The sequence below is a fragment of the Arvicola amphibius genome, chromosome 10, assembly GCF_903992535.2.
Source record: "Arvicola amphibius chromosome 10, mArvAmp1.2, whole genome shotgun sequence".
Taxonomy (NCBI): Eukaryota; Metazoa; Chordata; class Mammalia; order Rodentia; family Cricetidae; genus Arvicola; species Arvicola amphibius.
Genome location: NC_052056.1, coordinates 33635450 through 33707538, shown reverse-complemented (window position 1 = coordinate 33707538; position 72089 = coordinate 33635450). Strand labels below are relative to the sequence as shown.

General features: G+C 35.7%; 1 protein-coding gene across 1 annotated transcript; it reads left to right on the top strand.

The window, feature by feature from the left end:
* The first annotated feature begins 48635 nt into the window (after window positions 1-48635).
* On the top strand, window positions 48636-48830 carry LOC119824566 (translation machinery-associated protein 7-like). The gene has a single exon (XM_038344764.1). The coding sequence runs from the start codon at window positions 48636-48638 to the stop codon at window positions 48828-48830; it is 195 nt and encodes a 64-aa protein (XP_038200692.1).
* Window positions 48831-72089: the final 23259 nt, after the last annotated feature.

The following is a 72089-nucleotide window of genomic DNA, read 5'->3' as shown; positions in this document are numbered from 1 at the left end:
AATAAGGTGTTCACAGTCCAGCCATTATTGTCACTTGCATATAGGATATGTCATTGGCCTACCTTGTTTTGCCAAAGTTTGGCATTCGATTTCTTTTGTGTCCTGCTTGTCCCAATTTGGACAGCATTCTGTTAGTAAATTAGGCAAGGACAGTTTGTTTTCTAATGTCAAACTTTGCCACATTGAAAGCAAAATCCATATGGAGGTTTTTTATGCCCATTGTCTTCTCTGAAATATATTGATTTTGCCAGTAGCAGATGTATATCACTGTCATGAAAGACCATATGTTATTAAAACATTTTAATGCCATATTTAGAAGATCTTTGAAATATATCAATGCTACCTGTATATCTAAACTGTATCTCTATTTGACCTTGGAAAATTCTTAGCATGAATATAAGTTTGATTGTTATAAATTATCCTATACAGTTTGTAATAATAGATTTGAAGATTATAACTTCACATTACAGTTTTAATTAAACTGCATAGGTACATTACATCAGACAATAGTAGAAACATATATAGAGTATGTTATAACAAAATAACATTAAATTTGTATCAGTATAAAAAGTCCATACCAATGTAACATATATGAGACTAGAAGTTGCTTTTAATTTAATAGTAGATTCAATAGTCTACCCTTTTATCTTACTATTCTTATATTCCTCTTTTTTCATTACATAGGAGATCAAAAAAGGACAGATGAAATTAAAGAACAAGAGAGAGAGAAGGAAAAAAGAAACCTCTTAGTCTAACTTCATTTGTTTAGTTTCCTCCCTGATCATGACTAAAAACAGCATGTAACCAACCCAACTAAATGATGACATACATCCATAACCCACTGAATGAGCAAAAATCACCCACCCTGTCTCACATGAATGTTGGTATCATGTTCTGAGAGTACTTCTTACAATCTGGGAGTGAAGACATCTTTAGGGGACCCTGTGAAAATTAGGTTAGTGGTCCATTCCTGGGAGAGTTAGCTGTTATTCACTCACTGTGTGATGGAAAGTGAGAGGGATTACATTGAAGTTCTTGCTAGTGTAGTCTGTGAGGCTGGACCATCTTGGCCAACTACTTTGAAACTGGCCTCAGTGCAGATTTTTGAGGAAATGGCAGTGGAGGTCTACTTATCTTGCCTTCATTGGTGTCTGGCCCTTTTGTTCTGAAAACACATAAACATTTAAAGGTAGAATAATTATCTGTATCATTACAAGTACCAAATGTGCAGTGTGCACATGTCAGTTAAAAATGATTTTCTATTCTATGATTTAGGGAAAAGACATTTGCCAACGTTATAAGTCTGTTTGGACTCCATAACCAAACTGTAATATAAATCTTCATCTATGTCTTATGGAAATATGGTATATAATAATAAGTCATGGGTACTCTGTAGCCAACAAGATTCATAATGTCTCTTTTAGTCTCAGAACTGTTCCCATATAGAGAGATTATCCTATATGTCTCCTGTCTTATAGCTTTTCTGTTTTTTTTTCATGTCTGCAGCGAAGATTTTCAAGATGTCTCTCCCAGTCAAATCTAATCTTTATTAATTTAAAGGAATTTATAGTTTTTTGTTTCCTGTGGAAACAAAGGAATAACATCTCCTCCAATTCAACGCATTTCCTGACTTCCATTCTGAAGTTAAAATATCTTTAAAACTTATATGATAGTTGAATTTGTCAGTTTTTTCCACAATCCAATGTCTCTCAGTTGTTTTTTTTTTTTGCTTATTAGCATGTTTAAAATAAAAGTTAATAAAGTGTTATGTAAGATACAGAAGACTTGTTATGTTATTTCCCATCCTTATGTGGTTCGTTCCCTTTATATTTCCCCTTTTCTGTTTAAACAAAAGGAAGGCCTTAACTTTAACATAGCAAAACTACATATAAAAAACAATTATCAAGCAAGAATTACAGTTACAATATTTATATCTACTTTATTTTTTATTATAAATAAGGAAAACTATAACTATAACTACAAATTCTTCAAATCCATCAAAGACTCCAGAAGGATATAATATTACGTAAGTATACAGGAAGTACATTGTAAGCAACTTCAAGAACTCTAGAATTGACAGAGACATCTCGCTATCTGGACAGTGACCCAAAGATTTTCTATACCATTGGGGCATCCATCTTCAGCCTACATGCCCATAGTATCCAGCAGACTGTTTCATGAAGCAGAAAACCCAAAGGACTGTCTCAGCTTTTGGCAAGTTCAGCAGTCATTTCTCTGTGGGTCCTACATGTACAGTTAAGCAGGCAAGGCATGAGCAATTTCTTGCCCAAATGGCTAAGGAGATTCTTCAATGCCCATCATCCTTTTGAAATAATTGGTGTTGTCACGAGCAGATGTGTCTCATAGTCCTTAAATGTCCTAAGTTATTAAAACATTTTAAATGCCATATTCTGAAGGTCTCTGAAACAATTGAAGAATAGCTAACTAACTGAAATATATCTCTATATATCTAGAAAACCTAACTAACATGACTACAATCTTGACTATTATAGATGACTATCTATTAACCTATATTTCTTAATTACATTTTTAAATTAACTACACAAGCATAATGCCTTAAGACCAGAAATATACATACAAAAAATTGACCTTAAATTTGTATCAATAGACTAAGATCCATACCCATGCAAATTTGTATAGAATACCCCCCTTTAAATATAAAAGAACATTAATAAACAATATTCAGGAATATGGACATAGTTTTGTCCATACTGCTTCCTGTTGATTGGGGGCACTGTATTTTTAGGGTGTTCAGGGTGACCTTTCAGGGGACAGGGCCTTGGTCCATAAAATCATATTTGTCTGAAAGTAATCCACAGGTTCTCATTTTCTGTGGAAACAAAAGAAAAACGTTTTTTTCCAAAGCAACATATCCTTAGACTCAAATTTTAGAATCAAAGTACCTTTATAATATACATGTTGGTTTAGTTTAGCAGCCCATACAATGAAATGTTTCTCTGTACTTAGTTCATTCATAGTCAAAAAATTCAAAGAAAACACAATAATACATATAATCCAGACTATCTGTGAATTTTCCATTTTTATTTGGTTTATTTTATTTATTCCTTTTAATCTATGGCTATCCGTACTGTCTCTTTAAAGACTTTATCCCTTTTTTAAGCATTACCTTTTATTTTATGACTGTTTATATTCATTTTCTTCTCTCTTCCAAACCTACATATATTTATTCAACACTATGACCCATCTAGGTTTGTCTTTATTGCATATCTGTAACTATTTTCTGACCAAAAGTGATTATTAAACTGCTAAGTGCTTAAGAATCTTAGCTGCAATATTATAGGTCAAATTCAGTACTGCCTGCTGACTCTGCACAGTCTAAAATTTAAGCTGCTCCATTACTATGATATATATGATACTGCCTGCTAGTTCTGCACAGTCCTACATGGTCTATCTGCTTGCTCCTTTGAGCTGCATATACTGCCCCAGTTCCAGGCACAAAGCTGGTCCATGTTGCCAATCAAGCAAGTTTCAGCACGCTGCTCACAAACCCCATTTAAATGCTCTGTCTCCCATCTCCAAAAGAGCCAGAGGTCGTGCTGGCAGCATAGCCCAGAAAGCAAGCATTTTAAAATGGCCACACTTTTTTCCTGCTGTGGCTCAATCAGGAAAATCTCTCTTAAAAGGGCTGCAGCACATTGCCAGCAAACAGCAAAAAACCATGTAAAACTCTGTATTTTTGTATCTAGAATTCCTTTTCAAACTCTCTCAGGTTTAAAGTGGAGTTAACTGGCCACATGGGTACCAGTTTGTAGGATGAGGCTGTTTGTTCATCCTGGCCACCAAGAACTGAAATAACCACACAGAGACTGTATTATTTAAAACACTGCTTGTCCCATTAGCTCTATCTTCTTATTGGATAACTTTTCTTAATTTAACCCATTTCTATTAATCTGTATATTACCACAATGTCGAGGCCTACCAGCAAAGTTTCAGCACAACTTCTCCGGCCATAGATCCATGGTATCTCCCTTACTCCACCTTCTTCCTCCCAGCATTCTGTTTAGTTTTCTCCACCTAGTTCTGTTCCCCTAAAGCTTTGCTAAAGGCACAAAGTAGTTCCTTTATTAACCAAGGAAAGCAACACATAGAAAGGAGGACCTTCTATACCACAGAGCCCTCAGAGCCTTGGCTGAAATACTGCAGTGACTATACACCATGGCTCCAGAAAAAATGTTCCCTTTGCTTTGTCTTTCTGTGAGTGACAATGCTCATGCCTGTGGTCACTAGACCAGCTTGGAAGACTATGTATGGTTGCTAGGAATCTGCATCCTCCTTCATGTCTGGAACTTTTCTCAAGTCCTATGAATGTATATATTTGCCCTAGGTTGGGTGCCAAATGCAACAGGTCTTTGGAGCACCAGCTCCCAAATAATTGCAGACATCTTATTAACTATGAAAGCTTGACCTTAGCTAAGACTTGTTCCAAACCAGCTCTTAAAACTTAAATTAACCAATTTATATTAATCTACACTTTGCCATGTGGCTTGTTACTTCTCCTAAATACTATATGACTGACTTCCTCTGTGTCTGGATGGTGAATCCTCCCACCTCAGATTCTTTCCCACAGTTCCTATCTCTGCCAAGATGTACTGTTTAACCTCTCTCAACTGGCATTTGGCCATTCAGCTCTCTATTAAACAAATGTGAAGGTGCCTTAGGTATGTGAGGAAGGATAGAGACACATCTTTGCCCAGTAAACAAAGAGATTATCCCATTATTTGTCAAATAATGGAGAGAATCATGAAAGTTAGAGAAAGCATTAAGATTGACAGTACTAAGACAAAGTATGGTTGATCCTTACCAATCCTAATAACACTCACCTATAACACACACACACATACACACACACAGACACATATGCATGCACACAAATACACACACATACATACCACTACTGATTCCTCATGGGTTAATTTATCTCAGCCTTAGATGAATAGTTAGAGAAGATGTGTATCAATGGGACATGATAAAATTCACCTGGTGAAATCTCTGGAGTCTCACTGGCCAGTGCTCTCTCCACATTTACAGGCATAATTCTTGTCATGCATGCTGTTCTTATACTGGTATTTCCTGGTGAAGTCTCACAGAAAGAACCCTACACCTGATTAATATTTTCAGAACATCCAAAGGCCCTCACAATGTTTCTTTTCGCTCTTTCTATATTCAATTGATAAATTTCTCCTTAGAAAACCTGCAATAAATATATCTTATAAAGAATACCACATTCATATGATTAAAGAATTTGAAGTGTTTCTTAATATTTGTAATAGCTGTTGTATTTGCAACTGGCTTAATGAATTATCAACAATTCCAAAAATCCTGATATATATAGCTATGCCAAATATAAATTAAACTTGGGTGATTTCAGTCTTGTCTCTTCTCTGCAGATGGCATTAATGTTTGTGCAATACCACAAGGGAGAATAATAAGATATAATTCTTTAAGCAAACACAAATATGTGAGTGGGATCTAGACAAATGTGCATTTACAAGCAAAATAAATCTGTCTACTACTTATTGGATGTCACTTTCTGGAATAATGATAATTATGCCATTATCCTAAAGATGACTTGTTCTGGGCATTGTGTCATTATGTAAAAGAGTTGGCACCTTCCCTTAACAGCATGTCTGGTAGGTATGGATAGCTTTTAGCTGACAAAAGTTTTATAGGAAATTTCAGATGGTCTGAATAAAAAGGAGGTATGCATCTTAGCAGCTATAAAAGAGGCATGTGTTGAATCCTCTTCTGTTACTTCTTGCATTTATTTATTTTTTATGTTTGCCAAATAAAGTTTCAATTAACAAATCAAATAAATACTGTTACTGTTGTTATTAATATAATTATTACCACTTAGAAGCTTTTCTTCATTACTATAAGTTGTTGTGTTTGGTAATATTGTAGTCTCCATTTATAGAGTAAATGTCTTCTTTTCAGCTATCACTCACAGAGCCAAATAAGTTCAGTACAACTAGAGCAACATTTTAAAATTCCTTAGCCTAAGATCCAATAACAGCAGCAGCACCCTTACCCATACAAGAGAAATTTTAGGAAAGTCAGCAACACATATAAATTCTTACCCTTAAATATTTAAGAAAGGAATTTCTTTCACAATAACTGCCTTCTGGGGTTTTAGCTTTGGACTTGTATTGCTCACTTTCAAATTAGTATGATATTAATTTAATGCAAATTGGACAAAATGGCTTAGTGGGAATAGTATTGCAAACATAGATAAAATAATAAATTATTTATTATTATTATTATTTATAGATAAAATAATAAAATAAAAAATTATTTGACCAAATTTGGAATATTGCAGTTTCAGAATAATATTTCAAAAAGAGCATACTAGAAATTGGGTACGTTTAGAGATGTGCTATCAGGATAGCTAGCTATTCACAAATAACATCCCATGTGACTGCTAATTTGTGTATGACCTACTTTCCCTGTTAGTTGAGAGAATTCATGAGCATAGGCAAAAACTATCAGGTTTTTGAGTTTGAATTACAATTTGAATTAAGGGTTTGAAGTACAAGCATAATGATATCAGTTCAGATCCTCAGCATCACTGCCAAAAAAAATCTCAACATGCTGACACATGATTTTTCATACTACAGTTGGGGTTGGGTGAGCATCCAGCACAGGCAGATCCAATAAGCTAAAGGCCAAGCATGTCTAGCAGCAATAGTGAGCTCCAGGTTAAGTTAAAGATCCTCTGTCAAAAACTAAGATAAAATATCACACACACACACACACACACACACACACACACACACACACACATCAGTGGATGCAACAGCACATAGTTAACAAACATACATGAAATTCACAGAAACACAAATACTTTATCTCAAGTAAAAATAATAAACACAATATTAGACAGAGTGAATAATCATGTATTTTCTGGTAGATAAGGTTAAATTTTCTTGGATAGATAATACTTTAAGATGTTAGCTTCCTGGAACTAATATAATTAATGTTCTATAGCAGATGAGAGTTATTTTATATGCTAATGGTACAACCAAACCAATGGTGTTAATCTAATTTAAATAAAACTGGCAATAGTCATTTCTGCCTCAAGAGTACTTGGTAAAAAAAGTTTCTTTCAAGGTAATGGGACAATCTTATATTTTGATCTGTAGGATGAAATCTAGTTTAAGCTTGCCTTTCTCAAAGGTAAACTAGAAGTAATATCTGAAAACTCCCATCTTTTCTAGGAACAGCATGATGGAATTTGATTTATGATTATATTTACATTATTCATCAAATTTACATAATCATCAAAGCAAAATTAAAAACAAAGTTAATCAAAGAAAAACAGTTATTCCAAACTAGGGACTAAGTGACTGTCTTATTTGTTTAAAATAATAATGATTTTAAAGTACAATTCTTTTTCTAATTTTTTGTTTTTATTCTTTGTGGATTTCACATCACAATTCCTGATCCCATTCATCTCCCTGTCACCAGGCTTGTACGCTCTGCCCTTGCAACCTCCCTGGTCCAAAAGGAAATTTAAAAGTAAAACAGAAACAAATCTGAAAAAAATCTCAGCATGGAAGCTGTAGTGCAGCCCAAGTGAGTTGCACAGTATACTCTAGTCCATACATCTTTACTTGTAACTGTTCTTTGCAATAAGTCATTGGTCTGGTTCAAGGCCTCTGGCTTCTGCTACACCCTCGATACTGAGCTCTATTCTGGGCCCTGATACTGGGATATCCTATTGCTGTCTTTTGTAATGGATATCCTATAGCTTTCGATTTGCAGATCTGGCCCCTTCACATGCTTCAGCAGTTCATAGATGAGGTGGGTGTTGGGTTGGGCTACCTTATAGTCCTGGTTCTGAGCCTGTGTTGTAGCTGGGTTGGTCAGAGTGCCAGTTTTAGCTTATCATCACTGCCTGGGCAAACTCTCCAGCACTGACTTGGTTAGCCTACCCAGTGTAGCAGACTGCAAGGAACAGGGCCAGGTCTCTTGCTCTCACACGCTCAGGTTCAGCTCTCCTGAACCCACACCATCAAGGCCTGCTCTGCTGCTTTGTTCTGAGGAGATGCAGAGCCCCATCTCTGGATTACTGTCCTAGGAGAATATCAGGACCAGCTCTTCCATTCTCATGTCCCAGAGGTCAGATCTCCTGCCTTTTGAAGGTGATCACGGGTGGGGAAAGGGCAACAGGTTCCCCTTGCCTTCCCCAGCCAACAGGTTCAGCTCTAACGCGTTGCCCAGGTGAGGGGCCAGGCCCACTCTGGGGTGTGCTGCACCTGGTGAGGGCAGATTTAGTTCTCACACTCGTGGTTGCAGTGCCAGATCTTTCATCTGCTGCAGGTGGCAAGGTGCTAGAGGACGAGGAGCAATTTTTGCTCAGCCATGCCACCACATGGTAGACAGGGGGTGGGTCAGTCCTCCTGCTCTGCTGTCTTTGCCTTCATGGACCACTCGCCTATGTCCCACCAACAAGGTAAACTCGCTTGTGCTGTTCAGACGATGCACAGGGCCTACTTGCCTGAAAGGTTCTGCCACGGGGGGCAGTGCCAGTTTTCCCAATCTCATTACCTCAGGACCAGGTCCCTCACTTACCACAGATGACAAGGGGCAAGGAGGAGTGAAGTCATCTCTCCCTTGCCCATTCCACCATATGGCAGATGAAAAATGGGGTAAAATCTTATACAGGCATTCACAGCACTAGATCACCTGCGCTTCCATCAATAGAAGTCAGCTCTACTATATGGCTCAGGCTAGGTTGCAGGGCCTACTCTCCCGAGGGTTGCAAATTAGTGAGGCAAATTTTGGAAGGCCAAGAAGTTTAGTATCAGATGTGAAATTGAGAAATGCATTGAAGTCTTCAATTGACTATTCTAATTTGTAGTGCGCCTGGGAAGATAGAGTTGAAACACTGTTGATAAAAGGGCTTCGCGAATACTATCTTAGATTCACCATTCCTGGAAGTTACTGAAGTTGCCAAACGAGTGGGATCACACAGCTGCTGTGCAGCATCTACTTGAAACTAGAATGGAGGGCTTGGCAGGAAGTCGTCTTGAGAGAGAAAGGAGAGGAAGCAATTAACGAAAGAAGCCCCACTGGAAAGAGCAGGCATGAAATTAACGATTCCAGCAAAAACACCCCTTACCTCTCTGAGAATCTCTCTTTCTCGTCTGCGATGTAAAGCAGCCAAAGAGTGCAGTTCTTGACCTCTGTAGATGGCTTGGGAATTCACGTAAGGGAATCTTTGCTAACATTGCCAGAGCTCCTTGCCATGTATCTATGCACTGCCTCACTCATCTTAATGGTCACAATTTTGTCTTGTCTAAAATTAATATGAATCTTATATTTTAGGGGCAATGCTTTTTTAAACTCTTAGCCTTGTTTCCTTGTTTTTCAAATGACATATATCAAGCTTAAATATAAATTCTTCTCATTATATATAAATATGTATTTTTACCAAAGCTCCATGACCAAATAGGACAATTTTCTCCAATAAACAAAGTGTGCCTTAGTGAAGGGTGACATGAAATGTTCTAAAATAAACCATGCATGGAATCAAGAACATAAAGGGTAATAAAGTACAAATATAAAAATGGGTCTCTACTTACCAAAGACTATATGAATGAATCTCAACTTACCAAAATTAATAAAGTATTATTTGTACTTTTTAAAATGTTTTCTGGATTTTGTTTTGTTTTGGAGACAGGGATTCTCTGTAGCTTTGGAGCCTGTCCTGAAACTTTCTCTGTAGACCAAGCTGACCTGGAACTCATAGAGATCCACCTGCCTCTGCCTCCCAAGTGCTGGGCTTAAAGACATGTGCAACCACCACAAAGCATACATTTTTAAATGTTTATGAAAAGAATATCCTTGAGTTATTTGCTTTTTAAAAATTAGGTCACATCAGACATTCCTGGTCCCCTCCTACTAATATTTTTTAAAACTCATTTTTCTCCCATACATTACATCCCAAACACTGTTTAACCCCTCTCCATGCCACCCAGTCACTTCCCTGCACCTCACCTCCACCCCCCCCAAAAAAAAACAGTTCTCCCAGGGATACCCACCAAACATGACTTAACAAGATAAAATAAGACTGGTCACAAACCCTCATATCACAGCTGCCTGTAGTAACCCAGTAGGACAAAAGGGATACCCAGCACAGGCAAAACCACAAACAACAACAACAACAAAAACCAATCTATACAATCCTAAGTTATATGCAGAGGATCTAGATCAAAGCTATACAGGGTCCATGTTTGTCATTTCAGTCTCTAAGAGCTCCTATGATTGCTAGCTAATTGATTCTGTGGCCTGTGTTTTAGTGGTATATGTTTCCTTTCTAGTTCCTACAATCCTTTCTTCCCCCTCTTAGAAGGATTGCCCTGGCTCTGACTAGAGTCTGGCTGTAGGTCTCTGTATCTGTTCCCATCAGTAGCTGTATGAAAGTTTTATGGCTTGGTTTATGTCCCAATTCCATTGCTACCATTTCTGCCTAGTTATAGAAGATGACAATTTCAGGCTCCATATCTCCCCTCACTAGGCGACTTCACAACAATCACTCTTATAGATTCCAGGGAGTTCCCACTGCACTAGACTTCTGCGTTACTCCCCCCAAATGTACCACAATTCCAGATGTCTCTCTCAGTAATCTCTCTCCCCATCTCATCCCACCAACTGCTCCTTCCTGTTTCAATCACCACCTGCCCCGAGTCAATCCACCCAGTCTATTCTGTTTCCCTCTCTCGGGGAGATCCATGTTCTTCTTGAGCCCTCCTTGTTAATTAGCCTCTCTGTGTCTGTGGATTGTAATAGTACTGTCCTTTACATAACAGAAAACATCCATTTATAAGTGAGTACATACAATGTTTGTCTTTCTGGGTCTGGGTTACCTCACCCAGAATAATATTTTCTAGTTCTATCCATTTGCCTGTAAATTTCATGATATTGCTTTTACCAGCTGAGTGATATTCCATTGTGTAAAATGCACCACATTTTCTTTATCTATTCTTTGGTTCAGGGGCACCTTGATTGCTTCCAGGTTCTGGCTATGGCTATTAGGAATAAACCTACCATGGACAGGGTCGAGCAAGTGTCCTTCTGGTGTGCTTGAGCACCCTTTGGGTATATGCCTTAGAGTGGTATAGCAGAGTCTTGAGATAGATCAATTCTCAATTTTCTGAGGAACTGCCATGTTGATTTCCATAATGGATGTACTTGCTTGCACTCACTGCAGCATGGAGGAATGCTCCCCTTGCTCCACATTCTTTCCAGTACAAGCTGTCAGTTGAATTATTGAACTTATCTATTCTGACAGATGTAAGGAATCTCAAAGTAACTTTGATTTTCATGTCCCTGATGGCTAAGGATGTTGAACATTTCTTTAAGTGTTCTCAGAAGTTTGAGACTCTTCTGTGGAAAATTTTCTTTATAACTATAGCCCAACTTTAACTGTATTATTTGGCTTTTTGAAGTCTAGTTTCTTGAGTTCTTTATGTATTTTGGATATTAACCATGTGTCACATATGGGTCTGGTGAAAATCTTTTCCTATTCTGAAGGCTACAATTTTGTCCTATTAATGGTGATTTTTTTATTATAGAAGTTTCTCAGTTTCATGAGGTCCACATTTATTTATTGCTGTTCTTAGTGCCTGTGCTGTCAGTGTTCTGTAAGTTGTCTCCTGTGTCGGTTCATTTGAGATTATTTTCCCACTTTTATTTCTATCAGGTTTTGGGTTGATATTCTTGATCAACCTGAATTTGAGAAGCAGGGTGTTTGCAGGACTGTCATACCAGGTCTTAGCAAAGTTCTGCAGTCACTTTCTTTTGTATACTCTTTGTTCAATTTGGAAAGCAAACTGTTAGCAAACAAGGCAAGGGTGGATTTTTGCCCAATGGATAAGTTATGCTACAAAAAAACCCAACCGCCATTGCTTTCTTCATTCCCATCATCCTCTCTGAAATTGCTTGGTGATGTCAGGAGCAGATGAGTCTCACTTTCATGAAAAGCCCCAGGTTATCAAGCATCTTAAGTGCCATATTCTTTGAAGTACTTGAAGACTGTTTATCTATCTAAATATATATGCTTAACCTTGAAAATATACATAACATGACTAAAAGTATGGTGATTATAAATGTCTTACTACTAACCAGCATTTCATAATTATATATTACATTTTTAAAAGAGCTGCATAAACACAATACCCCAAATAAGAATAGAAATGTTTGTTTCTACATACACTATAACAAAATAGCTTTATATTTGTTACAATAAAACAAAAATGATACTGTTGTAAAATATTTGAGGTTAATAGCTATTTACAAGTAAACTCAATAATCTACCCTTTTATCTCATATTCCTATATGACTTTTTTCCTTTTTTCCTTTAGAATGACATAGTTGAATCTAACTCTTTTATTTAGCTTATTTTTATTGTCAAGACAAGGTAGGACAGTCCTTCAAAATTCCCTGCTTCTCAGAAATGTCTGTCAGATATACTAGGCATGTAGGCTAAAGATATATAATCCAAATGTTGCAGGGGAACTTTGGGTGACTGTCCAGGCAGGCATATATTCTGATTATTATGTAACAGTATATCCTTCTGGGGTCTTCGATTGAGTTAAAGACAAAATAGTTGGACTTATAGTTTTCCTTAAATATGATAAAAAGTAAATTAGGTATAAAACTTTAGATTCACAAAAATAATATAGATAATAAAGTATTTTCTCTAAATTTGCCAAATACAAATAAACTGGATGTTGTAACTGTAATTCTAACTTGGTAACTGTTTTTGTTTTATATAGTTTTATTATGTTAAATTAAACTCTTCTTTTTAATTATACAAAAAAGGGGAAATATTTTGGAATAATCTACTTGTACACAGTAAAGGTGTGTTGCTATTATTGGCTTAGTAAAGAGTTAAATGTCAAAAAAAAAGTTAGATTTGATTTGCAAACAAGGAGAGAACTTGGGGATGAAGAATTGTGATCTCTCTGAGACATGGATAGAAGCAAGATGGAATGCCTTGCTGAGGAAAGGTACCAAGCCACATGGTAGAATGTAGATAACAAATACTGGTTAAAATAAGTTGCAAGGGTTAGTTATTATCAAGCCTAAGCTGTTAACCAAGCATTTATAATTAATAATAAGTCTCTTGTGGTTTTTTTGGGTGTTTGCTCGTGGGACAGAAAATTCTTTCTATATCTAGGTCTTCAATTCCACTGAACAACCTGTTTCTTTTCATTGGATTAACAGTAAAAATGGCCATCCTTCCAAGGCAATCTACAGACTTAACACAATTTCCATCAAAGTTGCAACAGAATTCCTTATAGACCTTGAAAGCATGGTACTCAACACTACACAGAAAAGAAAACAACAGGATAGCTAATTTTAAAAAAACTGTACAATAAAATAACATGCAGAGGTACCACCATCAATTTCATTTCAAGATGTACTGCAGATCTCTAGTAATAAAAACTGTGAGATATTGCTGACAGTTTTTTAAAAAGTGACCTCCCTTCTAAAATCATTCCTAAAATATTGAATTTTCAGAAAGTTAAAGTAATAGCAATGCTTAACTCAGTGTCAATATTTTAATTTTTTAAAAATTTATGTAGGGTAGGGTAGTATGAATTCAAGCTAAGTATGTAGGATTATCCACGGATGCCCTGAGTGGAGCTGTAAGCTCATTTGAATCAACTCTTGTGGGTGCTAGGAACCAAACATATGTCCTTGAGAAAAGTCACAAGCACTTCTAAGAACTGAGCTGTTTTTCCAGCAGCAACATCAGCATATTTATGCAGCCTATATCATAAGAAATATATTTTTCTTGGTTTTTGTAGTCACTGAATTACCACTCTTAAGAAATACTACTTAAGATAGAAAAAGTTCAAAAAAGACTAAAAAACTTTTGCAAAATCACATTAAGAAGTAACTTTGGATGAATAATATATTACTTTTATAACTGTTGGTAAAATGATTTTTGAGGATTTATGATTATGCTTAATAGACAAATTATTTTTATCAAAAATTTTGGACTAAATATTTCTGAATAAATGTGTATATTTTATCTGATGGATAAGACATGCAGCTGCTTTATATAAGATTTGTCAAAGAAATAGTTAAGGAATATCTTCTCTGCCTATGAAATTGTATAGATGAGATTCATCTTTCCTGTTCAACATTCTAGACACTTAATCCCCATGTAGTTTCTTTTAACGCACACTATCAAGGAAAGAAAAGTAAAATGTAATATCAACTGACACTGTGAAATGTCAGACCACAGGTTTAGTCTGAGACCTTCAAATCAAATGATAAATGTGTACATTTGTCAAATTGTTATGGATTATGGTCAAGTTCTCTCTGGTCATTTCTTTAAAAGTCAGGTTTCCTTTTAGAATGAGAGGTTAAAGAATCATCTTCCTGTTTGAGTGATTTTATGAAAAGACTGTTCTTTAAGGTCAAAACCAACTATGTTTCCTCTAGTCTGAGAAGAATACACTATAAAATTCTCAAAGTTGGTCTTACCTACCCTTAAAAGGATGTAGCAGTACACATGATTGGCCATATAGACTATTCTGTAATTGATAATAGAGACATAATATCTCAGGAACATTGACTCAGGCAATAAAAATAAATGGATCTATAACAATTATTTTATAAAGACATGCACTTAGACATATATACCTGATAACCTTAGGTAGAGCCAAGACAAAAAAAAATGTCCCTGTAATTAAAAATGTTATCCTTTGAAGTAATAAAATAGTCTAGTATTCTGCTGATAAGGTGTGGGGATTTTTTAATGTAATTTTGTAGTAGGAAGAAAAAAGAAACAGAAAGAAAAGAAAAGAGAAAACAAAATTTTAAAAAAAATATACTTTACCCCAACAAAATTTTGAAGTTGGTAACATAGAATGTGGGACAGTTTTTCACACCATTCTATTTTTCTACATCAAAGTACCCTCAGTTATAACTTTTATTTTCTATTTTATTGAAGATGAATACTGACGTTGTGGAATCACTGCTAAGATTGGGACTGATGGCAGAAATGAAAAATCCCTGTTTTGAAGGTGAAAGAAGAATGATCTTGGAGGTCTGAAATAAATTATTTGCCGAGACTGTGTGTACATGGGCACAATGGTCTTTTTAGAAATAGACAGAAAGACTGCCAGGCTCATAAATCTGAGCAAACAAAAGGGGACAAACACCTCATGGAAGAACCCACAAAATAAAAAAGAATAATCTCCATTTAGAAAATAAATTCAATGTGAACATCACTAACATAGCATGCAAGATGACCATGAGACCCTGATGCTGCTTAGCAAAAATTATTATTTTGTTTATCCATGTATACTACTGTGTTTGAGACATTTGGTAAAATGAAAATGACAAGATTAATATATTATATTCAAATCAGAAGCATGAACCTTCTACACATAATTGGAACATTTACTTAATAAATGATACGTTTTTATTGTCTAGCCTGAGACATCTAAAAATCTGACTGTAGTTGAGTAAGTTGCTATGGCAGAGTACACAGATCATGGAACCCATAGGCTTTCAGGAAAAAGGCACAGAAAAGAATTATCATCAATTTGTGCTTTTGGAAGGTGAAGTACACTCTGGCTGGATGGAGTAAGTAAGTAGAGATACATGTATCATGTATAGTTCTGCATCTTAACGGATCTCATTACTGTTCTTATCATGTTTGTTATGGATCTGTTTACATTAATCTCTTCTTGGCTTATCTTTGAATAAATTTAGTAAATCCTTCCATTTTTAGATTTTATAGCTTAATGTTACAGATGTTTAAAGTATCCACTTAAGGTATCACAAATTCCTTTAAGGTATGAATGTTTCCCCATTCTTCCTCAATTTTGTTAATTTGGGTCATCTCTTTCTTTTGATAAATTGGGTCAAGAGTGTGTGGATCTCTTTTATCTTCTCAAAGAATCACCACCTCTTACATTTCTTGATACTTGTACTACTTTAGTTGCCTCTGTTTCATTAATTTCTGTTATTTTTTCATAGAAATGTTTTATCATTTTAATTTTTAATTTCCATATATGTATGTATTGTACGTTTAGCATAGTCCTCAAATACCCGTTCTCCTGCCTTTTCTCCATATTTTTTCATTTCATCAGTATTTTTAGTTTCCTTAGATTTTACTTCTACATTCTTTTCTCATTTATTGATTTATTTTATTTATTTTATTTTTTTTTATTTTTTTTTTTTGAGATTATAATTAATTACACCATTTTCTTTTTCCCTTTCCTCCCTCTAAACCAGTGTTTCTCCAACCTTCTTAATGTTATGACCCTTCTTCATTTTGTGGTGACCACAACCATTAAATTATTTTGTTACTCCTTCATAACTGTAGTTTTGCTACTGTTATAACTTATAACGTAAATATGTGATATGCAGAATATCTGATATTTGACCCAAGAACCATAGAGAACTGCTGCTCTGAATCATCCTTGATCTCTGATTTCTTCCTACTGAGTGGATGGGAGTAGAGTTTTCTCCTGTTTTGGCAAATCATCAATTTGTGTTGTTATTAAATTACATTTTTCTGATTTTGTTTTAACAAACGAGCTCAGGGTTATGAATTTCCGTATAGGACAGCTTGTATCCTTTATGTCTCCCAGAGATTTGTTGTATTGAGTTTTCTAGAAAGTAGAATGAATAAAGGAAGGCTGGAATTATGATGTATAAATACATAGTGGTCACTGTACTACATGGAAGTAGACCATATTTTATGCCTATGATTATTCATAGACAAAAATTATGACTTTCTGTCCTAATAGTCTTAGTTCTTTTTCTGTCTTTCTTCTCTACTTTCTTCCTTTCTTCATTTCATAAATGTCTAACAACAAATTTGAGTAATATTAATTTTCAGGAAAAATCACTTATATCCAACTGATTTGTCAGACATGGTAATCATCAGGGTGATTTCCATATGTCAAGGATATTTTCACTTTTTATCATGTAACATTTAGTTACTCATGTGATGCTCTGTAAGAATGGCTCAAATGCACACACATACACACACACACACACACACAAGACATTTAAAGTAGTCATTAAAATAATATATGTAAAAATAAACTTTTAGACACTATTTTACTTCATTTTATTAACTAGTGAATCCTGAACTGGTGAACTGGTACATAATATATATCAGGAACAGTGCTAATATTAGTAATTTAGCTCCATAAAGTATGAGAATAAATATCTTCATGGTACATATTAAATATATTTACATAGTTGATTTCATGTTAAATTTTGAATATTAAGAAACTAATACATTAAAAAGCATTTAGCACAAAGGATTTCATCTAATATGTGTAAAAGTTGAAAACCACACCCTTATGATTGTTTCAGTGATATAAACTTCTCCTTATGATAAATTATAACTAAAAGCTTTTCCTACACTTCAGGGTTTTCAATTGACTTCCATGTACTATGCAAAGCATCATAAGGTCAATTAGGACTTACTCTATCATATATAAAGGAGCAACCTTTCCAATTTCCTAATGATTATTTATTGATTATTCTTAACTCATTTAGAGTTGTCTGTTTATAAATGACTGGGTGACATAAAATTGACTACTCTAGAATCAATTATCATAATAAAAACCATTTAGCACAGTGAGCTCATTGGCAGGGATGATATAGGCAGAAATCAGAATGCAGAATGAGCAGAAAATGAACCCTGAATCAACCTCTATAGAAAAATATCTGGGTTACCTAAGTGCTTTTATTCTCTGTCTGTCTCTCTCTCTCTCTCTCTCTCTCTCTCTCTCTCTCTCTCTCTCTCTCTCTCTCTCTCTCTCTCTCTCTCCCTGTGTGTGTGTGTGTGTCTCCCTCTCTCTTTCTCTGTATGTACCTCTTGGCCTTTGTCTCTCTGTCTCTTTCTCTCTACCAATTTAATCTTTGAGGATTTAGTATACTTGGTCATACCATAATCATATGACCTCCAGTTTTGTGCTTTTAGATATCACTATCAAAAATATTTTTGTGTAAGATTTGAACTTACAGAAGAAAACTGAACTGGAGTTTGTGGGTTTATGCTTGTATTAGCTGCTACTCTATATAACCATTACACAAAGCCTTTTCTGTAATCAAAGACTGTTTGTTCATTTCCCAGCTGCCCAGACATGAATAATCACATAAAAACTATTTTAATTACAACACTGTTTATCAAATGCCTCAGGATTATTTCTAGTTAACTCTTACATCTTCAGTTAACCTATTTTTTTATTGACCTATGTATCATCACAAGGCTGTGGCCTACCAATAAAGTTGCAGCATCTTTCTCATTTGACAGCTACATGGTGTCTGCCTGACTCTACATTCTTTATCCCTGCAATTAGTTTAGTCTTCCCACCTATCTACATTCTGTCTTGCCATGGACCAAAACAGTTTCTTTATTAACCAATGATAATAAAACATATTCAGAGCATACAGAGGGGAATCCCACATCACTTTTCAGCTCCATTGTCAATATTTATTTGTTTTCTAATACACTTATTAGTAAGTAGGACTTATATAATTGGTTATGACAGTAATCTGATATCAATTCCATAAATTAAAACCAAAATAATAAAATTCTTAATATAGTATGATCCATGTATTGTAGACACCCATTCATTTCACAAAAAAAAGTCAAGGCCCTCACAGTAGTCATGTAGAATCCTTAGAATATCATGGTACCAGCTGATGATGGCATTTTCCTTCAGACCTAATTTTCAAAACTTTTTCCTTTAAATTCAGTCCATTTGACATCCTACATCCATGGAATGTTTCACGTCCATTATCTTATCTAGTTTATCTGGATTTCAAAAGTCATGAACTACCTAATGCTTTCCAGTCATCTTTGGCATGTGCTGTGAGATAATGCTCTTATACCCTGTAAAGATTTGTCAATTGTATTGGTTTAATTCAATGTTGATGGTCAAGTTGCCAGGAAGGAAGTATAGACTGGGCAATCACACTTCAAACATTCTGAGAAAAACTAAAGGCTCAGTCTGCAGTCTCCAGCCATAAATAGATGAACCAAGATAAGAATGCCCCACTGATAAAAGTTACCAAGCCATATGGCTAACGTAGATGAGAATTATGAGTTAATTTAAGTTGTAGAGCTAGTTAGTAATAAGGCTGAGCTAACAGGCCAAACAGTTTATAATTAATATAAGCCTTTGTATATTTCTTTATGACTAAATGGCTGCACACCAGACAGGACAGAAACTTCTGTCTATAGGTATGAAAGCAAAACAAAAATTAACTACTTAGTTGGATTCTACATGTCTTGTCATATAACTCCATTCCTAACAATGAAGTTGCAGTGAAGGTTTATTTTCAAAATGAATCCATTGTTAAAAATTACATTTAGCATGAGTTTAACAGATTTGTATGAATCACTAAGTGTGGTAGGCTATTTGCTAAAAAAAAAAGAAAAGAAATAAGAAAAGAATGAAGGGGAAATTGTTTAAGTGAAAGACTGAATTAATTAGAATACAGAGTATCTAACATGAATACATGCATTGGTATATATTGCTCAAACAAGTTAAAAGCAATTAATAAATACAGAAAGATAGTACAAACTGTCCTCCAGGTCAGAATTAAGGGAGGTTGCTATGCCCCGTGTAACTATGAGTTACTTATGAGTCCATGAATTATCTCTTTATAAAACATCCACTCTTTTGGTTTGTTTTCTGACTATGGTACTGACTTTGATTTGTAGTACCCAATGATAAAAAAGGTGAAAATTGTTCTTTATTCTGCAATGACTCTCCTCTATCATCGCTCAGCCTATGATCATGTGACTACTCCTATCTCTTTCAAAGGATGTTAAAATGGTAGCTTCCCAGTGATAGAGACTTATAATAGCTCCTTTTATGTGATGGATGCTATGGTAGAACACTTACCTCTGTTGGGCTTTATTCATGTTAGAGGGTGGACATGTCTTACTTGGATGTGGAAACTTTTCTCACTACTCTATTAAAGCCTTAGCCTCTGCATTTATGAGAATATGTAGAAACAATATAGTAAATATAAAAGAGAGAGGTGTCATTATAGAAGAACAGGAAAGAAATTGCAAAAACATGTGGGCAGATTATGTGGCATAATATCTTCAAAATGTGATTGCTTTGGTAATGAAAGAACATATTACCTTTCATGCAACCCTTATCTTCCTGGAAGATAAAACATTTGTATCAGTTTGAAATCATTGAAGAACAGCAAGAATCTCAAAGAAAATTGTTGAAATTACTGGAGCATGGTAGAACAATTCTGTGATATACTGTCTTGAGTAGTGATGCTATTATGGTATCAGCATTAAACAATATAGAAAAACTGCAGATGAGAATGAGTCCAATTGATTCAAGCACATTTTCCAAAGGAAAAAAAATCCATGGAGTCATGTTTAGTATCACCAATGCTCTTTTTAACTCCCAACAAGAAATCAGAAATTGAGCAAGGATGACACATATGGTAATAAAAATCCAGCAAAATACTTTGGCCTTAAGAGTAGATTGCGGTGACTTTATACTATGCAGACTGTGCATACATAATTCATAAAATTAAGTGCCTGTCCTCTATCAGTTATTCTGAGCTGCCATTGATAAAATGCTATATCTCATACGGGCTTGTGAAATCTGTATCAAAAATAAAAACAAATTTTTTAAACCTATGAAGATCTTGGAAATAATAATTCCTTGATTTCATATATTCTTCAAGAATGTCCTCAGCTATAAGCTACAATGTCCTTCTATAACTAGAAGTAAGTGATGTGGACTCACCTAATTAGAAAGTAAAATAGAAAAGGTACTTTAAATCTGAGTTCACAAACAAAAAGGAAATGGTTGTGACTACACATATTTAACCATCTACAAATCCAGCACTTCATCAAAATACAAAATGTGCTATAAATAAAAAAGATTATGATAAAAAGGATGGGGGATAATGTATAATCCATAATAGACTTCTACAATTGGTGAGCACAATTCTCTTCTCCATACAGCTACCACAAATGCTGGCCATGCACACAAGGGACTGATTTCTTATTTCCCTAAAAACTTGCATCTAGTGTATATTCTCTGCCTAAATAAATTCAACATTTAAAATGTACCTCATTTAACATTTATTCAATCAAGTTCTCTCTTTAATGTTTCCTTTTCTGGTTCACTTAGCATTTTGTTTATACTTTCTTTACCTGTATAAGCTACCACATTACAGTGAATATTCTTGCTTCTGTTTCATCTTTGAATCTTATGGACTTAATTTTAAACATTCTCCTGCACATGCTTTCTTCAGATTCTTTGTGGCTCATTCACAAGATTTAGAACTTGGAAAATAACAAAGGTTCAGCTGTTCCTGAACAATTGCATCTTATAAAATTTAATACAGAGTTTGGAATGTTTGTTGTAAATACATTTATCTATAGTAAATAGATTTGCAATATTTTATTACTATTGTTTACTATGAGGATTAAAAAAATTTTTGATTTTATTGAAAGCAGAGAGTTTATTTTAGAGATTTGGGGGACCAGCACCTGATAGATCCTAGGCATTTTGCTCCATGCTACCTCTCTGTAACTAATAAAATCACATATAACCAGGGCACAATGAAACAGCTTCACCGCATTTGTGAACATCTGGAAAAAAAATAAGTTCTGTCTACCTACTTGCAAATGAAATTTCTGAAAAATCTAAATAAATGTTTCAATCTAACTTAGGTACAATAACTTCAAAATGGCAAAATAACCATTATTCTTAGCATAATATTTGGTGGCGATAGAGTGGTGTGGAGCAAAGCATGCAGTGAGAACAAGCAATAATGTGATGTAAAGATGGAGAAGCTCTTCTCTGAAGACATTGAATATGTCAACTAATAACAGCAGCTGCAGCAGAGATGATGTCAGTCACACATTCATCGTAATCCTATTCTTTCATTTTTTTTTTTTTTGAAAAAGTCTGTCTACATAGTTTAGACCAGCCCCTAACTATGGCAGCTATCTATGCACACCAGGACTGACTTTTTTAATCATTTTTATTGCTCCACCCCCTATGAGCAATAAACAGACAGGGAAGATCAGTTCATGATCTGTCATTCGCAGTGTTGCAGGGTACAACACAGGACCAGAGAATGACTTTTCTAAGACCAATTTCCAAGTTAGTGACAAAGTTAACTGCAATAGAATTTGCTTTGGAAGTCACTTTGTTATTCTTTAGATGTAACCATTTGCACTACATCTGACCTCACTCAAGAGTTTCTCCAGGACATAACCAATCTCTACTCGCTAGGAATATTGATTCTCTGAGAAAGTTGATGAAGCATTTATTCTACATGGTGACTTAGGACCATTTGAACCATTTGTTATCTTAGATGACTTTTAAAAGTTGAGTCATCTTAGTGTGGCTATAGGACAAGGCCAGTTCATCTGGTGATGGATGGAGATAGAGACAGAGACTCACACTGGAGCACTGGACTGAGCTCCCAAGGTCCTGATGAGGAACAGAAGAAGGGAGAACATGAGCAAGAAATCAGGACTGCGAAGGGTGCGTTCACCCACTGAGACGGTGGGACAGTTCTAATGGGAGATCACCAAGACCAGTTGGAATGGGACTAATGGAGCCTGTGATCAAAGCGGACTCTTTGAATGTGGCTGTCGGTGGAGGCTGACTGAGAAGCCAAGGACAATGGCGATGGGCTTTGATTCTACGGCATGGACGGCTCTGTGTGAGCCTTGTCAGTTTGGTTGAGCACCTTCCTGGACCTGGGGGGAGTTGGGAGGACCTTGGACTTCCCATAGTGTAGGGAACCCTGACTGCTCTTTGGCCTGGAGAGGGAGGGAGTGGGGGTATGGGTGGAGGGGAGGGGAGGGAAGTGGGAGGAGGGAAGGGGAGGGAAGTGGGAGGAGGGGAGGAGATGGAAATTTTTAATAAAAATAAAATAAAATAATAAAAAAGTTGAGTCATCTTTTCAGATAACTAAATGGTACGTTAACAATATTTATACAAATTTTACTAAATAAACCATTACTTTATTATTTCTAGGAGGAAGGAAAAGAACATTAGCAAAAAGCATGCCTTTTCTTTTTCTTTTTTTCCTTTCTTTCATTCTTTGTTTATTTGCTTTCGTTCATCTCCTACCTAAATTGCTTGCCATATTGAGTTGCAATGATGTTAGGTAACAACATTTCAAAATTACCTGGGAACTAAGCAATGTTTTATACCCTTGAAGATATTTAGTATTCTGAACTTCAGCCAATGCTGACTGTCAATGCCAACTTCTAAGCTCAGTTCCTTTATTGCCCTGCTTAGCACTTGATTTCTCTGCTTGCAGCTCAGTGCCCAGCATTTGTTTCTTTCTTTTAATAGCTGTGTGAATTACATATGCATACCACGGGACCTGTTAGCAACAGATCTATTTTGTAAGAACAATGGCATAAATAAATTCACTTTGAGTGTTATAGCCCACTCAGTGTGTGGACTTCGTATTGATGCATGAAGAAAAAGTCCCAAACAGATATGCCTTTTGAATTTGATGTCAAGAGAAGTGAAGACTGGCTAGGTGGGCGTCATGGAGTAGGTGGAGAGAGAGAGGAATTGAGAAAAGAGAGTTTTTCAAATACAGGATTTAGTAAAGATTATAAATTGTGGCAATCCCAAAATATTGGGCTAAATGAGAGGGATGGGTGAGACTTTATAGGCAGTGAGGTACAGGGGAAGATGAGCTGACCCAGAAAATATAGACTGTTTCCAAGGCTAAGAGAGATAGAACAAAGACAAAGACTATACAGTCAGATATTCCTCCTTTCTTTGGTTAGGGGAAGATCGATGTATTACAAACAGCAGAGATATTTACAATAAGGAAATCAATAACTTTAGCGAGTGGGGATTTAAGTACATAGTGTAACAAAGTTTAGTAATTTTCAGAAAGAATCATCACCTCAGAGAGGCAGATCATTTGGTTGGACTTGTGCTTTACATACAAATATCATTTAACTGTTATTGTACAATGAGCTGAGCCTGGAAGCTCAGCATCATTTACCATATAATGGAGTGTCCCTCTACATACATGATTATTTTTCAGGGATTTTCAGATGGGCTATGGCATGCGGAAGTATATTTCTGAGAGAAATGATTACTATAGATATTTCTTTTCAGTCTACAGTTCTTTTATCTAAAACCCCCTAAAAATTTATGTTAAGTATAAGTTTTACTGAATTTTAAAAATAACATTATATAGTTAGAATAAAGCACAGCATCATTTTTGTATACTATAATGTATATTTGGTCTTAGTTCATAGAAGTCTCCTATTCTTTTCTGTTTTTCATTAAAAGTAAGCTTTGGAGATATTCTGAACAAAAGGCAATCATTGTATACTTCTAAAATAAATACTATATTCCCTTGTGGATATTTAGTATATATGTACATTTATACTCACATACACCATAGTAGCCTTAAAACCTAATTTATATAGATTTAAATTATCTTCTCAATTACCAGCACACTCTAACTTCTTATATACTTTAAGGAACAATTTGCCAAATTATTTTTCATAAGAGGTATGATACTCTATTTGGGTAGCATTAGTAATGACATCTTGAATTTTGCAGGAAAATGGATGGAGCTAGAAAACATTATTTTGAGTGAGTTAATTGAGACATAGAAAGACAATTGTCATATGTATTCACTCATAGGTGGTTTTTAAACAGAAAGCAAAGAAAACCAGCCTACAAATCACAAACTCAGAGAAGTTAGACAACAATGAGGACACTAAGAGAGAATTACATAGATCTAATCTACATGGAAAGTAGAAAAAGACAAGATCTTCTGAGTAAATTGGGAGCTTGAGGACATTGTGGGAGGGTTGAAGAGGGAGGCGAGAGGTAGGGAGGGGAGCAGAGAAAAATGTAGAGCTCAATAAAAATCAATTAAAAATGTAAAAAAAAACAAAATTGGTAAAGTTTTCTTGTTTACTACAATTTACTAACATTTCAACTTTAAATGTGACTTCATAACTTAATTGCTATAACTTTTATGAGGATTGCAGTAACAAAATTATAAAGAAACATTTTAATAAAGTATTATTTAAAATAGTTTTTAGACTCACTTAAACATGGAGAGAAAACAGACTTTTATCTTGTGCCCACTACTGCTAAGAATGTGACCTCTGCAGCAATCGTAATTTTTATTCAGAATGTGCATTTTATATATTTGCCCACTATTTATGACACATAATTATCACTCTGTCTATAAAATATGTTCAGGTTCACTAAGTGTGCATTTTAAGTCCTTTACAAATGTGTGAATAAATTACAATCTCATTTGTTTTTCTGTTGCTATGATAAAACACTGACCAACAGCTACTTGGGGAAGAAAAGGGTTTATTTGGCTTACAGTTTTAAAATAAGCATCAAAAGAAACAAAGCCAGAATCCTGAATGCAGGAAGATAAGTAGAGTATAAATATTAGTGCTTTTCTGAAAAGGATAAGTGTAATTATAAAATGTTTGTCTTTTTCTCTTCCAAAGGCATGTTTTCCCTATTTTTGGGTTCTTGCAAGGCTGTGCTATTGCTTTGATTTTCCTTTTATATAATATAATTTCATTTTTATGTATGTTTTTGTTTGTTTTCTTGCTTAATCCTATACTCTGAGATTCCTGAATCTTTGTTTAGTTTTAGACATTAATTGGGAAAAACTCTTAGCTCTTCCATGAAATATATCTTCTGTTCCATATTTTTTTACCTTTTCACGAAATGCCTATTCTGATTATATTGCTTATTTTGTAGCTATCTCATAGTCTTTACAAATTCTTCTTCATTTCTCAGACTTTATTTTCCTTTTGCTTTGATTTTTAAATATATATTTTATTTTCTTAATCATAGACAACTTATCAATTAACTTATCAAATGCATGATTCATGTAAATTATAGTGATTTTGATATGTTGCATTTAAAAAATATTTCTTCTTAGATTTTCTAGTTCAATTCTTATATCGCCCATTCTTATGCCTAATTATTTTCTGCTTTAGAACCTTTATCATGGAGTAGCATTTCTTTATAACTTCTGGTCCAATGGTTTCAACATTCTTGTCATATCTGAACCTAGTTCTAAAGTATATTGTGTCTCTTTAAATTGTGTTCATACCATTCTAGTTTACTAATAACGCATAGTTTTTGTAAGAAGACAGAATATACTGGTAAATAAGTCAAGATAAATAGCTTTTATAAAATATTAATAAGAGGTGGAGTTAGTAACTAGCTGTATGACTGTGTTACTGGAGAATTTGGTGCTTTCTTGTGGATCCTTAGTTTCATTAATAAAATATGTTTTATGAATAGATTCTGAAGGAACCTTTGGACAATTTTGTTAGAATTTGAGATATTTGTAAATCTCAGCAGCTGCTGAAACAAAGGGGATGGTGCCATTGAAGATAAAACGTTGTGTCTTTTTGTTGTTGTTGTTGAGGTGGGTTCTAGCAAAATACTTCACCAGAGAAGGGACTTCTGAGAAGCTAAGTACCTTAAATCATTATAGAGATACTTATTCTTCCATCTACTTAGCATGTCTTTAGGTGAATCACCTATATGAGCAACAATCTCCTGGCTAAGGTGATTAGCATTCACAGTTAGCTAAGCTCTTAAAGAAGGAAGAAATAATGTACATATTAATCTTTGAAACAGATTGGAATGTCATGTCTCTCCACAGGGACAGATGTAGATCCCATCCTTTTGACCAGGAAGAAGTAACGTTCTGCTTATGATCCTCAGCAAAGCCCTGATAACCCACCATTTTCCTGTGATAATTTAAATCTTAAGTGGGTGATTGTGATACTTTTCTTTCACCATGAAGATAAAGTGCAAATATATATAATAAATATTATATATCTGCCTGATCTTGCTACCTAGCTACTGGGTCGTAGTTTTTAGTCACTCTAGTAACTCTGTAAGTACTCCCATGTTTATCCCTCCCCATTTAGATGACACAGAAATCCTAGAGAGCTCTGAAACTCCATATGTCCCTTCCATCACATGAGAAAGCTTAGTAAACTAAAGTTAGGGATTTTCCTTCTTCCAAATGGACCACATTGTAGCTAAATATTCCATTGCCTTCAGTGCTTAATCTTAAAGCAGTTTCCATTGAGGAATTATATATGTAGATAACAGTGTACTGACATGCTCTTTTCCTTGTGCTATTTCACTCCTTGTGGAAGCATCCTCTCACTTCTTCTGCGAAAATTTAAGAAATCTAAGGAAGTAAACCTCACACAGTGTAGAAGCTTCCAAAGCTGTGAATTCTGCTCATATTTACTGATAAGACTTGTCTACATGGAACTTCCAGATTTTTGGTAGTCATGCAGGTTTTCCTATCCTTGCACTGCTAATTGCAAAGGTTTTTTTCTGTTGCCTCTCTTTTTTGAAATCAGGTTGTAGATTCCCTTGTTGTATGGAAGTTCCTTGCCCTGTAAAGAGTCCATTTTGCAAGCACCTTTTAATTTCATTTTGAAGATGGAAGATGCTTTTGAATAGGTATACCTAAAAAAAAAAATTCTCTGTCCAACAGAACCTATGAAGTACACGATGTTACAGACTTATTTCTTAAGGTAGAAGCAGTGCTACTCTATAAATTCACCCAAGTAAATTGAGACTGCCAGGCTATGTGGACAGATTCAAACCATACTGGGAAACTAAACCTAAGAATTCACCAGAAACATCAGACTAAGGAAAAGGGGACAAAGGCATAAGAACCTTACTTGAAAGCAAAAAGGAGAGAGGGGTAACACACACACACACACATACACACATCACGTATGCTCCCAACTATTAGATAGTAGATATCTCCTATGTGCATCTCTCTTAGTTAGAGTTTCTATTGCTATGAAGAGACACCACGACCATGGCAACTTTTATAAAGAAAAGATTTATTAGAATAGCTTACTTACAGTTTCAGCAGTTTAGTGTCATATTACCATGGTAGGAAGCATGGCGGAATGTGGGCAGACAAGGTGCTGGAGAAAGAGCTGAGAGTGCTACATCTTGCAGGCAACAGGGAGGAGTTGACTGACTGTCACACTGAATAAAGCTTGAGAAAAAGAGCTCAAAACCTGCCCCCACAGTGACACAGTTTTTCCAACAAGACCATACCTCCCAATGGTGCCATTCCATTTGGGGAGCCATTTTCTTTCAAACACCACAGTATCAAATTTGGGAGGGAGAGAATTCCTAACTCTCCCTTATGTCCATGTTGAGATGGCCACCACAGCTTCCGTCTGCCTGTATTCTATTCACCCATCTGTGTTGTCGAGAGAGGGCTCACTGTTCTTCGCGGCCACCCGGCTAGCTTAACCCCCATCTGTTGTCTGAGTTTTCTGTCCCACCGGATCCATCAGCCATTTAGTCCCAAGAAATCACACAGAGGTCTACATTAGTTATAAACTGATTGGACTAGTAGCTCAGACTTTTTATTAACTCTTATAACTTGTATTAGCCCATTATTCTTGTCTATGCTAGCCACGTGCCTTGGTATCTTATTCAGCAAGGCAGGCACACTTGCTTCTTTTGTGGCTGCGTCAGGACTGCAGACTAGAACTTCCTTTTTCCCAGAATTTTCTTGTTCTCATTGACCCGCTTCTACTTCCTGTCTGGTTATCCCACCTATATATTTTGCCTGGCTACCAGCCAATCAGCGTTTATCTAAAATATAATTGATGGAATACAAACCATTCTCCCACAGCACATCTGACCTGCTATCCATCTGTAACCTAACTGGCCTTCTCTCTTCAAAACAGTACTCACTTGTAGTTTGAGTCCAAGTCTAATTTCATCATACAGAGATGTGACTCTAGAGTGTAAGGTTTGACTTGCAATTGGTTTAGACTCCTTATATTTTACTTATTTTTTGTTTTTATATAACTTTAAAAACAATATTTTATTAATTCCTTGAAGATTTTCTATAATGTATTTTTAGCATAGTCATCTCCCAATTCCTGCCAGAGCCACTCTTACCTCTATATTCCATACTCACTGAATTTTGATCTTTTATTACTCCTCCTCTCCTCCCCGTTCCCCCATACCCTCTTCCCCACAATCCCTTCTTTCCCTCCTCCTCCTCCTTCTCTTCTTCTTTTTCTTCTTCTCATTCTTTTTATATTTAAATCCACTGTCCTAGCTAATTTCATATCAACTTGATACAAGCTAGAGTCTTCTGAAAGGAGGGATTCTTAAGTTTTAAAAATGTCTCCATAATATCCAGTCGGGGAATTTTCTTAATTAGAGATTGATGGGGGAGAGCTCAGTCCATTGTGGGTGGTATTATCCATCGTCTGTGACCCTAAGTTCAATAAACAGACTGAGCAAACCATGAGAGCAAGCTGTAATCAGCATGCCTCCATAGCCTCCACATCAGATTATGCCTGCAGATTCCAGCCATGCTTGAGTTCCCTCCTGAATTCCTACAATGAAGCACCGTTATACGAAATGTAAGGCAAATAAGAATTTTTCCTCCCAGCTTGTTTTTGGTCATGGTATTTCATCACAGCATTAGAAACCCTACCTCTGGTTCCCCATTAATTCATAATTTGTTGCTCCATTATTCTTGGTAGTATGGACTGCTCTAGAATGTTATAGACCTTCTGGAGGTTACCCATTTATGAAAACTTATGCTTCTTCTCCACAAAACTATCAAATTTTGACACCTACTCAGCTAGAAGCAGAAATTCGTGACTGCCCTCACCCTGTCTGTGCTGGTATTTTATCTGCCTGAGCTTGTACAGGTCTTAAGTGTGCTCTCACATTATCTGTGTGTTTTCCTCTATGATTGTATTATTACAAGTATAGGATGTATTCCGTTTGCTCTCACTGCCAGCCTATCCTATCCTTTCCCACAAATATCATTCACTCTCTCCTCTTTATAAGTACTTTAACACAGAGACTCCATTTAAACTTTTATCACCGTATCCTAAACTTTTAAAAATTCTCCTATAGCCTATTTAGCTTTTTCTATATATTCAGTTACCCAAATAGAGAGGCATGCAGACAGATTAATAAATGGATAGTGGATGAATAGATAGAAAAAAAGATATGTAAATGAGTAAAAAGGTTGTAGATAGACAATATATATTAATAAATGGATGGTAGATAGATATGTTTACTGTATTCCATGTCACATGTTTGTAACATATGAAATGAGAGTTATTATTAGTATTTAAGATTAGAATAAATTACACTGCATTCACCTGATCTAATTTTTACCAAAAAAGTAAAATTATCAGATAAATTTTTGAGCTTGAAGCCACTGTACCTTATGGATTTATTATCTTTTGATAAATCCTGGCATTGTAAAAAAAATACACATTTTCACCCCTGTTTTAGCATACTGTATACCTTATATTTCTGAAATAAACTAAGATTCTCTATCTTTGCTTATCTGACTCTCCAGTATCAGTACATAATTTTCATGCACCTTAACTTTTCTGATAATTTCTCTAAGTTTGATAAGATTTTTGCTTGTTCAGACAGAGTGATAACTTCCAAGTCTTCAGCATGAAGGACAAGAGAGTGTTATAAGAGTATTTTCAATATGTTTATGCTATGTGCCCTGGAGCTATTATCATATAGCTCATTTACAAAATCTTCTCTCTGATTTCTGCTCACTCTTGTACTACTCAATGGGGACACTTTCCACCATTATTGAGACAATTATATAATTCAATTTATATTGTCCTTTTGTCTTAAATGTTGCAATCTTCATTAATAAAAGTAGATCAAGCATAAAATATAGTCAAGAACTTGGTCATTTGATTTCTCTAACTAGTTACATCAGGGACAACAGAATGAACATAGTATTGAATATTAAAAATAGTCTGTTGACTGAGGTTTCTCTCCTGCCCGGTCCCAAAGAATCACACAGAGGTCTACATTAATTATAAACCAATTGGCCTATTCATTCAGGCTGTTTATTAACTCTTGTAACTTATATTAGCCCATAATTTTTATCTGTGTTAGCCACATGGTTTGGTACCTTTTTTAACAAGGCAGTCACATCTTGCTTGCTCTGTGTCTGACTTCCTCTGTGTCTGGGTGACAGCTGCAGTCTGAAATCTCCCTCTTCCCAGAATTCTCGTTGCCCTGCCTCTACTTTTTGCCTGGTCTCCCCACCAATACTTCCTGCCTGGCTACTGGTGAATCAACATTTATTTAAAATACAAATAACAGGGTACAGACCATTGTCCCACAGCAATAGTTTTCAATATTTGTCATTAGTGGGTATTTGTATTTCACATATAATCAATGTTATGGCTAATTAGCTGGTATCAGAATCGTAAAGTCTTCCCCTAAGTATTTTCTATTTTTCATATGCCACAAGGAAATAAATTATGCAATTTCAGTTCTGTACAGCTAAGCACTGATTCCTGAAATGAAACGTGTCATTTTTGCTTGGCATGGTGGTTCATGTCTGAGGTAGAGATGGCCCAAATCAGAAATCTTGTTTTAGGCATGGTGACATAGCAAGGCATTGTCTCAATAAAGAAAAACAAGCATTATCTTTAGAAAGTAAGGGTTGACTTTATTCAGGCGTCTCATGCCCCTTATTCAATGGCATGCTTTTAAATATGGAATATTATGCTGATTCCTAAATATTAAAATCAGTGTTGAAAAACCTCAAATTTAGGGCTTACATGAGTCTGCATCAGGTCCTCTGTATATATGTTATGGCTTCCAGTGTACTAGTTGTATGGAATTCCTGAGTGTGTGAATAAGTGGGTTTAGGATTCCCGTGCCTTCTCTTGTGTTCTTTTTCTTGTTGCATTGTCCTGTCTGAATTTAAAATCTTATTGTTTTATTTTGTTGTATTTTTAACTGAATAAATGAATGACTGAATGAGTGAATGAATGAATGAAAAGGGAAACAACTGAGTTATCACTTATACTTGCAGGGAGAGGGAAATTCCATCTTCTCTAACAGAGTGACATTGGGTAAATTGACCACTCTAGAATAGGTATGATGTTCAATAGACACTAACATAGAATACACTACTAGATTCCACAGTTTCTTTGTGTTCTTTTAGTTTTTATTTGGTTTACAGTTTGATGTCTCTGATTTCTTTTGGGGTGTGATTTCATTTTGTTTTCTTGTTTCTGGGGAATGGGTTATTGCTACATTGAGTTTCTTAGGTGGATAAGGACAAAGAAATGTTTTGAATAATTAAAAATATAGTTAAAACAGAAGGAAAAGGAAAGTAAAAAAAACTTAAAAATTTTCTTCTGTTTATATAACAGATTAATGAGACCTTTTTATGCTAAAGAAAATCAGCTCAGTACCTTTTGAAACTTGTACTCTATGAGTTACTTTTTTAAGAATTGTATTGACAGTATGGCTATAGGAACTGGCCTTTTCAGGCTTGAATTTCTTGCGTATCACCATAGAACCTCCACCTGGTGATAGATGAAGAAAATGACTGAGCCCCAAATTGGAGCACCGGACTGAGCTCCCAAGATCCTGATGAGGAGCAGAAGGAGGGAGAACATGAGAAAGAAAGTCAGGACCGTGAGGGGTGTGTTCACCCATGGAGACGGTGGGACAGAACTAACAGGAGATCACCAACTCCAGTTGGAATGGGACTGATGGAACATGAGACCAAACCGATGCTCTGAATGTGACCGACGGTGGAGGCTGACTGAGAAGCCAAGGACAAAGGCGCTGGGCTTTGATTCTTCTGCATGGACGGGCTCTGTGGGAGCCTTCTCAGCTTGGTTGATCACCTTCCTGGACCTTGGGGGAGTTGGGAGGACCTTGGTCTTATAATAGAGTAGGGAACCCCGATGGCTCCTTGGCCTGGAGAGGGAGGGAGGGGGAGTATGGGTGGAGGGGAGGGGAGGGAAGGTGGAGGAGGAGTGGAGGAGATGGAAATTTTTAAATATAAAAAAATAAACCATATTAAATAAAAAGAAAAGAATGCACCCACAGGTAATCTACCTTCTGAACCCACCACTGCAGGCAGGCTAAGAAGCAGTGAAGTTGGGTATGGATGACCTGGATCATCATGAGGTCAATAAGTAGTTCCTCCTCCCAGTAGAAGACATGGGAGAAGTAGTTTGACTGTCATCCAGGCTAGGAAGGAAGTTGAAGAAGTCCCTGGGAATAGAGCATGGGCACATGGGTGGGCTTTTACCAGAGTTCCTGGGGATGGAACATGGAAGACCTGCAAAACAGTAATGATGAAAAGAAAAAAAAAGAAGAAGAAAAAAGAATTGTATTGACAATACACTGAATAAAAATAGTTGGATTCAGGTTTATAGTTGTAAAGTAGTATTTTAAAAGCAGTTGATAAAATTATTAAATTTCATAGGTCATGGTCATGGTTTATCCCCTATGTGTGAACAAGAAGTCAGGAGATCTCAAGCCATCCCTGGCAGAAATACATAATAACTTTAGAGAAAGTCCTTTGGGGAAATTAACCAAAACAATAGCCATTGATTAACAACAAAAGTAAGAAAATATATACTTAATGACAATCATTATTAAAAGTGCCTGATATCTTTATTTCATCAGCTTCTCAATAGTGCACGAAGTGAAGAAATTTTATGTCATGAAACAAAATAAAGTAGGTTATTGCTACTATATATACAAAACACAGTATAAACCCAAATTTCTGCTTACATTTTCTTTTTTCCCACTTATACAAAATCATTGGCTAATTTAATAAAAACAAACAACACTCTATTCACTTAACTGTAATCATGTAAGAACTCGAAGCTGCACACAATACCAATAAGGAATAGGTTTTGGGTGATGACATAAATATTCTTATATACCCTGTTCAATACATTGAGACAAGTTCTGTACTGCAACTTAGAGATGGCATGACTAACAAGTGACATTTTGATATTTTATCTAAATTTATTTATGTTATATGGTTACATGTGGTTAGGAGTGATGTGTTGTCAACCTGGAAAGCTAATTTTGTACTTGTATGATTTTCTGCCTTACCATCTATACCAGCTGGTTTTGTGTCAACTTTAAGCACACTAGAGTAATCAGAAATGAAGAAGCCTCAGTTGAGGAAATCTATCCATGATATGCAGTTCTAAGACATTTTCTCAATTAGCAATCAATAGGAGGGGAAGGCTCAGCCTATGGTGGGTGACCATCCTTGGGTGGCTGGTCCTGAATTCTATAATAAGGTAGCTGAGCAAGTCATATGAAGCAACCCAGTAAGTAGCACCCCTCCATGTCCTCTGCATCAGCTCCTGTTTCCATGTTACTGTCATGTTTGAGTTGTTGTCCTGAATATCTTTGATGATGAACAACCATATAAAAGTGTAAGCAGAGTAAACCCTTTCCTCCCCAACTGTTTTTAGAGCACTAGATAAGACACTATCCAATTCCATTGGATTTGTCTAAAATTTGTCCATGAATATCGAAACACATCAACATTTTAGTATCACTTTGATAACTTTAATATATATATATATATATATATATATATATATATATATATATGGTGAAATAATTTCTACAGCTCTCATGTGTAGACTCAATATTATTTTTTATTACAACAAAATATTTTAAATTAGAGTTTTTTCAAGGATTTTCACTAAGGGGTTGAAAACAGTCTCAAAGAAGGTATCCATCCCAATCAACGATTCTCAAAAATGTGTTCAGTGAGACAATAAAATTCACGGGATGCTAATAAAAGTTTTGCTATCAAATTAGTCTGGAAAATTCAGGTGTAAACTGTGTCAAATATGTTCTTTATTGCAGAATTTCACAGAGAGTTTAAATGCTAATGCTCAGTGAATGTTTAAGCAATATATAAATTGTACAGATGTTATTTTCTCCGTGCAACTTATTGGATCAAAAATTACTGATGGATATTCTCCATAACAGAGAAGTGTTTTGTCAAGGACAGCTCAGAAAACAAACATATTGACACTGTGGCCTGTGAAGTAAAGAAATTCTCTTGTCCCCAACTTGAGTTTCATGCTACCAAGGGAGCTGATGAGTTTCCTCATTATACTTGTGCTAGTTTATTTTCAACTCATTTCCTCACTAGACATTCTTTAATATTCAGATTCTGTATTTTAAATTAGGCCTGCAGAGTCATATTGAACACACTCTAACAGCCTCATTTTTCAAGAACCATGAGGGCACTAAAATTTTGCCCTGCTTGTAAGTTAATGAGGTAGCCTGTCACAATGTCATGCATGTTGGCAAGAGACAGAGGATGTACAAGTAATACCACAGCAAGCATTATCAAGTTCATGTTCACATAAGATCCTTCTGACCCAAATCCCTGTAGCAACCATGCAGAGAAACCAAGTAGGTACTGTGCTTAAAGCACAATTGAGACCCTAAACTTGGAAGGCCCTTCATTTTTGATACAGTTGTTGACATATCTGGGTTATGTTTGCCCTGTAAGGAAGAATTATCTTTATCATACTAGTCTAAAACAAATGTGTCGTCTTTTCTAAAAGACAAAACTGTTTCTATCTTCTAAGACTACTTTTCACAGTTAATAGACTTGAACAAAATCTAGAACCAAAACAATTATCAATGCTCAATTATTAATTAAGATATATATATATAATATATATATGTATACACACAAACATATATAATAGTAGCCATTTAATGATTTTTGATGATTTCCCCTCCTTTCTTCCCTCCAGTTTCTCCAAACACTCCCAATATATGCCCCTCACAACTTGTATCCTCTTTTTATTTAAAAAATATGTATATATGCTCTACTGTAGCTAATTATTATTATTGATAAGTATATGGGTTTTGGGTTATCTACTGATTCATGGGCTACAAATAAGAGGCCACAGATAGTCATTTTATCCAACAACATTTATTGCATTTGTTGACAATGCTTTTTACTTTTTCCTATGGATAATTAGTTATCTTTCCAAAACTCAGAAAGTGGTATTGTGTGAACTTATATATAGATCATCTAGTCTATTTCCTTGATCTACATTTCTGGTTTTGTTTTTCTTTCTCTAGTTTGATTAATTACGTGCTGTTTCATTACATTTGTTCTGCTTAGAATGAGAAATCAGCATTGACCTTTCTGCTGAGGATTGCTTTCTTTATCAAGTGATTTTATGCTTTAATGTGAATTTTTTGTCTCTTCCTCTTTATTTATTTTATTAAAAATTTCTGCCTCCTCCCTGCCTCCCATTTCTCTTCCCCTCCCTCCTTTCCCCTCCCCCTCCCTCTCCAGTCCAAAGAGCACTAAGGGTTCCCTGCCCTGTGGGAAGTCCGAGGTCCTCCCCCCTCCATCCAGGTCTAGGAAGGTGAGCATCCACACAAACAGGCTAGACTCCCCCAAAGCCAGTACATGCAGTAGGATCAAAACTCAATGCCATTGTCCTTGGCTTCTCAGCAGCCCTCATTGTCCGCCATGTTCAGGGAGTCGGGTTTTATCCCATGCTTTTTCAGTCCAAGTCCAGCTGGCCTTGTTGAGCTCCCATTAGATCAGCCCCACCATCTCAGTAGATGGGTGGATCCCTAGCGGTCCTGACTTCCTTGCTCATGTTCTTGCTCATGTTCTCCCTCCTTCTGCTCCTCATTTGGACCTTGGGAACTCAGTCCAGTGCTCCAATGTGGGGCTCTGTCTCTATCTCCATCCTTTGCCAGATGAAGGTTCTATGGTGATATGCAAGATATTCATCAGTATGGCTATAGGATCAGGCCATTTTGGGCTCCCTCTCCTCAGATGCCCATCTATCACCATGCACATAACTCAATTCCAAATGGATTAAAGACCTAAATATCAATCTGAACACACTGAACCTGATAGAAGAGAAAGTGGGACATATGGGCACAGGAGAGCGCTTCCTACGTATAACCCCGGCAGCACAGACATTAAGGGCAACATTGAATAAATGGGACCTCCTGAAGCTGAGCAGCTTCTGTAAAGCAAAGGACACTGTCACTAAGACAAAAAGGCAACCTACTGACTGGGAGAAGATTTTCACCAACCTCGCAACAGACAAAGGTCTGATCTCCAAAATATATAAAGAATTTAATGTGAATTTTAAGACAAGATTCTCTATTTCTGAGAAAAATACACTAATTTGGTAATAATTACAATGAATTTGCAGGTTGCTTTCTGTAGGTTGGCCCTCTTATAATTTTGTGCTTATGGATCAGTAGAATCAAAATTGTAAAATGGCATTCCTACAGAAAGTTACTTAGGAAGTAACTTCTTTACTAAAAATAATAATAATAAATGTTGAAGGACAAAATTGGGAAAAATATTTGGGCACTGAAGAAAATCTTTCTTTCTTTTTTTTTGGGGGGGGGGCAGGTGTCAGGTTTAATCTACAGCAGTCTTTACAGGCACTTTTCACAGTCTTACAAGGGATCCTTGAGAAATGTCAAAGTTCTCAATTTCATTTCCCAAGTCATGACTCCCTCGGTTCTTAGAGCCGAGTTCATCCTCTGCTCCGGATGCAGCTCACCCACACTCCTCAAAGATGTCTGGATAGTGCCGAAAGAGCACTGGCGGATCCCGGTCACCTTGGACTGGGGCTCCAGGCACAGCCCGGATCCCAGGCCTATGGCCACGGCGACCCCGGGAACAGGAACGGTGGCTCCATTGGTGCGCTTCCACCGCAAACTTCCTCTTGAAGCGCATGCCGCACTCTGGGCAGGGGAAGGGTCGCTCACCCGTGTGCATGCACCGGTGGCTGATCAGCAAAGAAGGGTAGGCAAAGCGGCGCCCACAGTCCACGCACACATGGCGTCGCTGGCTGGCCTTCCCATCGGTGCTGGGTACCTGTGCAGGAAGCTCTGTACCTGCTGCCTGGCCTGAGGCAGCTTAAATCTTTCTTTCTTAAGTACATTAAGCTACATTTTGTTATCATTTCAAGAATTTGAATCAAAATCCTTTTTCAAAGCGGGGCCCATTGTTGTTTACTTTACTACATTGTTTAAGAAACTCTAAGACATATCTAACAGGATAGGAAGAAAATGGCCATTAAAAGATTATCAGAAATATGTGTGAATTATTATCTTGAAGTATTTTAGTTTTAGAGAGAGTCTAGAGCTCATTTGTTTTTATTCAATTTATTTTATTATTACTCTGAGATGACTATACATTTTGTAATAAGAAAGAGAAAGAAAGGGTGTGGATCTGTGTAGGAAGGTGAGGTGAGCAAGATCCTGGAAGAGTTATTAGAAATGAAGTCACAATCATAGCATATTAAGAGAAAAAATAGAAAAAGTAAATGAAAATAATTACTGATTGATTATCAGTTAATTAACGGCTTGATTTGTCCCAGCTATGTTTATTAGCACAATTGCTAATTATATATGTTTTCTATAATATTCAATAAAGAATTTCATTTCATCTGTTTAAAATATATTTCTGAATAAAGTAAAAGATTTCCTTTATGTTAGAAGGGAAGGTGGGAAACTCAGAGAAGATGTAAGATGGCACTAGTGATGACTCAGTACCAGTCTTATTTTCTGATTTTAGCTAGCAGTATGCTTGGTTGCCTGAAGTAAGTGAAGACCACATTTGCCATTGCTAATTTGCCATTGCTATTACTCATATGTTTGTAGAGCACAAGAAAAATATTAGATGTATAAACAGAGACAAAAGATGTTTACTAGCTGGTTTACACAGAGTAATTTAAGTCTGCAAAGCAAGTATATTAAGATTTGGAAATTTAGTGTGATGACATGAATCTCTGGAATCCTCCCAAAAATGAAGAACAGTATAATATTGAATAGGCAGAGAGGCTGGATATGAGAGAGCTTTGATTGTTGATAGAAGACAAATATGGTATACCAAAAACGCCCTGTGTACTTAAAATGTGAGCTGGAACATCTGAGAGGTTATCTCTGAATATTTTGACCCATGTATACTTTTTCTTTTTGATTATTTTCGGTTTTAAAAAGTTTATGTGATTATTTTAATCATATTCTTTCCGTTTTCCAAACTCCTCTAAAATACTTCCCCATTACTTCCCTTACCACCAATTTTATATTCTTTCTCTCTCTGACTTCCAAAACAAATAAAAGAATAAACCCACAACCAACAACACACACACACACACACACACACACACACAACTGGCATCCATTTTGTTTCATCAACTACTCTTGAGCATCAAGTTTGCCCTGGAGAACAATGGATAAACCCAATAATACTATTGAAGAACACTAATTTTCTTTCTAATAGCAGAAATTAGTCACAAATATACCTTTTGCCCTTCCCAATGATGGGATTGTTTTACTGACTAAACTTGGAGATCAAGTGTGCATGCTGTCACAGTCTCTGTGAATTCATATAAGTTTTACTCATTTTAGGTCTGGAAAATTCTCTTTCCTTTGTGTCATCCACCACCTCTAGCCTTTACACACTTTCTATCTCATGTTCATTATTAATCCCTGAGCCTTGAGATGAGGAATGTGATAAATGCACCATCTTTTTAGCAGAATACTGTGTGGTCTTTCACTCTCTCCATACTGTCCAGTAGTGTTCATATGTTTATATGAAGCGCTCAAAACTAAATGTGTCCAGTTCCATCCCAGCACTGTTATGATATATCATTCCTCACAGTAATAAAATACAGAGGTCTTTCTTCACAAAGCTATAGTTGTGATACCCAGGAGATGAACTCACTCTGGAACTTGCCTTGAAGACATATATTTAAATATTAAATGCTTCTTAATGCAGTTTTTCCACTTGGAAATTATAGAAGAGCAATGTGCATATACCTCCAAATAAGTACTAAAAATAGTCTAATCTGTTATGAGAGAGAAAAATAATAAGAAGGCATTGATTGAAGGAATATAAAAGCACACCTGGCTTATGGAAAATTTATTGACTTGCAATCCAGAATTTAGCTTTTAGCAAGGATTCCAGTAAATGATGCAAACTTGATTCAAGAACTAGACCTACAAATGTTAAAAAAAAATGTAATGACCATATTGAGCAAAGTCAAGAGTGTTGAACTGTCAAGGAAAATGATAAACTAACAGGCAAGGACAGTAGGAATCCAGGTATGTTTGTGACAATCTTCATTGATTAATTGGTTGATTTAAGAGACAACTAATGAATTATCTCAGCACAAATTTTAATGAATATTTGAATACATTTTTAGAGAAGACTCACTCTGAATATACTTGGCATCAGCCCATATCCGAAAATCCTGAAATGAATAAGGCATTGTGGGTTGAGTGCTGCATCCTATATCTACATACTGATCCCTGAAGATATAAATAAACAGCTTCATTCTCCTTTTACCATAGCACAAAGCCAGTTTTGCCTCCATAAATTCCATATCACGCTGTATTGTTCCATAAAATAATGAGGCAGAATAAACTGTTTATCATTAGGTTGAGTATGATGTGAGATTTCTCTCTGTATGCTGTGAATGTGTTTTGTTAATAAAGAATCTTCTTTGGGCCTCTAGCAGGGAAGAATAGAGCAAGGCAGGAATTCCAAGCAAGGTTAGAGGAGAAAAGAGGGCAAAGTCAGGAAGACGCTATGTAGCTGCCAAAGGAAAGAGACACCTGGGAACCTTACCAGTAAACCATGAGTCTCAGAGTAAAATATGAAATAATGAAATGGGTTAATTTAAGATGTAAGGCCTAGCTAGCAATACACTAGTAATTGGCCAAGCAGTGTTACATTAATGTAGTTTCTGTGTGATAATTTTGGGGCTCGGTGACAGGGAAACAAATGAGTCTACCACTACATGATTCTTGTCAGATATTTGTGACATACATGAGAAAATTAACTAATGCAGTTAGCCTAAATGATATATTAAATGTAGAAGTGGTTTATGATTATTCTGAAAATTAAGAGAAAAATCAGAGAGTGTATTCCATGATCTAGAAATTCACTCTTTATAGACAATCAGAAACATGTTACTGAGAAAAGGCCCGAAGTCAGACAATACTAAACACATTAGGTTTAAATACAATTTTAGGTCAGAGTTTCTGTTAGGAAAGTTGTCATTGAACTTGGCTTACCAATAGCAAAAGTTTAGACTTGACCTCAGAGGATACCTATCCAAATTACAGTTGAACATCATTATCTAGATTCTTCAGTTTAAGCACTGCTCATTTGCATAATACCTGGATGAAATTCCTGGACTGACAGGTTTAGAAGTATTAGTAATCTCACATTAGAGCCTCTGGACAATGGGATAAGAGTTATTTTTTAATTTTTTTAATATTATTAAAAATTTCCATCTCCTCCCCTTCTTCCCCTTCCCTCCCCTCCTCTCCACCTATACTCCCACAACCTCCCTCTCCAGGCCAAAGAGCAGTCAGGGTTCCCTACACTATGTTAAATCCAAGGTCCTCCCAACTCCCACAAGGTCCAGGAAGGTGAGCATCCAAACTGACAAGGCTCACACAGAGCCCGTCAATGCCGTAGAATCAAAGCCCATCGCCATTGTCCTTGGCTTCTTGAATTTTGCATGCAAATGTATGGAAATAGAAAACACTATTTTGAGTAAGGTAACCCAGACCCGAAAAGATGAACATGGGATGTACTTACACATAATCGGTTTCTAGCCATAAAGGACATCGAGCCTATAATTCGGGATCCTAGAGAAGATAGTAAGAAGGTGAACCCAAAAAAAAGCATATAGTTATCTTCCTGGATATTGGAAGTAGACAAGATTGCCGGGCAAAAATTGGGAACTTGGGGGCGGGGTGGGATGGGGGCAAGGAGAGATGGGGAGAGAAAAGTGTGAAGGGGAGGATGGGGAAAGCTTGGGGGAATGGGATGCTTAGGATACAGGAAGGGTGGATATGGGAGCAGGGAAGCATATATCTTAATTAAAGGAGCCATCTTAGGGTTGTCCAGAGACTTGACTCTAGAGGGGTTCCCAGGTTTCCAGGGAAATGCCCCCAGCTAGTTCCTTGGGCAGCTGAGGAGAGGGAGCCTGAAATGGCCCGATCCTATAGACATACTGATGAATATCTTGCATATCACCATAGAACCTTTATCTGGCAAAGGATGGAGATAGAGACAGAGCCCCACATTGGAGCACCAGACTGAGCTCCCAAGGTCCTGATGAGGAGCAGAAGGAGGGAGAACATGAGAAAGAAAGTCAGGACCATGAGGGGTGCATTCACCCATGGAGACGGTGGGACAGAACTAACGGAGGATCACCAAGACCTGTGGGAATGGGACTGATGGAACATGCGATCAAACCGGACTCTCTGAATGTGGCTGACAGTGGAAGAGTTATTTTTGTAAGACAAAAAGAAGTGTCAAAGGCCTTAAGACCTTGTAGTCTGTACTGGTTCTTGGGGGCTGGGTGAAAAGTAAAGATGAATGTCACTCCCTAAGATGTTAAGAATATGACCCTTATATTTCTATTTCCTTTACTAGTCATGACAAAACTGATAAGACAATAAAATATCAGTTTAAACTACTTAAAGATCAACTATGCAATCTGGCCAGTCATAGTCACCATGCATGATAGCAATACTAAGAAGACAGAAGATCGTCTCACATAAGTAATGTATAGGCAATGACCTGAGGATCTCTGGTAGCACACGATAGAGAAAAGTGAGGAGAAGTCCACATTTGGATAAATCACAGTAATTAGTTCCCCTGTGGTAATAGAGCTCAAATAACATTTCACAGAACATCACATTGATTTGTTTTGATGATGTCATCATGCCAATTTAGCAAGGTAGATAAGAGATAGCTTTCTGGAGATGGCCTTGCTAAATATACTCTACAGAGTATACATGAATAACCATGCAATGATACTTTGGATAAATATAACAGAAGTCCATCATCATAGGAATATCAATACACCCCACAAAACAAACACTTAAGTGCTTTATCTTGTTCTCTTACTAATAAAAGAAGTCCCAGACTAAGAACTCCAAACCTAAGGAGAGCAGATATCCCACTAAGAAGCACTTTTCTGGCCAAATACAGCTTGGTATGAGTACTAGCAATCTGAATGTGATCAGATAAAAGAAAGGTCCTGGTATCATCTACCTATTGCTCAGGCTATAGGTTCCAACAAACTGTATTGTATTATGTATTTCCATAATGAAAAAATATATTAGATCTGTTTGAAAAACCTCAGTAGGGCAAAACTCACAAAAAAAAAAAAAAAAAAAAAAAACCCAAAAAAACATCATCTGGGTTTTGGAGCTAAGCCTATACAGAAAATAACAGTTTTCAGAAAAGAGCTACTGGCTATGGGTTCCAGTAGAAAATGAATATTTGAACCTACCTTATAGTGAAAGACATGTAGAAAGAGCTATGATAATTTCTTCTGAGTTTAAATATACCATGATGGAGGGAAGTTCTTTAGGATTCTGTTATTTTTAAAGCCATTTGAAGAGCAAAAGGAAGGAGAAGACGAGCAAGGAAGTCAGGACCACGATGGGTTAGTCCACCCACTGAGACAGTGTGCCTGATCTAATGGGAGCTCACAAAACCAGCTAGACTGAACAAGCATGTGATCAAACCGAACTCTCTGAATGTGGCTGACCATGGAGGCTGACTGAGAAGCTTATGATAATGGCGCTGGGATTTGTCTCTACTACATGTACTGGCTTTTTGGGATCCTAGTCTGTTTGGATGAACACTTTCCTAGGCCTGAATAAAGGGGGAGGGCCTTGGACTTCCCACAGGGCAGGGTACCCTGCCCTCTCTTAGGACTGGAGGGGAAGGGGGAGGAAGAGGGAAAGGGAAATGGGAGGAGGGGAAAAAGTGGTAATTTTGAATGGTATTATTTATAAAGCAAAAAAAATTCAAAAAAGCCTGGATTAATTCTTAAAAGGGTCATTAAGACACACACAAGTCCTAAAAAGGGGTTCATGAAGAGTCAGAAATTTCTAAATGGGGAAAATCCTTAAATTTCAGGAAAACAAAACCAAACCAAAAGTCTCAGGAACTTATAAGATACACAAAGTCCTTCACTCTCCAATAACACATAAGCAGCAGGTTTCATAAGATGACAAACACTTTCCAACTTGACAAGCAGCCTGCAATTGGTGTAGTGACATCCAGAGTTTCAGCATTTGTAAGCCATCACCCATACAGGGAAGGCCTTCATACCTGTTGCTGTAAGGAACACCTTACCCATGCTCCTGTAATTAATCCCAATAAATGCATTGATTCACTAAGTTGTACTTTGTTGTGATTATTGGTTTGATCTGTCATTGATTTCACATAAAAGAGGAAGTTAAGACTGTAGCTGTGTCTCCACAAGAAAGGAGTCATATTACAGGACAATAGTGTTCACAATTTCATAAACTACAAGTATGAATGCTTGGTAGTATTTGAAAGCTACAGGGTATAGCCATAGCTAGCGTAGTACACCAATTTGATACTTTAATGCATTACAAAAATGATATTAGCTTTAAGTTCCTAGTTGAAAAAAATTCAGGAATTCTGAAATTATCATGGCTACTACACCCTCACCATATTATATATTTATTGTAAACATAGCCTTAAAAAATTGAACCTTCTCTCTAACCCATCTTAAGGAATGTTTGTTTGGTTTATACCATGAGCTAAATCTACCAGAAGCTATAAAAGTGATACTTAAGGGGAAGAAAAATTGTCAATTTATATGTTATAGTTCCGAGATCATGTGGGTATGTGAGTGTGTGTGTGTGTCTCTGTGTGTGTGTGTATATATACAGCCAAAATATTGGTCACTGTCAGACATAACAATAAGCCACACAAATTCTTAAAGGACAAGTTTCTTGCTGTCTCTTATAGTGTTTGTCTAGTAGACAGAAGGGAGAAATGGGAGGAATTCTGTCAGTTCAAGTCCGAACTGTTCTATGTAGGAAGTGCCCAGCCAGCTAGGGCTAAGCAGTGATGCCTTGCCTAAACAAAAACAAGAATGGACTTTCCAGCCACTTTTGTCACAGTGATAACTTGATAGACCTTAGCTGATAACTAATTCAGGGTCCATCTCGGTTTCTAGAGTAAATAGATGTTCTTGTAAATATGACACTTAGCCAATGACAGAACAACAAACTGCATGTGAATCTTATCAATTCCTGGGCACTTGATCCCTCTTTAGGGCAATAATTGTTCTGTGTTCAATACTGGGACCTGAGAGGCTTCAAAGGCTATGCCCCAAGGTTACAAAGCGACTCATTATCAAATACCTTTGATCATGTCTTCTTACAGTAATTATTTTCCATTAAATTCTTCACAAACTTGGCTTCCTGTTAACATCTGTTCTCCTGAGATGCCACCCTGTTACAACTAGGCAATCTTCATGTATTCTCTGACATAATTTAGGTTTTTCACAAGATTGTCATAAAAACATTTTCCAAAAAGGTCAACATCAAACCATGATTAAAAAATTGGCAATTTAAACATGTAGTTTAAATTTATAGGTAAAAATTATATTTCTGTATAGAAATGTTATTCAGTTAATATGTAAATGTTCATGCTGGAGAAATTACTCAGCAGAGGACCCAAGTTTAACCTCCAAGGCCACCTGTACTCCGGTGTGCATACACATACACACACTCTAGTGTGCAGAGATATATACACATGTACAAAATTAAAAATGAACTAAATCTTTTAAGAAGAGGTACTTATCATTAAAGAGATATAATAAGACATTTTGGGCAATATTATGGGGGATTACCATTTTTTAACATAAAATAAAAATAACAAAGATTAAGCTTTAAATATGGTTGTGTAGTTAAGATCACAATGTGCTTTTGCAGTAGATCCAAGTTAGCTCAAGTTTCCAATATTTGGGGACTCACAACCCGTTGAACAATACCTGCAAGGAACCCAGTGTCTCTGGCCTCCATAGTCACATGCATTCATGTTCATGCATGTGAATTAATGGGCATGCATGTGCATACATGCACACACAATTAAAAATAAATAAATCTTTAAAAATACAACAAGATTTATGACTGATTAAAACTATTAGATTCCAGTTTTTTAAATACAGTGTCATTGTATCAAATACTTGTTCCTGCAGCATGCTTTAATGCAAACAATAAACAGAAATGAAAAACATACAACACCTAAAAAGTTGCAAAGGTGAACATCTGGATCAAAGAAAATGTAAAAAAATATATTCAGATGTTAAACTTGATTTTTCTCACTTGAAATAATAATTAATATTTTTCACATACTTGGTAAACAAATTAATTTTAAAATTCATTAGTCTAAAACAATGAGTCATTAAGGATGAATATTTGACAATAGAAACTGTCTCTGAAATATGCTATGGACAAGTGCTTGTGCGCTTAGTATTAGAATAGGAAGAAAACGAATCTCCTGTTTCTTTCTTAATTATGGTGAGAGTATAATTTATAATACCCTTCCAAGCACATGTTCATAGAAATATGCCCTTTATAATTTTGTTAGACATTTTATTACCACACTTCTAGAGGTATTTATCATTTTATGGACAATTGGCAGTTACAAAGCTTTAAACATTAACATTTCAATTCATCTGGTGACTTTATTTAGAAATAGCACTACACAAAAATAAGTTTGTAGTACATCTTTCTTGAGCAACTGTAAATTCAAACAAGTAACTTTTCTTTATGGTGTGGCCTCATCTTCCATGTAGAAATTTAGCACTTGTGTATTCCAAGAAAGAAATTTATTTGGAAGAGTATAGTTCTAGATACCGACATTATCTTGAGAGAATTGAATGAGGTTTCAAACACATATTTAGTCAGTTTTTTTTCTTGTCACAACATTCAGCATGAGAACAAAGTTCCAAAAGTCAATGTAAAATAGTACCTTTCTGTATAAGAACGCTCATGTGTGTTTGTATGTTTGTGTTTGTGTACATATAGTATATCTTCCCAGAGTTTGAAATATTTTATCCTACAAATGTATCTTATAAAAGATAGAAGACATAAGAATGAGGTGCTTTTCTCCATCTGTTTCAGTGCAGATTTCACTGGGGCTATTTAATCAAAACCAAAGGACCAAGACAGCAGTGCAGAAACATTGTAAGCCGCAGAGGTAGTGGATGTCTGCAAGCAAATGGTATTCTTCAGTAATGACAGCACTATTTCACAGATGAGCTCCTAACAGTGGTGACTGCATGTGTATGTCCTGCTCTGGATCAAGCCAGCCAGATTTCCAGACTGTCTAGGAAAAATGTCTGATCAAGTCCACTCCATCTGTGGATCTCTTAGCAACTGATAGCTTATGGGGATGTGAGAGTCCAATTCCTTCAGGGATGTGGTCCTTGAGAAGTTGCTGTTCATCATCTAGAGAATGGCTTCACAATGTATGTACACAGGAAGCAACAAGTGAAATCAATCAGTTAAAAAAAACATGAAGAGGAAAAGAAGCTGATAGGGAAAAATAGTGGGAAGAGAAATTAAACAATCGAAGGAAGGATAGGCAGTGCTATAAAGGGGAGGGAAAAGGAGATGATCATGGGCTCAATCAAAATACATCATGAGCTGCATGAAATTCTCGAACAATTTAAAAGTTTAAAAACAGTAATTAAAAATCCATATAAGAGAAAAGACCACTACTCACATACATAGTACTTCAGTGGAATCAGAAAGTAATTAAAACCTCAAATATTCTGACAAGAAAAAAATGGATAAATACCTTTAATCTTCAGAAGTATCAAGACAGGGCATAACATCTTTTAATTCTATAGTTCTTTAATTCTTGTATATCTGTGATATTTAGTGCTTAATTATTATTTCAGTGGAGTCCATCTATTGATTTGACCCCAAAAAATGGTCAGGATACTACTTCTATTAATTAAAATACTTTTTGTTTAAGAGCTAAGTTTCAGACAGACATTTAGCTATCAAACTCAATCCTGAGGGGTTTACATAGAAATTATAGAAGGGATTCTTTTCTGCATAGAAATACCTTCACAGTTCATCTGTAAAATAATTTAATAGAAGTATTATTTGGTATAAAAAAGATAAGGTGAGAGGAGAGAAAAGGAAGTAGAGAGGAGGGGAGAAGCAAAAAAGAAGAGGAAGAGGGGAAGGAAGGAAGGAAGGAAGGAAGGAAGGAAGGAAGGAAGGAAGGAAGGAAGGAAGGAAGGAGAGAAGAAGGAAATAATGAAAGAGGGGAAGAAGGATGGAGAAAATGAGAAAGGGTGGATCAGGGAAGAAAAAAAGAGTGGAGGAAATGAGGAAGGGAGGGGAGGAAAGGGAAGGAAGAAGGGTGAAGGAAATGAGGAAGGGTGGGGGAGAGAAAGAAGATGGTGGAGGGAAAGAGAAAAATAATTGGAACTGAATAACAGTCAATATGAAAAAAAAGCTAAGCATTCAGAAGTTAGTTTCTCAGAAAATGTTATATATGTCAAATACAATGTCCTTCCAGATATGTGTGTACCTATCTCTAGGTTATAATTTACTATTTGAGAGCTAAAACATCAACCATCTCAAAGACTCAGGTATGTAGAAGATTTGTTTCACTGACAGAAGAACAAACACAAGAAAATACTTCTAATTTCTAATAGAAAAACAACAGTAAAATGATAAACTGTTAATTATGCTTTAGCACTATTACTATTATTATATGTTGTCTTATTTCTCTAGGCATGACTCTGATGTCCTATTCATTTGGGAACAAAAAAATTTCATCAGGGTCTGGAGAAGGGGGTGTTTGGAGGCAACATGTCAGGCCGGGAAGGTGGCAAAAAGAAGCCTTTGAAACAGCTCAAGAAGCAGGCCAAGGAAATGGATGAGGAAGATAAGGTTTTCAAGCAGAAACAAAAAGAGGAACAGAAGAAACTTGAGGAGCTAAAAGCCAAGGCCACGTGGAAGAGACCCCTGGCCAAAGGTAGAATTAAGAAATCTGGCAAAAAGTAAGCTGTTCCTCATGATGGTGACCCTCTTCCATTCCTATTTAAACATCTGGATTCCCTGCCATAACATCTTTGCCATCTACAGCTAGAATGAAGTGTTATCCTGGAGCCTGATAAACATCTGGATTCCCTACTACAACACCATTGCCCCCTATAGTTAGAATGAAGTGTTATCCTGGAGCCTGTTGTACATTGTAATAAACTTTTGTAAAAAAAGAATAATAAAATAAATAATACAATGACTCATTGTCTCTAGTGTCCAGCAGTTCCTACCTCAGCTGTGAATTGAAAGTGAACTCAGTCTGGAATCCTGCCAGAACCTGCTGTTTCGTCTTTGTTGTATTCTGAATTCTGTATCACTTTGAATTAAACCAACTCATTCAAAGGCAAAAAAAAAATCATTTTCAAGGGAGGGCCAGTTAGAGGGAACGATGACATCCTAAGACTAACATAGAATCGGTTCAGAAGCCTGTCCACTGAGCATTCAATACTGCCAATCATCCCTTCAAGTGATTAACATTCTTCAATAAATAAATAAAGATATTGTAGAAAAATATAATTAAGACTGATATGGATCTTGCAAAACATCATTATACCCCCACCATTAAGTTTTAGCACTGGAAATGGGCTGATATGCTCAAAGTTTATATCCTTTTGGAGACTAGATGCTATAGACCATGCCACTCATTTTTGTAGAACAGAAATTCAATAAAACTTCCATTTTGCTCCTCTAAGTGGATTCCTTACTGTCAAAGCCATTAATTGCTCAGGTAATATTGTTAGTTAGCAACCCAGATGGTTGAGCATTTGTTAACCACATTATCTCCAAAGTAGTGATTTTTAGAAGCATATTAATTTATAGTTATACAAGGATGAAGAATTGAATGAGATATAAACCTTAGGGGGAGCTCTTGACAGAATACATTGAGACTTCTATATAAATAGCTTTTCTTTTTTCTTTTATTTATTCATGAAGAATTTTTACCTTCTCACTCCCCTTTCCATAATCCAAAATCTTTAGGAACATTTGTAATATATGAAAATTTTAGTTCATCACATAATCACAGACATTAAATACAGATATGTATTAGCCCAAATACTGGCAAGGGTATATAGCTTCGTGCATGACTCCATGCCTTAAATAATTTAATAAGATAACAAGTAAGTCATTACTCAAAGATAGCACCTTCTAATTTTTCTATAAAGCTGTTAAATATTTAGGATTACTTTGTTTCATTTCCTTGATATTGTTTTTAACAAACATTTACAAATAGTAAATAATGCTGTTTAATTTTTACTTATAAAAATTGGGTGGTCAGTGCTTAAGAGACAGCTTAATAATATGTGCTGTCAGAGATAATGAGTGTTAGCCACTGACAACCAAATAAAAGCCTGGCACAGCATTGTATACCTATAAACAAAAGGCTAGAGGCTCTGATGTCAAAGACTGGGAGATCTTTGCATACCATTGACCAGAAAGTCTAGGCAAATTAGTGAGCTCTGGGTTTATTGAAATATCATGCTTTAAAAAGGAAGGTGGAGAACAACTTAGAAATATACCAGACCTTCAAACACCTGCTAAAAATTGTACATGCCACACCCACATGAGCAAACATACACACTTGCATATGTACTCACACACACAGTGTAGACTGTTGGCACTGCAAATTATTATAATGGTTACTAATGTCTAATATGTAATGCTGTACTCATGATAGTACATATATCTGTATATTGGTAGTGGAGTTTGAAACAAACAAATTACCAAAAAATATTGCAATTTTACTTTATTAAGAATATACAAATATTGTTTTATATTTTATCATTATTCAAGTATGTAATTTTAAAATATAACATACAAATAAGTATAAAAAATAACATGCAAATATATGTGTGCATCCATAAGAAAGATATATAAAACGAATCTAATATACACTTAGGGTCAAAGCTAATCTAAATGGTTTGATATAGTTTTATGAAATAGAAAGCAATGTCTTTTAACACACAAAAACATAAGTCACACACACACACACAAACACATACACTCACCTTGTCAAAAATATCTCAAGACTCAATCATTTTCTCTTTACCTCAGCAAAACCATCCATGATGTATTTTTTTCTCATTCTGTTAATAAATTTCCCACACGATAGGTTACCTCCTTTTTATTTTTATTTTTTGATCTTCTAATCTAACATTCAGCTGAATGAATATAGGAAAAAATATAGAAGTCTTTACTAAATAAACATCTTAAAATGAAGAAAGAAAAACCGATTGGAAACACAAGGAAAAAATATAAAGCATTAATCTGAAAATTAACTGCTAGGAAGCATAGGAAAGTAGAATAATGAACAATCATATTAGTGACTGTCATAAAGGCAAACTTATTTTTAGTATACTTTTGAAAATGTAAACAAAATCCTATAACTTTTAAAAAAAAAAAACTTGTGTTAAAATACTCAGAAGCCTAACATTTGTGTTATGGTAATCCCTCCTGCCCCAATAAAATCTAAGCTCTGTAACACTACATTAATAAAGTCAAACATCAAACCAGTCCTTCCAATCCCATATTTCAAATCAATCTGTCATTCTCTACTTTATTCACATATTTCTGACTCTCTTTTGGAGTGGAAATAATTATTTCTCAACTGATTATTATAATACAAATTTTCTTGTTTATAATTAATTCTCCTTAATTTATAAAAATTAAATTTCTAAAACAGCTATAAGTTCATGTTGTCTCTTACCTGGCACATCTTCCATAGCTTTCCATTCCCCACAGGTCAAGTTAAGTCAATCTATGATTTTCTTCAGTGTCTTTCACATCCTCTAATCCCAGTTGCTCTCAATCTTCTGAGAAATAGGCTCCGTATCAGCTAGCTTCAGTTCTCCCAACATACACTCCCTTGCTTCCCCTTGTCTGCTAAATTTTACTCCCTACTTCTGTCAGCAATCTATTTAGTGAGTCATCTTTCAACAAACAATGAATTGCTGTCTTTTATTTTAAACATTTTTTGACAAAGATTGAAAATATGATTTCCTCCCTTTGTCTTCCAAAGAGTGCTATTTATATTATAATTGCTCCCTTTGACAATTAAGCTTTACTTACCATTTATCAATCTATCTGTCACTTACCTATATGTCCCCTATCTATCCAATTTATTGATAAATTGTGCAATAATCTGTGAAGTTATTTATATTAAAATTTAAATTTTTCAGCATAACATTACTTCATCAGTATGGTTGAATTGAATTTGTCACATGAAGTCACAGCAGTATTTCCATTCTCATACTTGAGAAAACTACATATTTATTTATAATAAAAAACCAATTACGTTCTAGATGTTAACATCAAAAGAAAAAAATTCAAATAATAATTCTCTACTAATTAAAAAACAATGGATGTATGTATTGAGTATTCGTCATTTATAAACTAGAAAATTCTTTTTCCTTATCAAAATGCAAGTCAATGAGTGTGAAGTCACAAGTCAGAAAATTGTGCATTTCTCTGGCTGTTACAATTTTTCTGCCCCAACATCTCTTCTGCAATGATCCCCAAGTCTTAGCTGCAGGAGATGTGCTGAAAATGTATCAGTTATGACAAAGATCCACAATTCTGCATTGACCAGTTATGGTTTTCTGTGATGCTCCTTGATGGAGGGATAGAACTACACTTATCTGGGAGTATAAAGGTTTATATTTAGACTATAATTGAAGATTATGTTGATTTATTAAAGTTGAGGCTATAGGATCTTTAAGGGATATGACTTCACTTTTCAAGGTTTTTGAAAATAACAGAACTATGTACACATGTGCATGAAGAGCATGCATAACATGTTGGTGAAATTGTAGAGATGATGAATTTTTAAAGAAATATAAGGAATGACTTTGAGAGAATGAAAAAAAGACAGTAGAAATGGGATACTGAATACTCTAAATATTCTGCTTGTTTTGATTTGTTTTGTTCTGTTTGGTACATGGTCTTATTAGACAGGCAAGTTCAGCATAGGATATACTAGGTAGTACAGGCTAGTTTCCAACTTGTGGTATTCCTACCTTAACCTCCTGAGTGATGGGAGTGCAGGCACATGCCATCATACTGAACTTGAAATGTTTTCCTTCAAGAAAAATATGCATTAACAGAAACTGACCAGGACCAGCTGTCCTAATTTCCAAAGTCACACTTTGTAATCAAATGTGGGAATTCAAAACATAAGCTGTCAAGTGTTAACAAAGTCTTAACACAAAGTTAAATTAATACATTTCATCTTGTTTATTGGCTTCTTTTCTCAACAATTAGCCTCTGTATGTTATCTCATTTTTTCAGAACTTAAAAATTTAATGCTGTTATGTGGTCAATTTACAAACTCTCAGATAAAATTGTACACTTTATAGGTTTTATACTTGAACTGTCTATATTGTATCCTGTTGTTATATTGACAGTTGTTATTTTCCTCCTAATATGCTGCAGATCTCTTAGGTTTAATGGTTATTTATAATTCTAGCAGCTACCTGAGTAGAAATCAATCTCTAAATCTATTTTTTTGACTTTTAAAAATTCCTTGGACGATCTAAAATGAAATTCTTTATTAGAGCCAAAATTTTTCTGTGTATTTGCCACCTAGTTTTAAGCCCAGCATAGGAAGCACTTTAGATTTTAATGAGGACATTGAATCAGCCTCTCTCACAACAGTGAAAAAAATCTTAGTTCTCGAAACAGGAGCTCATAACTCTTTTCCCTCATCCTTAGTGGCTACTGGGGGATAGTATTCTCTCAATGTGTCCTTGGATGATTCCTCATTAGAATCAGCATGGTTTCATTCCCAAAAAACTTCTATTTTCCATTTCAGTCTACATTCATTTACTCATGTAATCTTAGAATAAAAACCTGCCCTCTGTCCAAGGGAGCACCAACAGCTTGACTTCTCTTTATTTCAGAATCATCCAAGGACACAGATTTACATATGTTTGTCTTTGTATGGTGTATGCATGTGAGACATATCCTACATCGTTTGTTTATATAGTGCAGTTAGTATAGACCAGAGCTCCATACTAGGTGTTTTCTACTATTGTTCTCTTCTCTATTTTTTTTCAGACAGGATCTCAGGGTCTCTCATCTGAACTACAGTCTTGCCTTTTCACCTAAACTTGTCAGCCAAAATGTTTTAAGGCTCTGCTTTTCTCTGTCCTCCAAGACTGAGGTTATAGTTATACACAGTCATACCCAGGATTTTACATGAGTGCTGGAGATTTGAACTCAGGTCCTTTTGCTTTCATCTAAAGTTTTATTACCTAATGAGCCATCCTAATAGCCTGTTAAAAGAAACTTCATGATATTATTCCTGTAAACCAGATTATATAATGGTATGACTGTATGTATCAGTATAAATATACAGAAATATTATACGTTGAACTATTATCTCCTTACAACTTAAATAGAACTAGCAGCTACAGGAGACAGATGCCAGACAGAAACCTACCAGTAGGCCACAACCATGTGGCAATACACAGATTAATAGAAATTTGTTAATTTAATTTAGACAACTTAGCCAGTAATATGTCTCAGCTATTGGCCAAGCAGTGTTGTAATTAATACAGTTTCTGAGTGATTATTTGGGGTCTGGGTGGCTGGATAAAAGTAAGCAGTCTCTGGTGCATCAACATGTGCTGACTACATTCACATAAAATCTGAGAGAGCTTGGAAAGAATTCTAGGCACAAAAACACAGAATTAAGTTCAGTTTCTAGGTAGCTGCATTTTTTCAGATAGGCTCTGTTTGCTAGCTTCAAGCAGGAGTGCAGCGGCTCCTTTAACAGAAGGCTTACTGACTCAGCATAAATAAATGGTGGCTTCCTGGTATATGCAGGCATCATGAACTCTGACTTTTTCAGGAGGTTGAGCACTTAAATGGGGATTGTGAACAGCACGCTACTAGTTACTTAATGGTGATATAGACTTACAACAATCCTTGAGCTGGGGCAGCATGCAAAGCTCTCACAGGCAGCAAGCATGCTTTCATCATGTTGGACTGGGCAGAGCCAACAGGCAGGATTGCAGAGATGATCCTAGCCATGCCTGCTTAACATTTTTAAAAAAGTGCTCCTGGTCAGAAAATAATTACAGATAGAAAATAATTACAGATAGAAAATAAAGACAGATTCAGATGAAAAAGACCTCTAAATGGGTCATACTGTTAGATAAATATATATAGGCTTGAAAGAGGAAATAGAATATAAGCAGTTATAAAAAATGCAAAGTCATTAAAGAGACAGAATTCAGATAGTTATATATTAGAGGCATTAAAAATATAAGGCATGCAGAGATGGAAAATATACAGAGAGTCTGGATTATGTATATTATTGTTTATTCTTTAAATTTTTTGACCATTTATGAGTTAAGTACAGAGAGACATTTCATTTTATGGGCTGCTAAACTAAACTAACATATATATTTTAAAGGTATTTTGACTATAAAATTTGGGTCTAAGGATATGTTGCTTTGGAAAAGAGGTTCGGTTTTTTGTTTCCACAGAGGATGAGAACCTGTCGATTCCTTCCAGACTAATTTGGTTTGGTGGACCAAAACCTTATGAAAGGGCTCCATAAAGTCCCCAAAATATTTTGCCCAACAAAAAGCAGAAAATAGTTTGGAGAGAACTACACCCAAATTCACAAATAATGTTTATACATGTTTGTTTTCATTTAAACTGGGATATGATATAGAGATAAATACTTTGTATTGGTATTGATCTTGGTTTATTGATATAAATTTAAGGTCAATTTTGTTATATGTATTTCTGCTCTTCTTCAAGGTATTATGTTTAGACAGCTCATTTAAAAACATACTGTATAATAAAGAAATACAGGTTAATAGATGGTCATTTATAGTAGTCAAGTGTATAGTCATGTTAATTAGGTATTTTAAAAGTACAGAGGTATAATTCAGATGGGTAAGTGTTCTTCAAACCTTTAAAAGAACAACAGAATATGATATTTAAGAATTTTTAAGGAACTAAGAAATTTTCATGACAATTTCATGACACATCTGCTCCTGGCAGCACTAATCTATTTCAAGAGAATGATGGGCCTGGAAAAGGTTCTTCATGGAGTTTGTGAGGCATTTGAGCAAGAAACTACTCTTGCCTGAACTGCTTGATGTCATGCTATATGAATTGAATATACAGGACCCACAGAAAACTGACAGCTAAACTTGACTAAAAGTGAGATGGTCCTTTGGGGTTTCTGCTTCATGAAAGAACTTCCAGACCTTCTTGATTACACAGAAAAAAAGTGACTAACAAACTGTCAATATAGGTAAAATTGTCTTTAAAATTTTCTACTTCATGGAAAAGTCTGCCAGATACTATGGGCCTGTTGGCTGAAGATGGATACCTAGTGTTGCAGAGGAACTTTGGGTGACTTTCCAGGCAGCAAGATATCTTTGTCAATTCTAGAGTTTTGAAAGTTGCTTACAATGCACTTCTTGTTAACTTAGGTAATATTATATCCTTCTGGAGTCTTTGATGGAGTTGAAGAAAGATAGTTAAAAGTATTAAAGATATATAAGATATAAAACTTTAGACTCACAAAGATAGGATTGATGATAGAGTATTTTCCTTAATTTACCAAATGTAAATAGACTAAAGAATTATATTGTAACTATACTTCTTGCTTGATAACTGTTTTGTTATATGTAATTTTACTATGTTGAAGTTAAAACATTCCTTTTATTTAGACAGAAAAGAGGAGGTGATATGGGATTCCCCTCTGTATCCTGTAAATGTGTTTTATTACCATTGGTTAATAGAGAATCTTCTTGGGCCTATAGGCAGGGAAGAATTCAGTTAGGCAGGAAACTAAGCTAAATGCTGGAAGAAAGAAGGCAGAGTCAGGGAGACACCATGTAGCTGCTTCAGGAAACAGATGTTGGATGGAAGCTTACTGGTAGGCCACAACCAAGTGGCAATACACAGATTTATAAAAATGGGTTAATTTAATATAGAAGAGTTAGCCAGGAATAACCTAAGCTATTGGCCAATCAGTGTTGTAATGAATACAGTTTCTGTGTGATTATTTGGGGTTTGGGTGACTGGGAACAAACAAGCAGTCTCTATCTACAATCCATAAATCACTTTCTTTCATTTCAGCCTTCCTAATGAGTAATGTAACACTTCTTTTAGGGGGAGAGATCTTTTGTTTTGTTTTGTTTTGGTTTGTTTTGGTTTGGTTTGGTTTGGTTTGGGGGGTTGCTTTTTCAAAACAAGGTTTTCCTGCCTCTACTGGAACTCACTTTGTAGATCAGGCTGGCCTTGAAGTCAAAGAAATCCACTTGTCACTGTCTCCTGAGTACTGGGGTTGAAGGCGTACACCACCAGGTCCATGACAAGTTTATAATACAGAGTCCTTCTGCTAAATTCTTTGCCAATATTATGTATGAAATATTTGGATATTTCCTGGAGGTCAGTCCTCATAAAATTGTGGAAAATATGATTGTATCCCTTACCACAGATAAGGCTGGGAACAATATCCATATGTTAGGTATAGAAGCATAGCTAACAAAAATGGTGGGTGGTGCTAATGATAAACAATATGACCTGCTAAGACTGATGACAAATCTTTAAACAGCTCAGCAGTTAAGGGTTCACAAGCTTGTGAACACAAATTTGGTCGCAACCCCCATGTCAGGTGGCTCACTTCCTTCTCACTGACCTGCTCTTGCCTTCATGCTGTGGGACAATGGTCTGAACTCTGTCACTTGTATTTTAAATAAATGCTGATTGGACAGTAGCCAGGCAGGAAGTATAGGTGGGACAACCAGACAGAAAGTAGAGGTGGGATGATGAGAACAGGAAAATTCTTGGAAGAGGAAAGCTGAAATGCAGTCGTGACCTATCCACAGAAGAAGCAAAATGTGACTGCCTTGCCAAATAAGGTACTGAGCCACATGGCTAACATAGACAAGAATAATGGGCTAATATAAGTTATAAGAATTAACAGGAAGTCTGAGCTACTAGCCCAATCAGTTTATAACTAATGTAGACCTCTGTGTGATTTCTTTGGGGCTAAACTGCTATGGGACCTGGTAGGACAGAAAATCTCAGTAAGCACCTTCATGGACATCTACACAAAGAGACACATTCACACAGAAAAATACACAAAATAATGAAGAAAATTTAATCACTCGAAATCTCATAGAACAATGTAGTTACTTCAGCAACTTCTTGTTGTTCAATTCTGTCTCCATGTCAAGCCCCAGTGGAGTTGCTTATAATCCACAGAGGGAAAAGAAGCCAGATTGTATCTTTTACCACCCAATTTACATCATAATATTTTTACTGTTTTGGGAAAAGGAAAATAGAAAAATAGAAGACACTGCCCTGTAGCAATTGACAATTCACAATAAACCTTTTATTTGGGGATGGAGAATTGTCCTTCTTTATGTCCTTTTCATCAGTATTGCCTGTTCTCAATTTTCTGGCTCCTCACAATGTTTTCTCTTTTTACTTTCCTCCTTTAAACATTAAATCCAAGGATTTGAGAATCTTTGTGCTTAGTGGCTTTATCAGTCACTTGCTATTTACATAACTTACAAAAATAAAAACCTTTAAGTTTGCCAGATGTAATTTTTCAATTTAATATTTGCATGCTACAGCAAACAATTTTCTCAAAAAGTTAGGAGACAAGTTATTTCATGTCAACAAGAATGATGTGCTAATAGTCAAACTGACCATTCAGAACACACTGAAAGTATACAGTATTAATTCTGTTTCCCTCTTAAAACCAACCTATCCTTAACCCAGCTGTGAAGCTATGCACCTTGAACATGGTAACTCTGTGATTGAGATATATTTTAATTTATTTTCTATGTGAGTTTTAACTAATTAAAGATTTTTTAACTTGTCTTTTAATTGGATCTTAAATCTGGGGCACTTTAATCCATTCTGAGATTATGACAGTTGTAATAACAACCCCTTAATCTGATGCTTACCCATAAATGCCCTTTTTTATTTTCTACATGGAGTCCAATAGCCATAGAGATATCTGCCCTTCCAATCCTAGAAACCCCTGAGCATATATGCTATTTTTATGTTTTATTCTTTCTAAACTATTTTTTTGGTAAACATTTTCACAGAATGACTTCAAACCATAGTCTATAGAAATCAGTAAAAACAATGCGTGCTTACTTTACTAGCTCCTTCTCTATAAGTTCATCAAGTATATGTCTGGTTGTCTATGTTCCTCTAATATTATTTCACACATCACTTTGCTAATAGATAGCATTAACTATTAATGTAGTGTGGGATTGGCCAGGCAGGAGGTAAAGGTGGAAAAACCATACAGGAAGTAGAAATGATGTACGGAGAACAGGAGAACTCTGGGAAGGAAGAATTTGATTACTCCTACTCTCCTACCCAGATCACCGAAGCAGCAGGATGTGATCTGCCCCACTGAAAAAAGGTACTGAGCCACATGGCTAACATAGATCAGAAAAAATGGGTTAATCAAAATGTGAGAGTTAGCCAGGAAGAGGCTAGAGCTAATGGGCCAGTTAGCTTTATAACTTTAGAGATCTCTGTGTTATTTCTTTGGAGCTTGCCGGCTGTGGGGTACCGGGTGGGACAGAAACCCAAACAAGCAGGCCTGGCCCCTTCATGTTACATTAATGTTCAGACTCAAACTTTGCACAACATTTCTGCCACATCAAGGGTCCAGATTTTACTTTTAAAGTTTATGTAAATGTGGTATGTATGTCTATACAATGATTATTTTCTGACATGCTTGGTAGCAGCCTCCAAATACTGGTGATTTAAAATAGTAACAGTAGAAAAATCATTGCACATTATTGGTAATGCATACTTACATACATGTCTGTAAGACAATATTAGGCAGTTTCTGTGCATACAAAATCTGAGCAATTCAGCTTCACTTCCACCTTAGTTGGTGCCATAAGAAAAAATTATGTCATCTTTAGAGTCTTCTGCTTAGAAGTAATTCATAGAATTTTCTTCATATTCTATTGCTAAAGCAAGTGACAAAGTCTCACCAAATTTAGAAAGTAGTAGATACAATAATAATTTGTATTTGGAATAACACTTTGAAATTGCTGGCAGTACTCATGAACAGCTCAACTGTATCACAGGAACAAGCAAGCTATGATCACTCCCACTGTGACTCTTCTTTAACTGCTGTGACCTTGTGACTGAACTCTGAAATCTGGAATCTCCCTGCTACCAGACACATATTTGTGAGCCACTACAAATCTAAGGAACAAAGAATGAAAGAAATCTAATATCTCTAGAAAGATAAAGTTATTACTTCAATTCTACAGTCAAATTTTTTATGAACAATCTTATTTGGTACAATCTGCTTTGCAATTTGAAACTTATCTACAAAGGTATCTAACAATACAGGTTCTTAGCTTTTTGGTATTCATAACACAGGATTAGAATGACCTTTCTCTAGAACATCACATCATTGCAGATGTGACTGTTTACGCTTCTTGGTCTCTGTCTTCCAGCTTCCTATATTACACAATGCTGTCAATATTATCACAGCCTAATAGAGGGTTGTATCAATCAGATTCCTCTATCAGTATGATAAACTTCCTGTCAGAAACATAGGCGGTTGGAGGGGAGATATTTATTCTTGCCCATGGACTCAGATATTTCTAGCCACAGTCATTTTCAGTTCTGTGACTCTAGGCCCATACGGAGGCAGAGCATCTTCATAGTGGAATCATCTGAGAGACACCACTCACATCATGATATACAAGAAACAGGGAGTGGAATTGGGATCTGGACTAGCTTTAAAGTCACAGACTGGTGACCATTTTTCTACCTAAGACCTTTCTCTTAACGTTTCCATCACTTGTCCAAAATGATACCAGCAGCTAAGCTCAAACAAGCATATGTGAAGGAACATAATATATACAAATCAAAATAGTATGAGACAATTCTACATTGCTTTATAGTAACTTCTCAGATATTTAGCATTTTTCTTTTTTCATAGCAAGTTACTGAATTCTTCTCACAATTTCCAGTCCATCAACAGTTTGTTAAACTGAATCAGTACTATTCTATCCAAAGAGATATAAGGCCTTCTAAAGAACCATGAAGAGAATATCCAATATAATGTCACATAGTATACTCTTATTTTCTTACAAAATTAATCTTTCATGTACTATTATTGTTGATGATATTTTACATGCTTCTACCTAGAAATTCAAGTTCCTTTATAGTCATATAGAATAATGAGAAAAATTGATATAAAATTTTCAAAAATAAAAGCAAGTTAAACTTTACTATGAAAAATGACAAAATGAAATATTTTTAAAAGATGATTTGTCAAGTAAGAGAGATAAGTCGTTGAAATGTTTATTGGAAAAATTACCTATTTCATGATCATTTGACAAATGTTTAATATAAGATAGATTTCTGTGTTCTCTTTCATATTACTATGAAGATAAAATTACAAAAGAAATTTGTGATTCTCAATCTCTCTCAAGTCCTTCCTCATCTACCATTTATTGTTCATATATTCCGGCATTTATGCAGTCTCAGGAGGTAAATTTGTTATAATTATTCAGCTTTTTATATTCAAGGGAAATGCATACCTATGTTCACTCATATATATATATATATATATATATATATATATATATATATATGTGTGTGTGTGTGTGTGTGTGTGTGTGTGTGTGTGTGTGCTAAAACTAAATATCATCTCTGTGAAACTTAATATGAGTAGAGTAGTTTGGTGACTTGCAGAGAAACTCTTCCAATAATGAGTATGAATAAAAAGTAAACAAATAGATAAAGAAAAAAATTGTTGGTAATTTCATTTCTTCAGCTTTACATTGTAAGCCAGTGAAGTTTCTGACTCAAAGCTCTGGATACATAATTTGAAACTTAGAAAGAAGCCCTGCAGAAGTGAATTGGTGCTCTTATCAGAATTTATCTTGAGTTAATTTTCTTGCTTTGTATTATGTTTAACTATACACAAGAAATCCTGGGATCTACAGCCTAGAAGCCAGCCCTTACCAGAATCCACTCTCACTGCTTTAATGTCCTTGAACTTCAGGCATCAGATGAAAAATGTTTTGTGGTTTGTAAACCACTCAGCCTATAGTAAGCTGTGTTAACATCTTAAATCCCACTAATGAAAGGCTATGTTCTCACTCTTATTAGTGCCAGGCCCTAGCATCTATGCAAATGCTTATTATAATACTACTGTGAGTTCAATTGGAAATTGATGGGCATAAGTGGTTTCCCAGAAATGAATGACATTCTCAACCACTCTTATGTCTTACACATTGCAAAAGTAGAATTGGCAACATGTAAAATTGGACAAAATTTATTTCTCCTCTCTAAATTCATTCTGTGAAACTTGTTATTTTTCTGTCTAGAGGAAAGAGGAGGAATGTTTCACATTATTTTTAGCCAGTCTTAAATAATAATGTGATCTTTGATTACTTTAAGTCATGGTATATTATTTTAGTAATCAAATTCCACAATCACATGCAACACTTGAAAACATATAAATTTAATATTCTCCTTTTCACAGTCTCTGACAGCTCAAAGCTTGAAAATCTTACTCCTTCCCCCCAGCACATATGATCACTAAGTTCTTTCCCCTTTAGTTTTTGTTGTTGAGAAATAACTAAGTGATTAAAAATGATATTTAAGAATGACCTAATTTACAATTTCTTTTTTTTGGTTTTTCGAGACAGGGTTTCTCTGTGGCTTTGGAGCCTGTCCTGGAACTAGCTCTTGTAGACCAGGCTGGTCTCGAACTCACAGAGATCCGCCTGCCTCTGCCTCCCGAGTGCTGGGATTAAAGGCGTGCGCCACCGCCACCCGGCTTACAATTTCTTTTATCTAGGCTATAGATTATCCCTGGTTCCCCTAAGCTTTATGACATTTAGACTTAACTACCTCCTTCCATAATTCTTAAGATAATTTTATTACCTTTCCATCACTAAGTGTTTCTTACATACAGTTCCCAGAGCCAGATATTTGCTTCAGTTAAAAAACACAACTCTTATGTACTCACTCATAGGTGGTTTTTACCATAAAGCAAAGAAAACCAGCCCACAAATCACAATCCCAGAGATAACTTAGACAGCAATAAAGACACTAAGAGAGACTTACATAGATCTAATCTACATGGGAAGTAAAAAATGACAAGATCTCCTGAGTAAATTCGGAGCATGGGGACAGTAGGGGAGGGTCGAAGGGGGAAGGGAAGAGGTAGGGAGGGGAGTAGAGAAAAATATAGAGCTCAATAAAAATCAATAAAAAGCCCACAACTCTCTCCTCAGTATCCACTCACATAGTCTATAGTAAAGACCTTCCCTTAGGGAATCTATTGTTTTTATAATTCAAAATCTGTGTCAAACATATTTCCAGATAGTTCAAAGATTGTTTTGTCAAATAATATGTTCCTCAACTATGAAAGGGGGAGATTCATTTCCTCGGATGCTCTGGGAGAGGTGAGTACTCATCCTGCAGTTCCCTGATTTGTAAGCACAGATGCCAATGAGGTAGCATTTTCTACATTTATGCATTTTCAGATGACATTTCCCAACAGTATTTGCCCTATAGAGACCCTAAGAGTCACATACCAGACTCCCCAGTGGCAGCATTTTGATTCCCATCACTGTGCTTACACAGAGATAGAAAGCCCACACATGGTTAGACCAGGCAATACAGTTATCAGCAGTGAGCAAATCAAAATGTCTATCCTCCCTATCTGGGAGTAGTCATTTCAGACAAGCTCCTACAATGTCTCATAGAGCATCCTGCCTCTGTCTAACTGAGGGACTTATATTTTATTCATGTAAATTATTATATTTCAATTTGTATCAATAACTATCATTAAACTTCATTTTGTGCATTTTTGTAGACTTTATTTGTAATAAAATTACATCCTACCCAACTTTCTTCATTTTGATACTGCTAATCAGTTACTCATTAATGGATATAATGGAATTAATTCTTTATACTACAGCTACTGATTCTTCCCATATTCTCCTGGTGAAGTGCAGACGGTTAGAGCACAGAACAACAGTAAACTATAGTGAAACCAACATAGTAAAACTTCTGGACAAATGTACGATTATTGCATCAAATCTCATGTATCATACATCTACTATGTTACGTAATCAGCTTTAAGATAAAAAAGCATGGATACTCAAAGTTACAGTACATAATGAAACAAGATAAAATGCCTAAATGTGACTTCATTGATGTTTTCTTCAATGATAATGCCTTATCTGAAGAAAGAATTAACTGACCTAAGCAAGGTACTTAATTGTTGGGCCAATTTTCATACAAGCATGAGTTGATACCACACTGCACACACAAAACATAATTAAAGGATCTGTTATTGTGTCTAAATATAACACAAGGGTTTGATCCAGGGAACATGTCAGCACTTAAACAAAATTCATTTATTTAATCTCCCACACAAAATAATATTCAGTTGGTTCTTAGAAACAAAATAGAATTTACATAGAATCATCCATGCCTTCTCCAAATAACGTTAGGATATTTCAAATAATGATTATAGGAACTGGGTATATAAACTAATATGTATAGTTATACAACATATATATCTAAAAGTAAATGTTCTGCAGCTTCTATTCTCTTCCTGAGAACCACGCAAAACAAATTTAGCTAGGCAAAAAAGTTCTTCAGTGTCTCAATAACCATCATAAACAATAATAAAAAATATGATAATCAAGATACGCCATGTTTTGAATTAAATCCTACTTTTTCATAGATTTAAATCATTGTTAAATCTAAGTATATTTAAGGAAAAAAGTGAAATTCAGGTCATTTTTACATAAGAAGATGCACTTTAACTGTTTATAATAGCAATTTTATTTTGGGAATATGTGCAATGTACTTTTAGGGAGCAAGTTTCAACCTTAAATTCTTTATTAGATATCCAATTTTTTTCTTTCCAAAATCCTTATCTTATAAGAAAATACCACTTAACCACTTACCTCAACTAATTCTGAATTTAGAAATAATTGAATCATAATGGAGCATACAATTACCTGATTTTTAGAAATATTGATTTAATATTTAAAACTGCATAATGACTTGAGAAAATATCAGCAAATAAATCAAATATGAAATTTTTAAATATATTTCTTTGTAATGTTAATGTTGTCATTTTTAAAATTTCTAGTTTCAGTAACCAACTGATCGGTCAACTTGGATTTTTCTGGAAGCTGACCAGGGTCTGTCCTGCCAGCCTTTACTGGTGTTAGCCCTCAGTATCAGGAGACTGATTTGAACTTTCATTTCAGAAAAGGTTCTGACTGGTGATAAATCTGCTCCTTTCAGGACACACTGGATTCCAAGGTGCAGTGAAATTGAGAAAGAGGACACAATATGAATTAAGGATGAGAACATGGTATGAATTAAGGAGACAAGTTAAATATAACTAGTATGTAATAAACAAGAAAAGACCAAGGAAAGGAAACAGAACTTGAGTTGCCTGGAAACAATCAATTCCCATTTTGATAAAACATAGAGTCTCAGAGAGTAATTAGCATTAAGGCCAAATCAATTTTCCTCAACACAGTATTTCATTAGATTGCTACATGACAGCATACTAATTAAAACTGAACAGTCTAATTAGAATCCCATTACCAGGAAGGGCAATGGCTTCAAATGTTCTAGCATTCATGAAACAGTGGCTGTAGATTTTTTTTTTAAATTTGTTTCTAATTTTACTAAATGAAAACAACTAACCTAACGTAGAATGGCTAAGAAAGTTAAGACACATGAGAAGACAAGTCCCTAGTATTCTAAAATCCAGAAACTTAAAAATCTATTAGAGAAAATGTAAATAAAGTATAGCCTGTCCAAGCTTCTGGCAGTCACAAAATCATAACACATGAAAGCCAGAGGCAGGAGGATTAGAATTTCAAGGTTATCCTTGAATGCAATATTTAGAATTTTTTATTTTAAATAAATATTTTTTTATTTAAATATTTAGAATTTTCTAAATATTTAGAATATTTAGAATAATTTGAATTCAAATATTTGAAATAATTCACTTGACTTAAGTCCTTAGCTAAATACCATCATGAAAAAAGGAGAAGATGAAATTAGGGTATCTTTGGTATTATAATATTCATAATAATATGACCAGAGTTCTTGAGAGATTGAATCAACCATAAATCTTTAACAAATTTGTTATGTGCATTATTTATTTACACATGTGTATTAAAAAAACTAAGCTGTGTCAACAGAAAATGCATAGTGTTCACTGAATATATGTTATCAGCAGTTGATGACCCTTTGTCCAGGTAACAGAGACACAATCCTTTTCTGTTTTATTTTGTATAGGAGGAAGAGTTATGGAGACATGCCAATATGCACTATTCTTGCCTAGACTCTGTCACGTCACTCGTACCTGGCAGAAACTCAGTGGTCTTTAGTCTCCTAAAGCCATACATTGCAAGTTCTCAGTCTTTTTTCTCTATTGCCATTTCCTGGATATACTGAGGTCTGGGTTGCTGTCCAGGTTAGAGGAATTGCTCAACCTTGTGCAATGATACTTATCCATGGTTCCCTGGGACTCATGTTGCCCCTTTCTGGTCAATTCCTTTTAAGTATATGGGGGACTCAGAAAGCCAAGGCACTAGCATTGTAAGAAAATTGCAATTATTGCAACACCTTAATGGTCAAATTTATCATATGATATACTGTGCTACATTTTCCCTTTTTATTTGATTTAAAAAGTCTCTTATTTCCATTGAAAATTTTATGTTCCAGTCCACCATCTTGTCCTTTGAGTGTGAAACCATCAGCCTACAGCCATTCACATTATCTTCCTATAGTCAGCCTGGATTTTAACTAGAGGAGGAATCATAATGCATGATCCTACCTCCTAAATGTTGATATACCACCTGCATTAGTTGTAGTTCTCTAGAGTCATAGAACTTATAAAAAAAACTGTCTCTCTCTCTCTCTCGTGTGTGTGTGTGTGTGTGTGTGTGTGTGTGTGTGTGTGTGTGTGTGTGTGAATTTATTAGAATGACTTACTGGCTGCAATCCAACAATGGCTAGCTGCAAATAAAACATCCAAGAATCAAGTAGTACCTCAAACACACAAGGATGGGTGTCTCAGCTGGTCTTCAATGTATGTTGGAATCCCAAAGATGTAGGTTCCAATGCCAGCAAAAGAATAGATGTGCTAACAAGTTTACCACAGTCAGATGAAAATTAAATTAAAAATCCCTTCTTTCTTCCATTGTCCTTACACAGGCTTCCAGTAGATGGCGTGGCCCAGATTAAAGGTGTGCCTTCCTTCCTCAAGATCTGGATTAAAGGCATGTGTTATCTCACCTCAAGATTCAGATGAAAATCTTTTGTCTTCCTGCCACAAGGTCCAGATCAAAAGTCTGACCTTCATTCTTCATTACAGTTCATTACAAATATAGTCAAGTTGACAACCAAGAAGAGACATCACAATCCAAACTGTCAACATGACACAAAATTATATCTTCTTATGTCATGGCTAATTTCCAAATGAAAATAATAACCAGATCATAATAATTCCTAAACATAACTATGTTATATAATTAATACATATTTAACCAGGGTATAATAATGCCTACATGATATGACTGTCCCTCATACAACCACAAATGCATTATAACTCTAAATTGGGAGACAAATTTTCTTAGTTGGAGTTTCAATTGTTGTGAAGAGACATCGTCATACTGGTAACTCTTATAAAGGAAAACATTTCATGGGATATCTTACAGTTCAGCAAGCTTAATTTACAAAGGTTTAGTCCATTATTACTATGTTGGGAAATGGTAGCTTGCAGGTAGACATGGTGCTGGTACTGAGAGTCCTATATCTTACACAGGCAATAAGAAGTGGTCTCTCTCAATGGGCATGGTTTGAACACATATGAGACCTCAAAGTCTGCCTCCACAATTACACACTTATTTCAATAAGACCACACCTATTCCAACACAGTTGCATATCCTAATAGTGCTACTTCATTTGAGGACCATTTTCCTTCAAATAACCATACAATCCATTCTCATTAATTATTCCTCTTACACGACTAGTTAACACATTCTCTCTTCTTGTCTTCTTAGATAAGTAATGTAGGATTCTAATACAGGATTTAAATACTATATATATTAGAAAAGCTTGGCCTATGAACTTTTAAAATATATATAGTATATACCTTATCTTAGATACTTCACTAAATCACAAGAACAATTTGGAGTGTGTGTTTTTGTGTGTATATGTGTGTTTTTAATAAAATATTCTAAATAAATGAAGCAAAATTTCCAAAAACAAATTCTTAATGTTGCTGAATATTTGTTTAACAAAACAAAGACATGCCGTATTTTTTTTAGCTATGTGAAGCTTTCATTTCAATTATGTACAGCTTTCATTTTAAGTGATCTTTGTAGAGTAAAAGGGAAAATAGGAGCAGGAAACTGACCAATCACTTAGCAACCCAAAGTCAGAGAAAGAAATACACCCTGTATTTGAGGCCAGTGTCAGGAAAGAAACATCTTTATCCCTGAACCCAGGACTAAAGACATGTGCCCTGGCTCTGAAACTAGTGTCAAAGAAACACACTTTGTCCCTAGAATCAGAGCCAGTGAAAGAAATGTGCCCTGGTCTTAAGATTAGAGTCAAAAGCTAAAAAGGAGCAGTGAAAGAAACACAGTTTGGCCATGAAGTCGGAGCCATCTCTGCCCCTGACCATATAAACTGACCAATCCCTGAGCAGGGGAAAACTAACAATGTCTCTTCTTCTTGGGAAAACACATCTACAAATCCCTATATAAGCCCCTCTACCCCTTCAGTTAAGAGCTGCCATTAATCTTTCCTTGGCCAAGGCAGTCTTCCTCCTGGATTCCTCATTCCCAAATCTTTCTCAAAAGAGTTATTTGCCTTCACAGAGCAGAAGAAGCTGAATAGGAAGTCCCTTAGAGGGATGAGCTGAGAAGCCTTGCTGAGACACTCCCAGGGGGTGAGGGGGGGCTCAGCAAGGCAGAGAACAGAAGAACCTTGCTAGGATGGTCCTTAAAAGAGCTGAGCAATGCCAGTGGAGGAAAAGTAAATATTCCATGGAGCAGGAGAAGATTGCTACATCTCTGCAGGGAGCTTCACTTTAGCAAAGTGTTAGCAGAAGAAACATCTTGGGCTGGAGAAGAAGCAGATAGCTCTGGAGAACATTCCTGTAAGGGAACAGAGCAGAACTCAGCTGTAGCAGCTGGCTCTACAGAAGAAGAGCAGTATCCCTACATCCTGCGGAGAGACCACCCCCACAGCAGCCCAGCTTCAGTTCCTTTGAAAGTCATTACTTCCTCCTGCTAATCTTTCTCAATTTCCCCTTATAGCTTGATAATCAAATCCCTTACATATTTTAATATAGACTAATTATATTTTACAAATATGACTTCAACAATATAAGAAAATAGATTGTTAATATGCCTAGTACAATTTACTATTTCCAGATATTAATAAACATTAATATTCAAAATTTGAGAAAAAAGTAGAAATTCCCAGGAACTCATTAAACCTTGAAGTTTTCAATATTGTTAAAAATTTGAAATGAAAACAAACACATTAAATATTTTCTAAGATTTGCAACAGTATTGTTTTTCATATTTAGTAATATTTAAATTGTATTTACTGAGAAGTAGAAACATGAGAAATATTGAATAGTGGTAAATGACAGTGAATATTATTGGGAAGTTTTCAAATGAAATAGTGATATACTGCAAAGAACCAGAAAGATAAAGAACCATGCTTCAAAACTGTGAAAATTGTCACTTATTAGCACAGTAACCTTGTCAATTCTTAAAATATCGTTCACAATATTTTCACAATGTAGCATACATATGATATACATTTGTATATTATATATAACCTGATATAAATGTGAGATAAAAATAAGAACCAATTATAAAAGAATAGCTCACCATTAAAAGACAGATCACAAATTCACAGTTGCTGTATAGCAGTGACTTCAATTACTATTCCCTGCCTAGATCCTGGTCAACTTTCTCAAATATGCGTCTGATGCAGTTAGAAGCCTCCATCTTAAAATTTAATACGTATCATTATTTAACATTTGTGGCTTAATTCTTTTTATTTTTGAATATATTTATTTATTTTACATCCCAACTGCAGTTTTCCCTCCCTCTCTTTTCCCACCACTTCCCCTCCATTTCCTCTCTGCCCTCACTCCATTTCACTCAACCTGCATTTTTTTAGAAAAGTACAAGCCTCCCGTAGACATCAACCAACAGCATATCATGTTGCAATAAAACTAAGCACATCTGCTTGTATTAAAGCTGGGCAAGGCAGCCGAGTATAAGGACTAGGTCCCCCAAAGATTTCTCCTATTCCCAAGTAAGAGAACTTGGTCCCAGAAGAAAACCAAGTTCCATAATTGTTGCAAATAAGTAGAGAATCTAGATCTGTCCCATGTAGGCTTCCTTCCTCTCTTAAACAGGATTCCACAAGTCCAGCCTAATGTTTGACTGTGGGTCTCTGCATCTGTCTCCATAAGTTGCTGAGTGAAGCCACTTTATTGACAATTGGATATGCACCAACCAATCGATGAGTAAAGCAGACTATCATTAGGCATCATTACCTTGACACTTTTTTCTCTAGTCAATCCTAGGTCTCTAAGGCCATCCAGTCTCTGGGCCCTTGTGCTCCAGGTAGTATCAGGAGTGGGCTCACTCTCATGGTCTGGGTCTCAAGCTGATCCAGCCATTGGTTGGCCACTCCTACAATCTTTGTGCTACCCTTATCCCAGTTCATTCCATAGACAGGAGAGAACGTATGTCAAAAGCTGCATGGCTGAGCTGGTGTTCCAGTACATTCACTGGACATCTTCTCTGGTCACAGGAGATAGCCAGGTCAACCTATGTTATTATTAGGTGTGCTAACTTGGTCATCTTTGTAGATTCCTGGGAGTTTTCCCTGTCCCAGGTTTCTACCTGACCCTGAAATGAATTCCTGTTGGAGTGACCTTTTTCAGTACTCTCCCAAACCCGATCCCTTATGTTCCCATTCCCACCCACTTCCAATGCACTCATGAAATCTCTTTTATTTCCCATTCCTAGGGAGCTGAGACTATTCTGCTTGAGTTTTTCTTGTTACCTAGACTCCCTAGGTCTGTAGATTTTAGCATGGTTATCTTTGCTTTATAGCTAATATTCACTATATAGTGAGTAAATACCATGCTTGATTTCTGGGTATGAATTTCAGCATGAATTTTTTTTCTAAATCCATCCCTTTGCCTGCAAATTTCATGATGTCATTGTTTTTTTACAGCTGAGTATAACTCCACTGTGTGAATGTACCACATTTTCTTTATCCATTCTTCAGTTGAGGGACATCTAGAATTTTTCCAATTTCTGGCTGCTATGAGCCATGTTGCTACAAACATAGTTGAACAAGTGTCCTTGTAGTAGGATCGGACATCCTTTGGGAATATAGTCAAGTGGTATAGCTGGGTCTTGAGTTATATCAATTATAAATTTTCTAAGGAACCATAATACTGATTCCCAAAATATCTGTATAAGTTTTCAATCCCACCAGCATTGGAAGAGTGTTTCCCTTGTTCTACAGCTGCTTCAGTGTCAACTGTCACTTGTATTTTTTTGATCTTAAACATTCTGACAGGTGTAAAATGGTATCTCAGAGTTGTTTTGATTCACATTTCCCTGATGGCTAAGGATGTTGAACATTTCCTTAATTATCTTTCATCCAAGATTCTTTTTTTGGAGAGTTTTCTGTTTAGGTCTGTACTTCATTTTTCAATTGCATTATTTCATACATTGGTGTCGAGTTTCTCTATTTTTTACTGTATTTTGAAAATCAGCCTTCTGTTGGATATAGGGTTCTTAATCTCTTTTCCCATTCGGTAGACTGCTGTTTTGTCCTATTGGCTGTATCCTTTGCCTTAAAGAAACTTTTTAGTGTCAGGAGGTCTCATGTATTGGTGTGAGTGTCTGCACTATTACTGCTCTATTTAGGAAGTTAATTCATGATGGTCTTATAAGACACAGGGGTTTATTTGATTTTATTTTGTATGTGTTGAGACTTGCTTTGTGTCTGAGTATATGGTTAATTTTGGAGATGGTTCCATGTGGTTCTGAGAAGGATATATTCTTTGTGTTTGGGGAAAATGATCTGTAAATATCTATTAGGTCCATTTGATTCATAATGTTTGTTAGTTCTGTTATT

What these genes read in the sequence shown, in the direction of transcription:
- LOC119824566 (XM_038344764.1), top strand. Translation starts at nt 48,636, where the DNA reads ATGTCAGGCCGGGAAGGTGGCAAAAAGAAGCCTTTGAAACAGCTCAAG.